Consider the following 72089-nt stretch of genomic DNA (forward strand, 5'->3'; position numbering starts at 1 on the left):
AACTTTCACTGCAGGGAAGCGAACCCAGACCGCGCATCCCGTAGCCCTTCGCTATGCTGACAGAGCTATCCCAAAGTCCATTCAACATAAGTATAAGGAGAATTATCTCGGGGCATATATTTGCTAGAAACAGAGGGACTGTGATGACCTTGGTGTAATTATTTCCAGTCCTCTATCTCGTGAGTGGTGAGACGTTTATTTTGAAGATGAATCTCTCAATAAATTGCATGCAATTTTCCACTTCTTGCTGGAACGACACGTAACACACTGCATGCGCCACGCGCCGTGAAAAGGAGTTCACATATACACTTAGAACATCGTAACGTAACACAGTAATTCTACACTATAGCATCGTGCTTCATGGGTTCATTTGTTTGCGCTTATCCGTCTTTTATACGCAGCATGCCCAGCGATATTGTTCAGCGATGCAATTATTTACTAATTAATCACAAAATCGTTGTTATAAACTGGACACAAAATAGTTAGTTCGTAACAAGACGTGATTTTAACACTTTGTGGCCATTCTGAAGTAGTTATTCGCAGAATAGAACATACAAAAGTATATATCAGGAGCAACTGAGGATAAACACGGGAAAACTAAATAAGACTCGCTGATCTCCAAGTTGAGGTTCGAATCCGTGTCCTGCCAGCTACGAACGAGGAGATCTGAACGCTTGGCAGTGGCTTTCAGTGCACGTCTCGTAAAATATGTGATGTCTGTTTTAAAAATGAACATAATTCTGAAGGCTACTGTCTTCTGGAAAGCGACACGGTGTACTTCGGTACACACACATAAAAACGTTTCGGAGAAACCTATTCACTTCATCTTTTGGATTGAATAGCGAGCTAATTGCAGAAAGGCCGTGACATAGCTCAGACGGATAGTCGCCAGCATCCAACCGCGGTGGCTCTGGGGTAGGTTTTCTCCGAATACTCCGGTTTCCGCTGCCAATCCCCGACTGCTCCGGGGATGGTACAGCAGGCCAAATATTCGCCGACGTACCGCGGCCCTAAGCGAACAGACAGGAGTTAGAGAAACCGTATGATGAATGCTGACCCTACAAAGGGCCCCTTTCCAGAGGCACAGAGAATAAGAAAAAAAAAACGCAGGGGAGAAGCCAGAAGGAAACAGACCACTAGGAAGACCTAGACGCAAGTGGGGTGGGATGGTTTGGTGTGGACCGGATTGATCTGGCTCGGGACAGTAAGCAGTGGAGGGCTCTCGTGATCACGGAAACGAACCTACGGGTTCCATAAAATGTTAAGGTCTTGAGTAGCTGAGCGACTGACGGCTTCTCAAGGAGGGCTCAGCTCTATGGAGTTAGAATATATTCTTGGATAGAAAGCTCACGTACGTTTCGAAGGAAAATGCAGCCTCCTTCTTCAGGGTTGAAAAGTAAGCTGTGTTTGCCGCCTGCTTCTTCCCGGTTGCTTGCTTGACATTCATAGTCACCGCTGTGAGAAGCTGAAATTGGTGAACCTGCCAGGCTACAAGTCACAGGCCTGAGTGTCTTATATACTGTACTTATGTCACTTTTTCGCGCATCTTTTCCCGTCTCCTGGTTTCGGTTATGAAGCATAGCTTCCAGCACTGCCTTCTATTCTCTGACGCTTGCCAGCATGTTCATAATTCCCTTTACGTCGCAAATCGAAGACTATGACTTCATCTCGTAGCTCTCCAATTACATAACAGAGAAGTTAGAGGGCTTTGACTGGGGATGGTCCTGGATCGATTCACGAGCAAGCACTCCATACTGTGGGCTTTCGCGATGAAGTATATAGGCCTATAGGGCATTTCGAAACTTTGTATAGGTTTGTGTCTGCAGTATGGGAACTACATAGCGTAAGATGATGGGATGACTGATGAACTGGAAGGGGCTGGGGAGGAAACGGTCTTGGCCTAATCGGGGTACCATCCCAGCATTTGACTAGGGGAACCTCAGTCACGATAGCCGGTGTCTTGGCCGAGAATCAAACCGCGTACCTACCGAATACTACTAGCGGTAACTTATGCCGGTGATGGAAAACAATTAGCACGTCTACCACAAATGGGGGCACGCGGTAACGTAGTTGGTTGAAACATTACTAGCCGGAAGGTCGCGGGTTCGATTACCGATGAGATCATCGGATTTCTCAGTTGAACTAATCCTGCCAGCCGAACTATGGCCCTAGGGTCGACTCAGCCTCTAACATAAATGAGTACCAGGAATCTTCCTGGGGGTAAATGTCGGCCGGCTGGCGTGTAACCTGACAACCTCACGCCATCTGTGAGCCGATTGTCTAGAAAATGTGGGAGCCTCGACGTCTCACGACCCTATGGGCCTCCATGGCCTGTTACAGGGATAGCTTTACCTTACCACAAACGGTAATTTATGTGGCAAGCACTATCTTACTGTTACAGCCTTCCGGAATGTTACAAACTGTAGTTTCTTAAAGGCTCCTTCATACTTAGCAAAAGCATACGACGTCACATCAGAAAAGACAATTTCTAACATTCACTGCTGTGAGAATCCCGTGTCTCACATAATATTTCGAATAAATTAAATTGTTAAAGTAATATTAATTCACATGTGGATGTCTCTGAGTAAGACTCACATGTATGATCAAGTGTGGAAAATTTTAAGTTTAGGCTTGTGGCTGTATAAAAGTTTTGCCGTCCTTTATCTATGGTAATATTAATCATTCCTCTGTTGACATTATCAGCAAAAGTATGTTCTTCCATTTTACCGATTAACTAACTCCACAGACCAGAACCCTTCTTGAGAAGCCACCTGTTGCTCATCCACCCAAGAATTTCCAAATATTTTGTGGAACCCGGAGGTTCATTATCGTGTTCACAAGAGCCCTCTACTGGTCCCTGTTCTGAGCAAGATGAAGTCAGTCCATACCACCCCATCCTATTTCTCTAAGATTCATTTTAATATTATACTCCTACCTACGTCTAGGTCTTCCTAGTGGTCTCTATATTTCCGACTTTCCCATCGAAATCCTTGTGTATGCATTCCTGTTCTCACCAATCGATGCTACATGTCCTGCCAATCTCAATTTTTACCGATTGATTCTGAAATTACTACTGCGTTTCCAATCTTGAGACATCATTATGGTGCCCTAATGAAGGGGGCTGAAGTACGCAGTGCATGTAGCACACATGGTAGAGATCAGACGTACCTAACAAGTATCTGGTCAGAAGACCTGAAGGGTCCTCCAAGGCTGGGGAGGCAGCTAGTCCTCCGGAAGTGAGAGCCGAAACATCCGTTTGCGAACCTACATCTTCACTGATGGCCCTATTGTATTCAGCCTTTTAAAAATATTTTCAATATTTATTATTAATACTTCTTATATTTCCTTCTTTTCTTCAATATTTAATTGAAAAAAAAGTCCTAGGATGGAGACATGCTTCTAGCTTGCTCTCCCTTCTGCCAGTATCCATGTTTCTGGAGGACCTAAGCGACAGAATCTAAGATAATATTGACACGTGACTGAGGGACTATGACACAGAGTTCGGATTGGTAATCGAATTTATTGAATTCTTAAACAACTCGTTAATACCTATAATTATGACAGTCTCACTGAGTTACACACTCCAAAGATAACTGTAACTAGAGTACACATAAAATCTTCCCAGTTTTCATTAGCCGTTGCTTGGTAGCGGCTTGCAACGTCAGACGTTTCGCTTCCTCTGGGTTCCCCAACTTGCCCTGACCTCACAACCGCAAATCTCAACTTACTCAACAAACAACTGAACTACTAGTTCTCGTTACATAGCCCGGGCATGGATCGCACAGGAAACGTCTCCTCTATTATTGAGCGTTCTCTCGTTGCCAGGGATACGTGTCCACAGAACAGTTCCCTAGCAACGGCTGTTGTACCGTCGCCTGTTTACATAATTGTTACTTGGCAATGGGGCTAAGTGCCACAATATTAAAATGGAAGTAATACAAATATTGTTAGAATTTGGGGATTGAATTCATTTGGCTTAAAGCTGTGCCCAGTTGTGGCTTCTTTGTGAGCACGGCAATGAATCTTCAGGCTCCATGGGCATGAAGTTCGTTGATTGAAGTACAGGCAGACGACAGAAAAGCTCTCGACTTGTTTAATAGGTGGAAATATAATATTAAAACAAATCTTAGATAGCTAGGAGGGGGCGGTATGAACTGAATTGATCTGGCTCAGGATAGGAACCAGTAGAGGGCTCTTGTGAAGACGATAATGAATCTTCGGGTTCCATAAAATATCGGGAAATTATGAGTGTCGCTGAGGTAGCTTAGGTTTCTGCAGAACTTGCTCTAGTGGGTGGTCTTGAAACCAAAACGTCGGCTTGTATTGTCGGCCCACACAAGAGGCGAATTTTGAAAACATTTACCTATCCCAACTGACCGACTAGTGATACAATAGCGTAACACACTGGTCACTTGGGCTCGAGGCGCTGTCGCGGGGGCTTCCAATTTGTACCGCCCATGTCCCTTCCTCCTGCGTCGGTGAAACTTCAAATTCACCCCGTACAATGGGCGTGCTTTCACAAAGAACAAAGCAGTAAAATATAGGCACTATAAATCTATCAACATCTTAATTTGATGCGTGAAAAGCATGAGCTTCACTACATGTCACGTGTTCTCAAGGACACTCTAGAAAGACAATTTTTCAAAACATTCATTTGTGTCGGATTTATGGAAAATTTGAAGTCACCCCCGCCCCCTTTAAGGCAGTCCATCCTTTCAACAAACATGGCCATTGTTTTTGTCACTGCCCACCGTTTTTTCGTTCCCTTTTTTGACCAAAACACATCTAAGTAACTAACTGCATGGAGCTGAGCCCTTCTTGAGACGACACCAGCAGGGGCTCCTGCTCAAGAATTTCCCGATATTTTATGGAACCCGAAGTTTCATTATCGTGTTCACAAGAGCCCTCTACTGGTTCCTATCCTGAGCCAGATCAATTCAGTTCATACCGCCCCCTCCTAGCTATCTAAGATTTGTTTTAATATTATATTTCCACCTATGTATAGGTCTCCTTTGTGGTCTCTTTCCTTCTGGATTTCCTATCAGAATCCTATATGCATTCGTCTTTTCCCCCATTCGTACTAGATGCCCTGTCCATCTCATAATTCTAGACTTGATCATTCTAATTATACTTGGCGAAGGGTACAAGTTATGAAGCTCCTCATCATGTAGTTTTCTCCAGTCTCCCGCCACTTCATCTCATTTCGGTGAAAATATTGCCCTCAACACCCTGTTCTCAAACACCTTCAGTCTATATTCCTCCCTTAACGTAAGAGGCCAAGTTTCACACCCATACCGAACTACAGGCAAAATTATAGTTTTCTATATTCTAATTTTTATGTGTTTAGACAGCAGACGAGAAGACAAAAGATTCTGGACTGAATGGTAGCAAGCATTACCCGAGTTAAATCTCGGGCCTCCTCCGTAAGTGGTGCAGAATTTCTTGAATAGCTGCACGACTATCAGCTTTTCAAGAGGGATACTATTCAATGAATTTAGCAGTTAGTTACTTCGTATTTTCGTTTATGTTAAGGTAAGGTATAACATCACGCCTTAAATTTAAAGTTTAAAATGTCACAATACGTTCCCTTTGAATGAGAGCACCCGCCTTCGAAGAAAGGGACGATGCAATTTGTCCGTGGGAACAAACAAAAATCACAAAAACCAACGACTGACTCGATGATGTAAAGCATCACTCGAAGAATTTTATTCTTGTTTATATAATGTAATTTATTGTATTTTTATTGTATTTTAATATAATTAATATTATTGTCAAAGTAGATAATTTTCAGTCCAGTGCGACATACAAGTACATACGACACAGCACGCACGTAAACTACACAACTAACAATAAGAATATACAATCAAGAGAAATAAACGACTTCTTCTACCATCGGGAAGAAAAAAACATGACCCAATGTTGGTTCACGATTTTTAACATAATAACTAATTTTTTACATACAAAAGATTTTTAATACAATTTTAAATACATAGGGAAGCTATTTTATGGAAAAGTGAACATCATATCGCGTGCTGTGGGAAATCCCAATCAGAATACCCAGCAAATACGCTCAAACGAAACAATATCACACGTAAATCTGCACTCCAAGAAGCGTCAACGTGAATGCATAAGGCAAACATCAAAACTAACTGTGATATAGCGAGCATTATTCATAACCTAAGTGCATATTGTTGAAACATTTTGTGTGACAGTGTTTCCTGATCGTAGTGGTGCGCCCCTGAGGATGATTCTTTTGAATCGAAACACGTAAGATGAATAAAGACTGAAGTGTTGTAAACTTGTATGTCACACTGGACTGAAAATTATATACTTTGTAATTAATAGTGTGACGGACCAGAATGAGACAAATCAAATTAATATTATTGTATCCAATTTTACTAATACAGCAGTTCAGTGGTGTATATATGTTAGCCATATATTTGCCTGATGATGGCTTTTAATAGCCGAAACATTTAGCAGAGCCAAACTTGGCACTGACCTTAATATAGTTGTGTAGTGACGGTTTTAATAAAGAAATTAGAAGATGCACCTGTTTGAATGTAATGTACAGGATGGAACTGCTGATTCTGGGCACACCTTAATCTCACGTTGCTGAAAGGCGTTCGTAAGATCACAGCTTTCACATTAGGGTATTGGTTTCCAAGAGTGTGGAGTGGGTCCCCGTAGGAGACAATGTACAATGAAATTGAATTAATTATAATTCTGAAAATGTCAGAAATCAATTATTTAATGTCCTGCATTATTTTCAGAAAACATGGGCTTTGCAAGTACAAAGAATTTATCGTTCAGTTAAAGGCTTTTTTTTTTCAATATCACACCCCAGTATTTCTCCCATAAGACAAGCACTGGGCCTACAGCTGCAAGTACGTAAACTTCTTGTGTGTTATAGCATCAATGGTAATGAAATATGTTTATAATAATATTATATTTCAGCATCCTGTTGCATTGAGGTATCACTTGTAATCTTGTTTTCCGTCCATACGGCAATGTCATTAAAATTTATGTGCATTTGAATGACTGAATGTGGGCCTTCTTGGCCCTTGCGCCGCGACCACGGTGATCTATTGTGCCTCCCCTAGTGTTTATGCATAAACACAAAATGTACATATATTTGAATGATATTTTAATACATTTAACGAACATTTTAGTGAAATAATTGTGAATTAGTGTCTTTTTACAATCTAAAGCGATATTTCTGCGCCACAGACGGAAACAAGACCACAACTGTTTACAAAACATCACGGCGTCATATGTTTTCAATTTTAATTGTTTTCAGGTAACTTCGTACTGGGGTATCTGTAAATAGTGTATTACAATTTTATGTGTCTTCAGTTCCAGAGATGATCGATTTAATGGGAGAATACAGTTTTCCTTATACGGCTTGCTCTACAAGAATTTTGTTCTGAAGTTCACAGAAAGGAGATATCATCACCATAGTCTTCATGATTCTACCACCACTTCTCACTGTTGTTCAGGCGATAAGTGCATTTAGTTCCTCAGACCATAAGGGCTCTATATCCGTGATTTGTTTCTCTCCTCTCGCTCCTACTTTGGAGCATAGGGCTGATTTCTCAATTTCATGATCATTTTACAGACGGTAGGACTCCTTTGACGGGTGATCAGCTCGTCTCAAGGCCTCTACCTAAACACAGGACAACACAAACAGAATAAACGCGTACACACATCAAAAAGCCATGCCTTGTGTGGGATTCGAACTCACGATCCCGGCTTCCGAGCGAGCGAAAACAGTACATGCCTTAGACCGCTCGGCTACCGTGACCGGCCATCCATGATTAGACTGAGTAAAATGACAACAGAAATGAGACTTAGATAGCTCAGTCGGTACAGCGACGGGCTACGGGATGGAAGGTCGGGGTTCGATTTCTGGGAGGGGCAAGACTTTTCTCTTCTCCACATCGTTCAGACTGGCTCTGGGGCCCATCAAGCTTCCTAGCCAATGGGAACTGGGGACTATTTCCCCGAGGTAAAGCGTGAAGCTGACCAATCACCTCCAACATGTGCCGATGTCAAGAATACGTGGATGTATACACCTACTCCTAAATACGTCTTTATGACGTAGTGCTTAATTAGTTAAGCACAGGGACATTACTTTTATTGTAATGGTATTTTCATGCGGAACCCTTACTTTCACTTCGTAGAACCCCGGGGTTCCGTAAAACCCCATTTGCGAAACAATGTCACATTCTTACCATTCATGTTTCAAACATTGTATCCTTGTCTCCTGTGCTCCACAAAATGTGGAAATAGAGTCATTAAACCCTAAGCCGCCGATGTCAGTACACGCAACCAAAGACTTTAGATGGAAAAAACCACCATGGACTACAGAAAGAGCTTCTGAACTTCCAGTGCGGATTTTTCTGCATAGTCACGCTAGTTAACACTGAATCAAGGGAAGTAACTACTACTGGGCAACAACAATCAACAGCGAAAGATACAGTGAAAGAAATGAGGAAATAAACAAAACAGTTAATAATAAGTGAAAGGAAAGAGGTATGAATGAAAGAAATTTCGTTCTTTGAAGTTAAACGTTTATTTTCTTGGCAAAATTCGTCCAATCCATGAAATAGGTTACGTTATGCCGCGTGTAGGCAACCTTACGGAAGAAGAATTTCTTCGTGAGTATGTCTGAATTTCCCATCTGTATATGAATACCGGAAATACATACAGAATAGAATCCAGTAAGTTTAGAATAATGGCGTAAAGACATACATCACTAACAGATGTCTACTTCATTCCAAATACACTAAAAAAATCTCTCTGATATTTTAATGATTTCATTCCCTCCCGTAAACACAAACCCGACTGACTGACGTCACAGACATGCGAGTTCAAATGATGTGACATTGTAATTACTTCCCTATGTAGCCATTACAAACAGTTACCATGGATACCGTAATTTATTCATGCTTCTAGCATTGTTCACCAGGTGCGCTGTCATCATAAAAAGAGAATAAACGAGGACAGACTACGCGTCCATAAAACGTGCGTAGTAGACGCCAAGTTGTCGTTTTTATTGTCCTTTTTTATGTTTGCAGCTACATGATTACTACCGGTGAAATATTAAACAATCTTACGCGAGCGCATAACGCATCAAGTGTTTCAAAATGGACACACGAAAAGACGATCGCTAGAGAGAGAGAGCAACAGATTGCGGAAAGTTATCTCGTCTCTTCACCCGCAGAAACAAAGCAATGCTTCCTTAATATATGTCTGAGAAAAGCAAATGGTGCTCAAATTGCTTCAAGGGAACAGATAAAATAAATTCAAAAGCTCTGACTCTTAATTACACTCCATTAAGCTGCAAGAGATGGCACTAAATGTAAGCATACACTGTGACAGTATATCCTGTTGCTATTAGCTACGATTTCCTGGAACGTAATACATTGTAGTTGAAATGATCCTTTGTTACCTGATAATTTATTTTATGTGTTGTTTGTCTATCCCTATTCAGTGATTTGTACAGACCGATCTCAACTGAAAGTAGCTGCATATCGGAGACTTGTACTCTTGTCCAAGTAAAACTAGAACGATCAAGTCAAGGAGGATGAGGTGGGCAGGGCATGTAGCACGAACGGGGGAGAAGAGAAATGCGTATAGGATATTGGTGGGAAAGCCAGAAGGAAAGAGACCACTGGGAAGACCAAGGCATAGGTGGGTGGATAATATTAAAATGGATCTTAGAGAGATAGGATGGGATGGTATGGATTGGATTGATCTGGCTCAGATTATGGACCAGTGGAGGGCTCTTGAGAACACGGTAATGAACCATCGGGTTCCATAAAATGCTGGGAAATTCTTGAATAGCTGCAGAATTGGCGGCTCCTCAAGCAGGGCTGAGCTCCATGAGTAAGCATATCGGGACAATTGCAACGCTTACATGACACTCCATGGAGTAAAGGTCGTTACGAAAAGCTATCAGTGACGCAGCTGGTCGAAGAATTCTCCTCCCTTTATGTCATCCGAAAGTTCATTACCGTGATTACAAAAGCGTGCCACTGGATCATATCCGGAATCCTCATGGAGAATGCTGAGACAATAACGGTCGCTCAGCTGATGAAACATTTCACGCCTTTTATAGAACACAAAGATTGTTTGACGAGTTCACAAGAGCCCGCCACTGGCCAATGTGCCAGCAATTGTGAAACAAAGTAACCCGCGTCATAGCTCAAGCGGTTAGTCGCTGGCTTCCCACCGCGGCGGCCCGGGTTCGATCCCGGGTCTGCTCAAGTGGGATTTGTGGTGGACAAACTGGCGCTGGGGCGGGTTTTCTCCCAGTACTTCGGTTTCCCCTGCCAACCTTCATTCCACCAATTGCTCCACAATCACCCTCACCTATCATCTGGGGTTGGTACAATAGGCCAGAAGTGGCCGCAGTACAAGGGACTTAGTCCCACTCCACTAGCAATAAGAAAAACAGCAATATATTTCATTCTGGCAAAATTCACTGAAACAAAGAGTTTGGCAACTTTTTAGTAACAAAATAACTACGGGTAGGTTTCAGTAAATTCGGTTCTGCTCAGTGTAGCTGTCAACAGCAAAAGATTGACAACAGCGACACTCAGCAGAACCGAATTTCCTACAAAGTGTTAAAAGACGCATCTTAAAAAAAAACAAGTTTCATGTACACCGCTAAGTGAAGACCTAGGGATAATTTCTCTCCAAAATATAATACAATATTATGGAAGTAAATGGGGACGAAATTTAGAACGTATGGAAGAAACGGTATTACCGAAGGCAGTTCTTAATTACTATAATTGAGGAAATAGTAACTTGATCAGACCAAGAAAAAGATGGTCTTCACAGTAGTCTTGAGTTGGAACTGGGCATTGGCCTAACCCATAAGGATGATGATGATGATGATGACGACGATGACGACAAAGTTTCACTCTGGCAAGCTTTATTACTACGAATTACTTTGCCAACGTTTGAAAAAAAGAGAACAAACGCAGGTTTAATTCTAGCAATAACTTGCCAACTTTTCATAAAAAGACACGAAAACATTTCGTTCTCACATGATTGGTTATAATAAACAACCTATCGAACTTTTTGAACGAAAATGATTAAGGGCAGGTTAAATAATACCAACAACTAACCATCATCTGAGAAAGAAACTGACCAGGAACAAATTTCATTCTTACACAATTGTTTATTTTTTAGCTTTATTGTTTGCATCATTTTGCACGAATAAAACTAATAATATGAATCTTACAAGTTCAGCCGTCAACGCAAAAAATGTTTATTAACTTAAACCACACTACGTGTTTCGACAGTTAAAGAGTCATTCAGGTAAGATCATGGGTTATAATTCAACAATTAATTGTGTATCTAAGAACACCCGAAGATGACCATTTAAGGGTCGAAACATGTTTTATTTTCAATGGCTCTTCCAACCCATTCAGGGCCCAGGCCTCTTACTCAGTTCCGTGACCGTTTTTCACACAAGGTAGGACTCCTTGGGCGAGTGATCAGTTCGTCGCTAGCCCTCTACCTAAACACAGGACAACACAAACACAAAATAAACGCACACACACACACACACACACCAAATATCCATGACTTGAGTGGGATTCGAACCTACGATCCCAGCGTCCGAGCGAGCGAAGATAATTCATGCCTTAGACCGCGCGGCTACTGCAACAGGCGGGTCGAAACATGTAGTGTGGTTTAAATTAATAAACATTTGTTGCGTTGACGGCCGAACTTGTAAGATTAATATTATTATTTACAAAAACATAAAATTAACAACTTATCGTTTTAGTCCGCAAGCGAACTATACCGAGCGAGCGACCGCCGCTTGTCGGCGAAGTTAGTGATTACGATTACTTACACAGCTAACTGCAACAAATAACCTGTCGACCTTTGCGAAACAGAATTACTAGACGCTGGTTTAATAACCAGCTAACCTTTCAGAAACAAACTAACCAGCCATAAGTTTCACTTTAGCAAAAATTTACCAACATTTGAAAAGGAAAATAACCACAAACAAATTTCATTCTTACACAATTCGTTGTAACAGCTTGTCAACATTTGGGAAGCAAAATAACGGGGCACAGGTTTCATTCTAGCAATAAGTTGCACACATCTGAAGAACAAAACAACCTCGAACAAATCTCGTTCTCGCAAAGTGAAATAGAAATAAAACTAGCAGCAGACAATGACAGCTTTCACTTGTTGCTGTAAGTAGGCCGGCAGCTCTGTGGAGGGGGCAAGCGAAGGAGTATTGCGTTTATACCAGTAAGAGTCGCTTCCACGAAGAGCGGCAGTCATGGAGACTGCGTTACTCAGGGTACTTCTGCTGATTATACTCTTCATCCTGCTAACAGGGGACTACACGGAGCTCTTCAATCAAATTCTTCAGCAAGGCACGAAGTCCGCACACACGCCTCGCGATGCGGCCAAGACAGCGTCAAAATCATACCATGATGACGACACAGACATCGCTCAAACAGATGACTCTCTGGATATACATTGTGAGTCCTTACGAATTATATTATTTGGATAATAGTACCTTTGCATGTTTAAACCTTTAAAAACTTAATTTCTTCTAAATGACATATAAAATTTAGTTCGTATCTCACAGGAAACACATCACGTCTCTGCTACAAAGCCCAACCGGTTAATGCTGTTTAGGGAAAGAGTCGCTGTTTATTGTGAGAACCATACGGAACACACAGATATATATAAATTTAGTTCGTACCTCACAGGAAACACGTTACGTCTCCGCTACAAAGCCCAACCGGTTAATGCTGTTTGGGGAAACAGTCGCTGTTTATTGTGAGAACCGTACGAAATGCGCTAGGATTACAGGAATAGGATGAGGGTTTGGAATTGGTTAATCTGGCTCTGGATATGGTCCAGTTAGAAGGTTTTGTGTACACGGTATAATAAACTTCAGGTTCCGTGACGGCGATGGATATGCAGTCAAGTTAAGCAATTATTGTCTTCACAATAAGAATTCTCCGTCATGGTGTGGGTTACTCAATTACGACAGAACTCAGTGGTGAGCTCTTGTGAACACGGCAATGAATCTTCGCCCCCCCCCCCATAAGAGGCGAGGAATAACTCGACCAACGGAGCAATAATTAGCTTCTCAGTAATGAATCTGCTTCATGACGGGCTGGGTAATTATTTCGTTAGTTAGTTATGGGCTCCAATAATCCTAATCATAAAATTACTCACACCTGACGCTTCTGAAGATGTAACGTCGCTTACGAATTAAGGAATTGGCTTCCAGATTTGAGTGAAACCGGCCAATAGGGGTACACGCTGGAGATATAAAGGTGTAATAAGAAGAAACAGACTGTACATGGATCCTGGTTCCAAATATAAAGGTCACCCAGTGCTCTAATGGCGGACTGTCTGAGGGGGGGGCGGTGACCCTGAGCTTGTCCTTAAGGCGCTGTAGAATATGCGACTCTGTGACGGTATCATAATTATTTAACCCTTTAAGAAACAGCGCTCACTCAACGTACCACTTGCTTTGACATTTAAAAAGCATTTTGTTTCCCCCACTCAGCGTGTATTTAGTTCTTTCTTACTCTTAGTACAAACAGCGATTTTAAAAATGTCTTACTCCTGCCGGGAATAAAAACTCAATTCCTCGGCCGTCCAGCCTATAGCCAGTCTCTATACCGACTGAGCTTACATACATACATACTTCGTGGCCTCTAGTCCGCAAGCGAACTATAACGACCGAGCGACCGCCGCTTGTCGGCGAAGTTAGTGCCAACTTTAGCGGATACTGGGTGTCGCATGTCAGCGCGACGGATCCCCACGGCCGTTAAACTCGGTTTTCTAGACCGGAATACCGACTGAGCTACCGATATTAAATAAATTATAGCTCTAAGAGGAAAAAAATAAATATTTAGTAAAGAAGCCTACAGCTAGGACGAACTGAGGAACTGGTTCGTAAGGTCACTGGAGTGTCCGGTTTTGTCTTGCCGCTGAGCAACAAAAGTGAAATTCATCGAAACGGAATTTTCGAAAGTTTGTCTTCATCTGCTTTCTTTCGCTCTGCTGATTATGTAACCTGAACCCGTTCGCTGAAGGACATAAAGCGCAAATAACATTCGCGACCTTGCCCACGAGTTTGCTGTAACATTTACGCCAGAAACGAGCTGCTATAATAACAACAGAAATGTCCCCCTACGTCGCCCTACTTCATCCGGAACTAATTACGTAATTAACTCCTTCCTGAGAACACAATATTTGCTCTGCTAGTGAAAATTATGAGCCGCGACAGCTCAGTCGGTATAGCGACTGGATAAGGGCTGGACGGCCGAAGGGTCGGAGGTCGATTCCCGATAGGAGTAGGATTTTCTCCTCTCCGCGTCGTCCAGACTGGTTCTGGGGCCCATTCAGCCTCGTGTCCATTGGATATTGGGGGTTCTCTCGCCGGGCGTAAAGGAGCCGGCGCGTAATGCTGACCACTCACCTCCAGTTAGTGACGAGGTCAAGAATACTCCCGCGCACGTCAGGACGTAGTGCTTAATTAACTGATCACAGGAACAACTTTAAATATTTGGTAAAGATTTTTTCAACGTTTTATGGAACCCGAAGTTTCATTACCGTGTTCACAACAACTCGCTACTGGTCCCTATCCTGAGCCAGATGAATCCAGTCCACATCCTCCCATCCTATTTCCTTAAAATCTATTTTTAATATTACCCTCCCATCCACGGGCGAGTCTTCTAACCCGAACAGAAATTTCTATGCATTTCTATTCTCATGCTTGCTACATGCACCGACTGTTTCCTTCTTCCTGGCTGCTTCTTTGGCTCACTCATCGACGTTGTTCGATAGCATATTCATCCGAGGGGCATACTGTAGCCTGGTTGGTTTAGACACTATGCTACAAGTCGATTCTCGATGAAGTCATTGGATTTTTCAATCGATCTAATCCTTCCAGCTCTACTATGGACCTGGGGTCGACTCATACTCTAACAGAAGTGACTACCAGGAATCTTCCTGGGGGGTAAAGGGCGGCCGGTGCGTAAGGCTGACAACCTCACCGTCATCTATGAGCCGATTGTCTAGAAAATATAGGAACCTCGACGTCTCACAACCCTATGGGCCTCCATGGCCTGTTACAGAGATAGCTTTACATTTTTTTCCCCTTTCATTCGAAACGTCGGTAAATTTCTACGAGAGTACTTGACGTCACATCCCAACACTTCCCATGTTTGTGCTCTTCTGGTTTCAACAGTTCCGACATGGGTGTCTCCAAAACACGCCTGCCCCGGTTCCTCTGTCTGCAGCAGCGGCTCCTATGTTCCGCACATTGTCTAAGCACCCGGGTCACACACTGACGTCACACGCGAGCGTGCAGCCATCCAAGCAATGTGGAGCAGTTTTGTGTTATCATGGTAACGGTTTCCGAAAACAAAGCAATGCTTTACTGTCAAACGCCTTCACCAAATTAGTATATTTCTATCAGCTTAGGAACTAGTGGAAATCCTGTTGGAATTGAAACAGAATAATTTATTTTTTATCTTCGTCCTTTACCCATTTCTTTCGTTTGTTTATCACTTTCCTACCTTTATTTCGCTCCCTTCTTTCCCACCTTAAAGCNATTTTTTATCTTCGTCCTTTACCCATTTCTTTCGTTTGTTTATCACTTTCCTACCTTTATTTCGCTCCCTTCTTTCCCACCTTAAAGCAGTGAATTAAGTTGCAGTTTCATCCTTCACAAGGCACACTTCGAACTCAGCTGCTATCTCCTGCGTGAAAATGACTATGGCCTGACAACGAAATAAAATACATATATACATACATAGCCATTATGCTTCTCCTGTTACAGTTGAAGAAGATTTGTTATAAGGAAGCAAGAAAATGTGCTCTGTTATGTATTGTATTTTAATATAATTCTGTAACCAACACCAGATTACGACTTAAAATAGTATTTATTTTACTCAGTACCCATATGTGTTTCGGCTCTCCATGAGCCATAGTCAAGGGTGAACCTTTCATCTACGAGTAACAATGCTTGTAATTGCTAAATTTGAAATGTTGTCATTATCTCCATTGTTGGAGCCAATACAGCGATTGGCTACAGGCAGGACGACCGAGGGGTCGGAGTTTGAGTCCCGGTAGGATCAAGAANATATTTATTTTACTCAGTACCCACATGTGTTTCGGCTCTCCATGAGCCATGGTCAAGGGTGAACCTTTCATCTAACAACGCTTTTAATTGCTAAATCTGAAATGGTGTCATTATCTCCATTGTTGGAGACTGGCTACAGACAGGACGACCGAGGGGTCGGAGTTTGAGTCCCGGTAGGATCAAGAATTTTCTCTTCTCCTTGTCGTCCAGACCGGCTGTGGCGCCCTGCCAGCCTCTTATCCATTGGGTACTATGGGCTCTTTCCCCGGGGGTAGAGTGGCCTCGACGTGAAGCTGACCACTCACCGCCAGCTAGTGTCAAGGTCAAGAAAATGTGCATTATATATCCATCCCCCATACGCCTTCATGGCATAGTGCTTAATTAGTTAAGCACAGGGACAACTTCACTTTTGAGGGGATTCGTTGCACTGACCACGCGACACCCCCTGTCCGCTGAAATTGGCACTAACTTCGGCGACAAGCGGCGGTCGCTCGGTTGGTATAGTTCACTTGCGGACTCAAACCACGGAGTTTAGTTTAGTTTATTATTATTACTGTGACAGGAAGATAAATGAATAATGAATTGGTAGGAGTATAAATGAGGCTGGAATTTGTCAAGGCTTAATTTGAGGTTCTGGCCCATTATTTTTCCTGATAGCCTAAGAAAAACCATGAATAACCTGAGAAAGCCGGTACTCAGGCATAGATTTGAATCCAGGAGATCGTTCTAACCCTACAGATGCAGATTTTGTTCATGCGGAAGTTCAAATACGTGTAACTCCTGTTTTCTGTCTCCCATTGCTTCAGTGTTTAAGCCAGCCTCGGCTTCTGTTGCGTCAGTTAATTTGGTTACGTCATTATATTTTGAGGTCCGGAAGGTGTAGGCACATCTTTCTCCGTATAAATCGAATGGAGGTCAGTGAATAGGTTTCTGTTTCTACATCTGCGGTAGTCAGGAGCTCATGCATAATTCATTCACTTTCTCACACGTCACTCGGTAGCGTAGTTGGTTGAGGCACTTCTGTAGGTCGCGGGTTCGATTCCCGATGAGGTCATTGGATTTTTCTAATTCACCTAATCCTTCCAGCCGCACTATGGCTCTGGGGTCGACTCAGCCTCTAACAGAAATGAGTACCAGGAATCTTCCTGGGGGTAAAGGGTGGCCGGCGCGTAAGGCTGAAAACCTCGCCGCCATCTGTGAGCCGACTGTCTAGAAAATGTGGGAGCCTCGACGTCTCACAACTCTATGGGCCTCCACGGCCTGTTACAGGGATACGTTTTATCTTTTTATTTTTTTTTTTACAGACGTAAAGATGAATTTAGACTTTTATTCCCCGGAGACCGAAAAATCGGGTCATGAGGGTTTAGAGTATTTATGTAGATCACCGAACAATTCGGTCTAGACGTAACGCGCCAGATATGTATTCGGGGGTGCTCATTTCGAATCTCGTTCAAGACACCGATCATCATGACGTTTCCGTAGTTTTCCTCCGTTCTTCCAGGCAAAAGCCGAAATAGTACCTCTAATAGGCCACGACTTACTTCTTCCACATCCCTTGCAATCCATCACTCACCACCCGAAGCTACAGTCACACACCGAAAGCACAGTTTGACCTTATCTAAGCTAACCTATGAATCTGATCTGTAATTAATGTAGTGAAAATAATTACATGACTAACGAACTAAGATAAAATGTGAAGACTACTGTCTTCTGGGATACAACGCTGTGTCGTCCGTTGAAAGTCAATCGACGTTTCGGAGAAACATTGCATCCATCTTCAGGGTCGAATCATCCGAGATACCAGCGTTAAAACAGGCCGGAACTCGGCTTGCCACCTGATTTCATGCTGGTACTTTGCTCTGCTTATTTGGCCCTGAAGATGGAGGCGATATGTTCCTTCGCAACGTCGGTTGACTTTCAACGGACTATACGGCGATATATCCCAGAAAAACCGCTGTGAGAACCTCAAATCCAACGTAAAATGAAATGTATTCAACCCTGCTAGTTCTCTAGTCATTAAATCGAATAGATGGAATCCACGATAACTTATTACATAAACATCATCTGATCTGTTACAGCTCCNGCTGTAAGAGAATACTGACAGTTCTGTTCCGTAAAAACTCCCTTCTACGCATGTACCATCACATTGTAATCGAGCTCTAAGGCTTTGCTGTAAGAGAATACTGACAGTTCTGTTCCGTAAAAACTCCCTTCTACGCATGTACCATCACATTGTAATCGAGCTCTAAGGCTTTGCTGTAAGAGAATACTGACAGTTCTGTTCCGTAAAAACTCCCTTCTACGCATGTACCATCACATTGTAATCGAGCTCTAAGGCTTTGTTACTTGTACGAGGGAGAGTCAGTAAATAGGTAAATAATAAAAGGCAAAAAGTTTGATATACTAAAGTGCAAAAAAGTTATTTCTCGGCATATCCTCCACTAACACTGATACACCTGTCCCATCGCTTTGTTAGTGCGTCGAAACTTACAGCATAGAAGAATTTTGACTGTCGTCTCTTCCATCTCTGCACCTGGTTGGGCGTCATCTGCAACTTTCGAACGTACTTGAGAGAATTTCTCGACCCAACTGTGAGATGCTTTACGCGACAAACATTTGCCACCGCAAACAGAAAACGTTACTTTATGAATATCCTTTGCATTGAGTCCTATTCCCCACAAAAACAAAAGCGCAAGAAAACTCTGCTCTTCGATAGTACATCCTCAAGCACGGTCGCCATTTTGACTACTGAAACTAGCCTATGAACATGTGCCTACGCGTCTGCTACCTAGACTGTCCTGAGGCTGAACTGTGTTGATACCTAGCGTTACATACAGAAACGCTATTACGACCATTACAGCTGTGTTACTTCCATTTGTGACCTATTTACTGTCTCTCCCTCGTATTATGGACTTGTATTCGAATCCAGGCCAGGACACGACTACTTTAGCTATGGGTTTCCATGGTTTCTTGATAGGCATAATATGAAAATGTATCTAATTAGCGAATAAAAGGTTACACTCACGTAACTAACCCCATTATTTCAAATTGCATAACAAGTGGTATGCATGTTTAGATGTCTTGCATATGCAAATGTATAACACGGGAGTTGTGAGTGTTATTATTTTAGGTCGCCATTTTTGTGATCAATGCACCCAAGTAATTGAAAAACAGCTTATTTTTTGCATGTGATTTTAAAAAGTGAACGTTTATTTTGCTGTGCAATGCAGGATGATGATGCTGCGTGACGAAATCCAGGCCGAAGGTTCGATATTCATAAAAGCCCTACCCTGCCCCAATTTAATATATTTCACAATTTTCTAACCTATTTCTATCAGCCCCTTGTTAGTATCATACTCTCATCTGTGTTTATGTCTTCTGAGTGGCCTTTTCCTGTCGAGAAACCTTTTTTGCGGATTTATCTTCTCTACTATGCAAACTACATGGGTTCGAATCCCAATCGAGGCATAGATGTCTGTGTGCGTTTATTCTTTGTGTAGGTAGCGGCCTTGTGATAGGCTGATCCCCCGTCCAAGGAGTCCTACCGACTGTGTATAGGGTTACGAAACTAAAAAAGCCGGTAGGGCCCAACATAGGGCTCTAAAGCCATTAATGAATGAATGAATGACTATTTCAATTCTGTATTTCAGAGATACGAGCATCAGCGTCACGGCTGAAGTAACATCAAAATACCACTTCGCGGCGCACATGGGACAGCTGATAGCGGGGGTGGATGGAGCGGGCTGCCATAACTTCTACCCAACTTGCCCCTTCCCGGGCCTTCAAGTCCTACATATGATGAAAAAAGTAAAAATTCGATAGCAAAGTTACCATGGAAACCACAACAAACGTTTTTATGTACAATTATGACGTTCAAGTGTTCCTCGAAAGTGTGAAGAACATTTAGGGAAGAAGAAACCATCTATTAACTTTCCATCTGTATATAAACTGAGTGCGTACCTCACAGGAAACACATTACGTCTCTGGTGCAAAACCCAACCGGTTACTGCTGTTTGGGGAAAGAGTCGCTGTTTATTGTGAGAATTATACAATATGTATATATATATACCGTGTTGGGAAACATTCGACGTTTTCTAACGGTAAAGAAACTGGTGTATATTATAACCACAACGATTTAAATAGTTAAAGTATTGATAAATTTGCGAGGTACATTACAGACTGGAGATACAAGTAGTGTACGTATTCCGCCTTTACTTAACGTAACTGGCCACTTTGTTGGCCATGTTTCAAGCTGTTTTTATTATAACATTTGGAACAATCTACATATTACCGCAATCAAATAATCACGCTATAGAGAAAAATTACCGCATTTCACAAACGCGGTAATCTGCATGCTATGTTGGGAGCATGTGCAATAGATTGACAGTTGGTCATTTATAAAGAGAATCATGCAAGGCTGTGTTTGAAATGTTTAAACCCTGTGAAACAAAGTGACAATTTGTCACATATTACAAAGTAAAATGTCGGTACAATATGATCATATTTTAAACAAGCATGTATACAGATTGGCTAGATATATGCAGTTGACGTCCTAAACGTAGAAACTCTACAAACACAGGTTTCATTCATCATGTGTGAAATTCATCTAAATGATATTAATTCAGTCCGTACCTCACAGGAAACACATTACGTCTCCGCTACAAAGCCCAACCGGTTAATGCTGTTTAGAGAAACAGTCGCTGTTTATTGTGAGAACCATACGGAACACAGGTTGTAATGACCCACTAATCGTTTGTGACAATGGCCTGATATTAACATTTTCAAGACTGGTCGGTTTGCGACGAGCTGATCACCCGCCCAAGGAGTCCTACCGAATGTCTAAGATCTAGAAAATCCGAAGTGAACGGAGAAGTTCATGGAGGTAGGCCTAGGCCCACTGGGGCTGTAGTGCCAAGGAAAAAAAAAAAGACTGATCGGTCGGTCTGGTAAACTGCTGCTGGTCTCGCCTGCACAGTCTTCTTTTCGTGTCCCGTTGGGACCAACGACCATATACTTGTTTTTTCGAAGAATTCTACCTGTTTTAAATAGGGGTATATTACTGGTCAGTCCCCTTTACTGGGGGTAACTTGAGTGGGTACTCACTAATTAACTATTCAGTCGGTTAAATTGCTGCTGGCTTTACCCGCCTTCAGTCTCCAGACCCATTACCAAGATTTTTATTCTCTCATAGACATGTACGTGTTTCGAAATGGAGCCTCCTCTGCGACGAAGGAGGGGTCGGTCTTTCTATGTAGGCGCTATGTTTGTTGCACCCTAGTTGCACGGGTATATCCGCGCTGTCACGGCGTCCAGGTCACTGTGGGCTCTGTGCACCCTTTGTCACTGCACTATACTAAAGGTTCGGCCACATAGAGCGCTACGCTATGTTCGCTACGTACGTTGTGTACACTCTGCGACGCAGGTATCATAGGGAGCATAGCGTACGTAGCGTACGGAAGTCTGTGTGGCCAGTCACATTGGCAATAAAGGGAGATATTTTTCTGTTCGTATAGCGAACATATCGTACGTAGGGTGCGTCGCGTACGTAGCGCCCTGTGTGGCCGAAACTTAAGTAACTACAAGGTATAGAGAGGTTTCCTGTCAATGCAAGGTTGTGCAGCAGGTTATGCCCTAACTTGGGCCACTACTCTGAAACTGCATTTTTTTTAATTCGCTTAGTGGGGGTGGAGTCCAGGTGGGTCCACTCGGCACGGCGGCCACTGATTGGCCTATTGTACCTGCCCCGGGTGATTATGATGATGGAGAATTTGGCGGAATGAAGATTGGCAGGGAAACCCGAAGTACTCGGAGAAAACCCGCCCCAGAGCCACTTTGTCCACCACAAATCCCACTTGACCAGATCCGGGCGCGAACCCTGGCCGCTGCGGTGGGAAGCCAGCGACTAACCGCTTGAGTTATGGCGCGACCACAAACTGCAGTTAGTCAGCTGAACGATCGTAGGCCTCACCGCCGCCAAGTTTAAGCCTCTTACACATCCTATGCCTGGCTTCTCCTTGTCCAATACCACGTACATGTGGATTTACATGGTTTAGGATTACTTCTGCCTGTGTCCTGCTTAATCCAGTTATCTATGTGGTCTAGTGGTCAGAGTTCTTGGCTACAGATCCGGAGGTCAGGGTTCGATTTCCGACGCTACCAGATTTTCTGAGAAGTAGTGGGTCTGGAACAGTGTCCACTCTGCCTCATGAGGATAACAGAGGAGCTATTTCAAGGAAACAGCGGTTCCAGTCCAGAAAACCGAAATTAACGGCCGTGGGGATTCGTTGAGCTGATCACACGACACCTATCCACTAAAGTTGGCAGTAACTTCGCCGGCAAGCGGCGGTCTCTAGGTCGGTATAGTTTGCTTGCGGACTAAAACCTCGGAGTTATTTTTTTTAATATATGTAAAGAATTTTGAAAGCCGTGTGCAATTCGCGGACTGGTGTGCACCTGTCAAGTTTCCCAATAGCGCGGAGTACAGTTAGAATTCAGTTCGTACCTCACAGTTGAAGTCTGTATTCATTTTATTATAAATTTGCAGAGGTTTAATTTAAACCAACGGCGTCGCTAGAGGGCCAATCAAATATTCCTAACTTCGAACGTTAAAAAATCCAGACAAGGAAGAAGCTTATAAATATATACCTTGAACAATCGTGGCTCTGGATTCTTGTGGCACAATTTATCCTGTTAACGTTAATTCTTGCGATAGTTTATCCTGCTAACGTTTATTCTTGAGGTAAAATTTATCCTGTTAGCGTTCATTATTGCGGTATGGTTTATCCGGTTAACGTACAATATTACGGAAATTTTTATTCTGTTAACGTTTATTCTTGCTGTAGAGTTTATCCTGTTAATGTTTATTCCTGTTGCAAAGTTTATCCTGATAATGTCCAAGGACATCAGACTATTACCTCGAAAGTATTATCACAATTCTTGTCAACGTCAACAGTTCCTCACTGTTCAATCTATTGCGAAGAAACTAAACTTCTAAGCGTTCCAACTTCAAGGGAACTGCGAATGGCATTGTACGTAGCCTCTGTCAACAACAGTGACCTAAGCTTCTGTATGTCTCAGTGCTGAGTAATGAGACAGTGTTAAATCGTATATAAGAGTCTTTATTAATTAATTAAAGTGACTACTGTGGTATCAGTGTGGAGTCGGGAAAGCTCAGTCGGTAATAGCGACTGGCTACGGGCTGGACGACCGAGGGGTCGGAGTTCAAGTCCAGGTGGGGGTAAGAATTTTTACTTCTCCACGTCGTCCAGACCGGCTCTGGGGTCCACCCAACCTCCTATCCAGTGGGTACCGTGGGCTCTTTCCCCAGGGTAAAGAGGCCGGGGCGTGAAGCTGACCACTCACCTCCTCCTAGTGCCGAGGTCAAGAAAATGTGGATCTATACATCCACTCCCCCATACGCCTTCATGGCGTAGTGCTTAATTAGTTAAGCACAGGGACAACTTAACCTTTATTTTTATTGTGGTATCAGCGCATTCCATTCCAATTTTTTCAGGAGTATGACCACCTCACTGCATCCAACCTGTAAAGTTTCATGTAAGCCACTACTCAACCGGCGTCTCTCTGCGAACCGTAACTTCATGTTATGAAGACACGACGGCGTTAGAAATAAACTTTGAGAAGCATATAAAATGACATATAAGGATTGAGTAACCAGTAAAAGAAGAATGTGTAATCATCATCCCTGTATTATTTAACTATTATGCCATGAAGACTCACGTGGATGTTGAAGTACAGTGTGACATGACGCCTGAAAGCCGGAATAGTGAAGCCAGAGCGTATGTCCATTGCTAAGCAACGGTTCGGTAAACCGCCAGAAAACTTGAATAGTGAAACAAAAATGTTGCTACTGAATTAACACACGGTTACCGTAGCAACCGATAAAGACGCAATAACACGAACTGTTGGAAATGGTGATATCTATTCTGTCCTCACGAAATTATAAAAGGGGGACACACGAGAAGGCTCAGAGAATTCTTTCGGGAGAACATTCGTCAGACAAGAGTCGTAATTCATTTGCAAGAGAATTCAGGAGGAATTCAAAGTATGAGCTGTTATAATCAACTGTAATTGTAACAGAGATGCCCAATAAATCAAATCCTGAAATCTAGAACCCATAATTATTCGTCACGTACTCCTTATACGTGACAACAGTTTCACCATCCCTGATTTAGACACTAGTTACAGCTGAGTAATCAACTTTATGCCTCGTCCGCCTTCCTCTCGGGAAAGGGCCCTCGGTAACCGTTGAATAGGAGATTGAGTGGGCCCTAGAATCGATTCAGACGATAGGGGAGAAAAAAATCACTCCCGCATAGAATCGAACCCCGACTGCTCGGGAATCCAGTCCGTAGCCAGCCGAACACGTTAAAGCCTAGCTACTCTAATATTCTTCGCGTAGGCAACCTTACGGAACCAAACTCCTCTGTAAGTATGTTTGAATTTTCCATTGGCGTATGAATGTCAGAAGTTTATTGAAGACAGAAGCTAGTAACTTTCTGATGATGACGTAACGGTCTACGTCACTAACTGACGATGACGCACCTCGTTCCTATAGAAGATGGAATATATCTTTTTCATGGTTGTTAAGTTGGAAGCTTCACGTGTACGATGGCAGTTAGCTTCACACGGAGTGAAAAAAATACATGGGAGTACATTTCTTCAAGTACTTTCAAAGTTATGTCCCTGAAATTACTGTGTAAAACAATGAAAACCTCAGGGTAGACAGTCGCTTAAGTATAGAGTCTGATTTAGAAAGACATTAATACGACGAGGAAGCACAAACTCCTGTTTAACGATTGTACATCGTCATTAAAGCAGAGCTTTAAAACGTTGTATTATCTCTTTGTTGCAATGTAGTTACAGAGCTGGACCTGCATCCGATGTTAGTCTTGTGTTGTTAGCAGTGCTGTGTCATCAGACTAATTCTCGGTTTCGCAATGGTTGTCTGTTCATTAGCGTCATCAAAATTCCACCTAGCAAAAATGGTCAACAGAAATCAGGTCAAGTAACGCAAGCCTCACTGCAAAAATAACAAGACACGTCACTGCTTGCGAAACTGAGAAGAGAGAGGTAAATATTTTCTCTCTTGCCAGAGAGCACAGATTGACATCAATATACATGGGGTATTCCCCTCTAATATTAACCGCCTCCACCACTGAAAACATATTCACAAAATTTATGAAAAGTATTAAGGATTCATTAGAAAAGAATCCCATTGACAAATGATGACTAACTGATGGATATTAACGTTTATAGCCGATCACTACGACCGCGCGGCCTAAGGCATATAGTATATTCGTCCGCTAGAACACTGGGAACGTGGGTTTGCATCCCACTCGATGCATGGGTGCTTGTGTTAGGTAACGGCCTTGCTACGGGCTGATACCCCGTCCAAGGACTCCTAGATTACCCCCGAAGATACAGACCTAGCGGTACTCATTGGATAAGAGGCTGACATACCCTTAAATATGTTTGAGACAAAGTATAGGGTGATTCTAAACTACTGTTGGGGTTTTCGTGGTCTATATTTTAGAGGGAACTTAGAGGGAAATTGAATTCCACTTGGACATCTTCCGTGCAATGAAAGGCGCGCATATGGACGTTGTTTAGCATTTTGCAGTACTGATTCTATAAGTAATAAAATATTTTGAGTTACGCTTTCATATTCCATCAGCAGTTTTATTTTCTATTTTCCGGTTTGACAATTATAGGCCTTGGAAACCCCGACAATAATTTAGAGTCATCTTGCTTGTGCTGCAGAGCAACCAAACATTGCGCACAGTACCCCGGTACGGTATCCCCGTATCACTGCAGAGTTCGTGACACTTTGTGTCCTTGGAGGAGTTTACTTATTCAGTGACGACTGCGAAACGAAGAAGAACTCATTAATTACTTTATTGCTCATTTAATACAATTAGGAGCCCGGATAGCATGGTAGGTACAGCAATTGGTTACGGGCTGGATGACAGAGGGCCGAAGTTCGAGTCCCGGTAGGCCCACCCGGCCTCCTATCCAACGGGTACCGGAGACTCTTTCTCCGGGGGTAAAGTTACGACTCACCTCCAAGTAGTGCCAAGATGAAGAAAATGTGGATCTATACATCCACTCCACCATACGCCTTCAGGGCGTAGTGCTTAATTAGTTTAGCACAAGGACAACTTTACCTTTGGGAGCCGTGACAACTCAGTCGGTATAGTGGCGGGCTATGGGCTGGACGGACCGGGTTCGATTCCCGTCAGTGCAAGATTTTTCCTTTCTCCACAGCGTCCAGACCGGCTCTGGGGGCCCACCCACCCTATGGGCACAGGGGGCTCTTTCCCTGGGGGTAACGCGGAAGAGGAAGTGAAGCTGACCACTGACCTCCATCTAGTGCCGAGGTCAAGAATGGTGGAGTAATACCTCCACTCCCCCATATATCTTTATGGCATAGTGCTCAAATAATTAATTACAAGGACAATTTTACCTTTTTTACTATTTATTATTATAATTAAAATAACATTTCCAAAAATTTTCAAGTAATTTTTGGTGAGTTCGCCATGAAACTTTGCAAGACGGGCATCCCCACATATGTAAGTAGAGAACAACAAAATTATTTTAACGTAATCTGACATTGGCAAGATTTTAGTGAAGTATTTTTTATATTTTCCATCGTCGATTAAGATCGGACAAAACTGCGTTTACTTCAGATGAAGCCCTACATGAATTTCAGAGCACACCTCGATCGTAACCTCTTAGATACTTATCAGAGCGAAAAAAATAATATATATTGCTAACAAAAGTTATAGAGGGAAAAATAAATACAACTTATGCCCAACGTACTCCTTTAAGTAATAACTTTTCGTCCAACCTATCTGCTGCACAATGATAATATATTGTCACATGATTGAGTGACTATAGACGAGTTCTGGATTGATGACTGGATTTACTGTAGTCTTTGATACAGAGCGTGACTACACTTTACAATTCACTATTCTACACACACACACACACACGCAGTGTCCACAGTCACGTCTTCACTAGCCGTTGCCCTTTAGCGGCTTCCAATCTCGAAAGTTTCCCTTCCTCTGTGTTGCCGCATTATCCACGACCTCAGCTATCAGTTTCCAACAGCAACAGCTCACAACGACTGATATGCAGCAGTCCTCTAACTCACTCACTCACCAACCAACCCACTTCACTTCAGTAACTCAACTGAATCTCACTAACTGTTCTGCTTATAACATCTCGGCACGGACCGCAAAGAAAACACCGTTTCATTATTGCTTTGGAACTATTTCCGTGGAAACATGCTTGTTTGTGAAGTCGTTACTTGGCAACGGCTCTTGTATACCAGCCTTTGTCGCTGTCGTTGCCTAGCAACGGTTATAAATGCCACAGTGTTCTTAGAACATCTGAGAGTATAAAAATATTTAATGTGGGATTTAAGGTTATCACAGCGGTAAATATGATGACTACTACTTTCTGGGATACGATGCTGTATAGAACAGTAGTTTTCACCGACATTTTAGAAAAATGTATTGCCTCCATCTTCAGGGTCTAAGAATAAGCCAAGTAGGAAGCAAGGAGCCGCTCGAAGTACGTGTAAACCTGGACACATATGCGACTACGAAGGGGGCCAGAGAGAAATAACATAAGCAAGGAGAAACGTGTGGCAACCACTACCGGTCTCTCTGGGTGCGAGTGAAAGTTACATGACAATGATCAGAGATAGCGTTACTGTTGACAAGTGTGTTTCACTTACGTGGACTTTCTCTGTCTGTACTCATGGCTTTGTGTGAACGGTGCATCCTGCTTTCTTTGCTAACGTTTATTTTCGTTACTGTAACCTCGAGTGAATTACTCAACTGAACAACTTGTACAGCGCAGTAGCCAGTGTTCTGCAGGCGACAAAATTAGATTCAGAACAAACAAACAACTTCTACGCAATAAATATCGCTATTAACATGTAAGCAGGCTTACACGGGGCACTCGGCAGTGTGGTTGGTTGAGGCACTATGCTAAAAGCCAGAAGGCCACGGGTTGATTCCCGATGCCATTGGATTTTTCAGTTGACATAATCCTTCCAGCTGCTCTATGGCCCTGAGTCTGTCTGTCGGTCTCAGGGCCGGGGGGGGGGAAGAAAATCTTCAAGAGAGCTAGTGCCTCGCCAGAGATCCAAATGCAAGTCTAGAGCCTTTCCGCTATGCCAACCCGTTCGCCAATGCTTTTTGGGTACCAACGTTTCGACAGAATCCGCTGCATTCAGCTTCAGGGTAATCTACCGTGATGTAGGTAAAATTCTACGTCACTAGAAAGTATGAATGGAGTGCAGTACGCTCGGTACTATATGTGAGGAGTCACATTCAAGCCCCAGCCGCTTTTCAAGGAGGAAAAACCTTCCCCGGTAATCACTGGTTAGGAAGCAGAGGCGATCCGGACGTTGTGGAGATGAGAAAGATTTTTTCTCCTACAGGCAATCGAACCACGATTCCTCGACACCCCAGCAAGTAGCCTGTTATTTCCCCTCCAAGTAAATGCCTGCATTTTACTTTAAATTAACCCACGACCTCTTCCTTCAATGCCATCTCCATACTTCATTATTCAATAATTTTCCTACAGTGTGATGTTACATAGTCTGAGCTACCTATAGGGTCGTTAAGTACGCCATACACAGCAAGAACCTCTGGGAAGAACAGATAGTCTATTTTCTTCTGATACTTCACTGACCGCACAGAAAACTAAAAAGTTTTAAGGGGACACACACAGACACTAACAGTAACGTGATATCAAAACATAATTTTATTCTTTTTTTCTCAAAATAAAGAAACTAAGTTTAAAACAATCTGATGAAGAGACAAGATATGCATATAGAATTTTGGGCGGGGATGTCTCTTAATTAAGTAGGTACACGCCCCACTCCTCTCCTCTGCGAAGTTGTCATTAACGGAGGTCAGGTGCCCAGTGTTAGATAAAGGCCTCTCTCCTTTTTGTGCGCTCCGAACAGCTTTCGTTTTCTCTTAGCTAAGATTCTGTATCATGTTTTATGAAACAATGGATTATCTGACACTCTTGCACAGTTCAGAGGCTGGAGAGAACTGCATAACGAAGAGCTTCATAACCTGAACAATTCAACAAATATAATTAGAATAACGTTTTTAAATATTTTTATTTCCATTATTAATGATGCCATATTGCCATCTTTTGTATAATTTTGATGTTTTCTCTCAAGAACCTAGAGAGGGCGTCCTTCCCTCCTTGCAGAGTTAATCACATTACAGATAACACAAATTAATTCCCCTTTTATACGCCTTCTCTGTTGAAGAGAACCTATGAGAAAATGTAAAAATATGAAGCTAACCCTGTATCAGGTAGTGGGGCCCCACAGTGTCGTGAGCCGTCGCGGCTCCCATATTTTCTAGACAATCGGCTCACAGATGGCGGTGAGGTTATCAGCCTTACGCGCTGGCCGGCCGCCATTGACCCCAGAAAGATTCCTGGTACTCATTTCTATTAGAGGATGAGTAGACCCCAGGGCCATAGTGCGGCTGGAAGGATTAAGTGAATTGAAAAATGCAATTAACTAATTGGGAATCGAATCTGTGACCTTCCGGCATTTAGCATAGTGCCTCAGCCACCTAGGGCGGTATACTTACACTTATCGGGGGCCTTCGATAGAGGGAAGTACAACTTAAGTAACTCGATGGAGTTAGTCGCTCTTAAGAAACTAACAGTTCCTCAGACGCTTACGAAATCCCGAGCGGGCTATGCAAGAAAAACAGAGACAGAAAAAGAACATAAACAGGTAGAAGGAAGGGGTAAAAGGCGAAGATGGATTAAAGAAATGTGGGAAAGAAGAGAGACTAAGGAAGGAAGTGGAGGATGAGGGGAACAAAAGACAAAAGAAAAATGAAGGAGAAATAAAATAGAAGGAAGAGGAAAGAAAGAACGAAATAAAAGAAATAAGAAGATGAACACAATTTTACGTCTCCTAAAGTAGTCCACTCCCTATAGACATCCTCATAATGACCTGCTGCTGTTAACATGGCTGGTATATATAGTTACCATAATGCTTTCAAGGGTTAAACTTCAAGGAGTGTATAACAACACATGGGGTTAGTCACCGGTCTCGATCCCAGACCAGGTCATATGGGATTTATGGTGAACAAAGTGACACTGTGGTGAGTTTTCTCCTAGTACTTCGGTTTCCCCTGCCAATTCTGATTCCACCAACTGTTCTACTTTCATTAACCAATCTATAACCGACGTCATGTAGTCTCGATACTGACAGCATCGTTAAATAAGCAACAGCAAAATCTGCAGAGCAGTTCCAAGACACGGTGACAGGGACTGCCTTCAAACCGCATTCACTGAAGTGCAGCAATCATTGTTATTGCTGTGGGAATGAGAATGCGGCATTGGACGTTTTTGTTCCTAACGGTTTAATTGGCATGGGGAAGGGCGCCCCGGCGGTGAGTGGGGCGGGGGGTTTGTCCCGCTTTCACTGCAGAGCCCCTCAATCTCGACCAGCTTGTCTACCGGACCAGCACAAGTCTTGCAACTCTCGGAGCAGTTTCTTGTGGACCCCAACAAGCCGACGCTCCTGCAGGTATGACTTCTGTTTCCATAGCAACACATTACACATTCAAATGTTCAAATGTTGACATCGATGGTACAGGGTGATACGTTTTAAGCGAGAACGCATTGTAGTAATGACGTCATGTATAAGGCTTCTATTGACTTTCAACGGACTGCTCCGTGTCATATCCCAGAAGATGGAGCGCTTTATAACCACCGGTGTGTGGACCTCAAATCCTACACTATTATCAGGTTCTTGTTTAATAATATCACACTGTAGCTAATGTCGGGTATCGATGTAGCATTCAATATACAATGAGACAATTGTCACTGAATTCGGATGTTATGAATTCATGGTTAATTTTATAATTTAGGGAGAATATCTGGTAATCTTTATAATAAGCTCTTTTAATTTCAAAGAAAAAATCGGGAGGGTTGCATGAGAAGCAGCAATAATTAGAAACTTACGAATATTCTCAACATTTGCTTGAAGACAGAGGAAAATAAAGAAAATCCGTGCCGAGATGGCAGGTCGCAGGACCTTCCCCGTATATGTTGATATACAACTTGCTGGAAAAAAAAATATTCTTAATATTTGCTTAGTTAGCACTTTAAAGCATTAAAAATTCAATTCCAATTTGAAAGAAAATATACTGTCACACTATTATAAAGACCAACCGGTTAATATCGTATAGGGAAATAATCGTTGCTCATGGCGAGAATCACACGACACACATAAATGCACCGTGTGAGAAAGCAGCCAGTTTCTTAACATTAAAATATGCGGTACACAGAGCTAGTGAATAGGGCACTTAGTTCCACCACAGAATTTACTTAATTTTGGTCAATTACGTCTAGTTACTTTCTTCGCTCGCTCGAACGCTGAGATAGTTAGTTCGAATCCCACGCAAGGCATGTACTTGTATATTTGTGTGTGTGTTTATTCTATGTTTAGGTAGCTGCCTTGCGACGGGCTGATCACTCGTCCAAAGAGTCATACAGGCCGTGGAAAGATGATTATGAAACTGAAGAAAAGGCCAGGGCCCAACAAAGGGCTGTAGAGCCACAAATAGACAGGCAGATAGATAGATAGACAGGTAGACAGAGAGATAAATAGATAGATGGAAACTTATTGCGCTTCCAAACCCATTTAATTACTGAATAAACGGCTAACAACAAACGATTAATTTCAGGGCAAATAAACTCTTTAGTGGGCGAAGTGGACGTCAGTAGCAGTGATACCAGTGACTGTGATTAAGTGGTTATACTGAATGTGACGTCATCTTGTGAGTTTAAAAGTGATCTCACAATCCATCTACACACGGAACGCACAAGAAACCGAGCAATGATCTGCTCTCTCCGGTTTGTGGTTAACTGAAGAGACGCAATGAAGGGACAGAAGCTGCTTCTGGCGGTATCCATCTTGCTGCACCTCGTCTGTCTGCTAGGGATTCCACCTGTTAGCGTCGCGGCGCCCAGCCCGCAGGAATCTCCGTTTGAACTCCCAGTGCAACTTATCGGATTTCCTATCATAATCGTAGCAGTGAGGCTGTCCAATTTCGTGAAGAAACTTGCATATTCACTGAACCCACGTAAGTAAAATTAAATTTAAATTCGCTTAGTGGGGGATGGAGTCCAACTGGGACCACTCGGCACGGCGGCCATTGGCCTACTGTAGCCTGCCCCGGGTGATTATGATGATGGAGAATTTGGTGGAATGAAGATTGACAGGGGAAACCGAAGTACTCGGAGAAAACCCGCCCCAGCACCACTTTGTCCACCACAATTCCCACTTGATCAGACCCGGGATCGAACGTGGGCCGCCGCGATGAGAACCCAGCGACTAACCGCTTGAGATACGGCTCGGCCACTACCCACGTAAGTAAGCCACTTTTTACATCTGCAAAGTCTGAGATCCTCACGAGCGGCGGCTGTGACCATGTTTAGTCACGAAGGGTGAAAACGGTTTTCTGAACAAGCTAGGCAACCTGGAGCAGAACTAGATACATGCTTCACGTCAGTACAAAAGCCCAGCTCACGACGACCGCATATTAAAAGGAAATTATTACAGGCTGGAGGTATTTCCTTTCTCATTGGATGAGAGTGAGTCCACTTGGTACTGCGGCCATTGTTTGGCCTATTTTAAACCGGCTGTTACCTCTTGACGCCGTATGCACATATATTTATGCATTGTATTAATTAATCAATCAATACTGAACTGTAATTGAGCTAAGACATAATATCATTTTTGTACTCAAGGGCGGACCGCTTCTGTGATCTAGTGGTCAGAGTTCCTGGCTACAGATCCAGAGGTTCCGGGTTTGATTCCCGGCTATACCAGATTTTCTGAGAAGTGGTGGGTCTAGAACGGGGTCCACTCAGCCTCGTGAGGATACCTGAGGAGCTATTTCAAGGAAATAGCGGCTCCGGTCTAGTACACCGAAATTAACTACCGTAGGGATTCTTTGCACTGACAACCTTCTATTAGCTAAAGTTGGCACTAACTTCACCGACAAGCGGAGGTCGCTCGATCGGTATATTTCGCTTGCGGACTACACGACACGGAGTTTAATCAAGGGCTAAATAAGCTCAATTTAAATCTAACAGTTCTCAGAATTTCTGTAGTGCAAGGTAAAGCAAGACGCTTCTAATATAAAGCAGGTGATGGTATGCTGTCGGTTTAGCAAAGCCAAAGGTATCGAAGCTTCCAGAATATTCTGGGGTAGGATCCAGAATTCCAGATGTATTTAAATTAAATACAAGTATCTGATTGGCTGTGACAATTGGCTCTGACGACCCCGTAGATTTGTAAGCCAATCAAAATTAAGTTAAGAAGGGGCTTATGTTATTTGAAGTCCACGACCTTCGTGTATATGAGACGAGAAATAGGCGCCTCCCAGACGTATAAGGGTGCACTATATAATAGTAGTAATACAAATGCAACAATATCAACCTCCAAGGTTTCATTATGTACCCAAGTGTACTTCAACAGTGTAAATAAATTAAGTTAATTGTTTTGTTAATTATGTGTGATCCAGTGTCTTCCTTGCATAACTCTCTCGTCGAAGTGAGAAGCGTGAGGCGCCGTGAAGGAATTCTCCTGCTCTCCTCGCCCACTAAACATCAGTCCCTTTACAATTCCACCACTCGAGACCCACTCGTTCGTGATTTCCCATTCACGTGGCACCCGAGAAAGTTCGAGCCGTGGATTATAATTATGAAGCATTTGATGGCAGGGGAAACCGAAGTAATTGGAGAAAACCTGCCCCGGTGCCACTTGGTCCACCACAAATCTAAGGCATGAACAGTCTTCGCTCGTTCAAACGCTGGGGTCGTGGGTTCTCATCCTATTTGAGGCATGGATGTCTGTGTGCGTTTATTCTCAGTTGTTCTGTGTGTAGGTAGCGGCCTTGCGACGAGCTGATCCCCCGCCCACGGAGTCCTACCGTCCGTATATAGGATTAAGGAAATGAAAAACGGCCAAGGTCCAACAAAGGCCTACAGAACCATAGATATATAAGTAGATAGATAGATAGATAGATAGATAGAATACTAGGGTTATGACGTGGAAAAAAGTAGCTCCAGGATACTAGAAGGTATTGAAGAATGCGAGGACAACGAAACACTGATCAAACAGGTTGATATTCGAACCCGGAACCCCCTTGAATACAAGAGAGCAGCGCCATAACGAGACATATTAAAGTATTCGAAACGCCCTTGAACAGACAGACCGTATCTGTCTGCGTACTCAGTCGCCAGCACGTACATAATTGACAAAACAGGCGAAAAAATCGTTTACTGGTGAAAGCGACTAACTTCCCAGTAAACGTATCGAAAATTGAGATTATCAGAGCGCTGGGCACTACGATTACTATTGTCTGGGGATGCAAAATCTTATATTCTGACAGTAGCGTTTCGAAGGGTCCTGTCGCTTCAATCTTCATGGTGTAACATGGAGGTTCTCACGACGGTGTTGTGACATGACGCCCGAAAGCCGGGATAATGAAGTCAGAATAGACGTTCATTGCTAGGCTACGACTCAGTAAACACATTCCCGCGGCAAAGAATACGCAAGAAGACTGAGAACCCTAGTGTGTAACGGTGAACTGTAAAGTGTAGAGATTAGCAATGGCAATGTATTGCCTGTAGTCCCGAGTTTAATGTATAAAGTATCAATAAATCCAATCATCCAATTTAAAACCCGTCTATAGTCACTAATACACGTGACAATATTAAAAATGAGATATTCTGCGACGAAAAACATTAAGGGTCGAACAGTTGTATTCTCAAGGCCGTGAATATTGAGATTACGATCGCCTGGGATGTGACGCCGTGTAGTCTGGTATATACTTCTATCATAATTTCAGAGGAACTTGTCTCTTTCAAGACAGAAGTGTTTATCCTGAAGACTGGGGAATAAAACTCATCCGAAAATTTCTCAAATGTTAATAATTATATTTTTTCTCCCTTTGGCGCTACAGCCCAAAATTGGGCCTTGCCCCACCTCCATGAAACTCCGTTTCACTTCGATTTACTAGATCTTAGACATTCGGTAGGACTCCTTGGGCGGGTAATCAGCTCGTCGCAAGGCCTCTACCTGTACACAAATACAGAAAAACGTACACTCAAACACAAAAAATAAACATCCACGTTCTGAGTTGGATTCGAACCCACGATCCCGGCTACCGTGACCGGCAATAATTATAATTAATCGCTAAAAAGTTATTTATTACAACAAATTAACATTTATCGACTAATTTTGCCTAAATTTGTTATATCATATATATTTATTAGCTATTTTCGACAACACAAAAATTTTTAAGATTAGGTCCCACCGAGATTTGAACTCGGATCACTGGATTCAAAGTCCAGAGTGCTAACCATTACACCATGGGACCAGGCACTTCAAATTTCCTATTCGAAGTCTGAGATCCTGGGGAATTTTCCCAGCCTCCGCCTTACAATATTATCGTGCAAGTTGGAGCCTGAATTGTATTGGTCAATTGTGCAGATTGCATTTTGGTCTGAGCTGTGCCGATCAAATTATTTTGTGGTATTCCTCAGTCTTTCCACGTCAACAGCCATTCATGCTCTGAACACATTCGTCCGTACAATAACTGGACAGAACGTTGTTAAATATACGAACTAATGTACATGCCTGTGGGTTGAGCGTGAGGATAATTACGGCAAGAAATGTCGAGGAAGTGGTTGCAGCTGCACTGCAGGAGGCTGAGTGACGTGCTGTAACTACGTCCCTGTTATAACCCATGCACACCGGAAGCCCTAACCTCAGTGGACACGACCAGATCCACTGGGCAATCTGACGGCCAGATCTAGAAACATGGACAGCAGTTACCTTGCCAGTACTCCCTTGTTTTTTACTGCTGTGTACACGGCAATGAACTTATGTGTCACGTCTTTGGATATGACGCCGTATGGATATATAAGTAGTTACCAACACTTCGGAGAAACCTACTGCCTCCTATCTCCACCAAATTCTACCCTGAAGAGGGAGGCAGCAAGTTCTTCCAAAATGTAAGTAATTACATACCGAATTGCTAGGCAACACATCTCAGAAGATAGAAAACAAGGTTAAGTTATCCTTGTAAGAGGCCAAGGAGGCCCATAGGGCTGTGAGATGTCGAGGCTTCCACATTTTCTAGATAATCGGCTCACAGATGGCGGTGAGGTTGTCAGCCTTATTCGCCGGTCGTCCTTTACTTCCAGGAAGAGTCCTGGTACTTATTTCTGTTAGAGGATGTGTCGACCCCAGGGCCATAGTGCGGCTGGAAGGATTAGGTCAACTGAAAAATCCAATGACCTCATCGGGAATCGAGCCCATGAGCGTCCATCTTGTAGCATATTAATTTTAATATTCACAGTAGTGAGAACTCAGATCCCCTGTCATGGTAACGCTACTGGTAATGAGAGTCGAGATAGCACATTCGGAATAGTGCGTGTGGATAACTGGCGAATCGGGGTTCGATTCTCGGCGGGGTAAAAGTCTTTTACTTTCCCACAGCTTCCGGAGGGAGAACGCGGTAGCATAATTGGTTGAGACACTATGCTACAAGCCGGAAGTTTGCGGGTTCGATTCCCGATTAGTTTACTGAATTTTTTCAATTTACCTAATCCTTCCAGCCGCACTATGGCCCTGGGGTCGACACAGCCTCTAACAGAAATGAGTACCAGGAATCTTCCTGGGGGTAAAGGGCGGCCGGCGCGTAAGGCTCACAACCTTACCGCCATCTGTGTGCCGATTGTCTAGAAAATGTGGCAGCTTCGACGTCTCATAACCTATGAGTCTCAATGGATTGTTTACCCAACATTCTGTCTAATGAGTCCCAGTGGCTTTTCCCACGGGGTTAAGGCGGCCGTGATGTGAAGTACACCATTCGTCTGCCTCCAGGACCGAGATTAAGAATGCATGGAGCTATACCTCCACTCCCCCATATATTGTGATGGCTTGGTGCTTAGTTAAGCAAAAGGAGTACTTTACTGTCGATAATTCCACAGGAACTTACACCAGTAGGACAAGGCGCAGTGCACCTCTGGCGGAGCCGCCACTGAACATAGCTGCAGTGGAGAAGCGGCTCATAGCAGAGCTGGGAGAACACGTGTGCGTGTTCGAGAACGTGTGCGAAGAGTATGCGGAACACGCCAGAACACTAGGAGGCTCGAACCATGTCCTGGATTGGGAACAATTGTTCAAGTGAGTACGGCTACGGGAAACCTATCTCAACTTTGGATTCAGAAAGCACAGCCTACAACGAAGAGAGGCGATACAATTACCAAGGCCCACCCTCCATGTACTATGCAAGCTGAAAACATAAGTATGTTTTGCAGACGCCTCTTCTCATTGTCCTCTTTACACCAAAGCTTAATGTCCGCAAATGAACGGTAGAATTGTCAAGGTCAACCCATTCTACCACTCACATGCCTTGCCTTCTCTTCGTGACTGAACCAGGGGAAGATGTACACGTATATCCCAGTCCGTGTTCTTTTTTTCCTCAGTAGTTCTAGGCGAATTGAGGAATTCCTTAGCAACAAACGAGTTTCCAGTAACCGAGTCAAGGAGGTATTTCCTCACTCTTAAGTCCAACTATTCTCAATCAGCCTCAACCTATGTCCAAGTCTGAAACCCACGCTTCTTTATATTGTAATGACTGGAGCAATTCTTTACTAAATACAACCTATTTCTAAATCGTGTTCCAGAGGGTACGATGCCTCGGATGCCGATGACAAGCGAAACTACTTGCTGAGTGTATTTCTGGGAGACATTGTTGCCTCTCCGGGACTCTGCCATCAACTGGCGAAGAGAGGACGTGGCTGTACGGGGATTCCTCCCGCCAAAGGGATCAGATCACGTGGCTCTATGAAACTGAGACGAACACAAAACTGAAAACACACCGGAGACAATCCGTAGGAAACGAATCGTTAAACGTTGTTAAAGTACTTTAAATGGGGGGGATTGTAAATATTTCGAAGTAGATGGGAAAATAATCTACCTGAGACAGAGACGAGCAGTGAAGGAGAGCTGGGCGTTAGGATTTTGAACTTTTTGTGTCTTTTTATGTTACATAGTACGTATTAATCATAGCCGGTCACGGTAGCCGAGCGGTCTAAGGCATGTACTGTCTTCGCTCGCTTGGAAACCGGGATCGTGGGTTCGAATCCCACTCAGGGCATGGATGTTTAGTTTGTGTGTGTGCGTTTTTCTGTGTTTGTGTACAGGTAGAGGCCTTGCGACGAGCTGATCACCCGCCCAAGGAGTCCTACCGAATGTGTAAGATCGAGAAAAACCGAAGTGAACGGAGAAGTTCATGAAGGTAGGCCTAGGCCCACTGGGGCTGTGGTTCCAAGGAAAAAAAGTATTAATCATAATGCGCAGGGTGAGTCTCGTGCACGTCTCACAACGAACTTCCCTCCAATTTTGTTTTATGTCGTCCTAAGTGTCTATGTCTTGTATGATTCCTTTGGTAAGTCTATTGTTTTCCATTCGCAGAAGTCCGTGCCATTGATTTTTGGATTCTTTCCTTCTTTCTTTCTTTCTTTCTTTCTTTCTTTCTTTCTTTCTTTCTTTCTTTCTCCATGAACACAAACAAGGGTCAGATCTTAAGTGCTGTACCGCAACACTCTGTTGCATGTCATTAATTTCCAACTCTCATTCACCGCCTCTCATGCAAATTTGAGTTAAAATCTTAAAATTAAAATTTTAATATTATTCTTTACTTCACTGGTACGACATATGTTTCGATCGATATGATTTTCATCAGGTGCTTTGAAATTTACAATTGAAAACGAGGGTATAATTTGAAATTATATTCATTGGCGGAAGTGCAGCAGTTTTCAACGGCAATTTTCGGAATTACCTGATGATGACCACATGTATCGAAACATGTGTTGCACCAGTAATGCGAAAAATAATTTTAACATTAAAAGGAACGAATTTAAGATTTTAACACAAATTTATATGTGATGAGGTGAATAAGAAGCGAAAAAAAAATCGTAAGACCTGTTCCTTTAAAGCTCAAAGTGTTCTCGATATTTCCATCTTATGCTTGGTCTTCCAGCATCCCGTCTTCCCTGGGGTTGGTATTTCTTCTAAATTTAGTTCCCATTTCAGTTCCAAACAGTAATCATGATGACGCGGGTTATACCCAGGTAATGCCCGAAAAAACTTCATGCCACCTGTTTCAGACCACTACAGCAGCACAGGAAATCTACGTTACAAAATATTGACTGTTTCTCTTATAGTTTTTTTTAACGGTTCCTTCTCCACGTCGTCCAAACCGGCTCTGGGTTCCACCCAACCTCCTATCTAATGGGTACCGGGGGCTCTTTCAAGGGGGTAAAGCGGCCGGGGCGTAAAGCTGACCACTTACCTCCAACTAGTGCCGAGGTCAAAATATGGATCTATATATCTATTCCCCCATACTCCTTCATGGCGTAGTCCTAAATTAATTAAGCACAGTGACAACTTTAAATTCTTCATCTATTTACTGTAGCGCATCTGCACTAGAGTTTATGCAATTTGCTAAACATGCTTTGTTATCATTTTCTGATTCATCGACGCCCGACGTTAAAATTTACTATTTGTTCAACTACATTTTCTTTTATAACGAATTGTTGTTAATAATTACTGATGTCGACAAGGAAATAAATTAATTACAATGTAGAACAGATCTTTTTTAAAAGATAACATGCACTCAAGTCCACTCTGGCCTACGTCAACCAACCCAAAGCGCCTATCCCTATACTAAGACCACGGAAACAAGTCGCAGCACTCATATTCAGGTGATACTGTATGGCCTGGTACGTAATTACGACGTTTCGGAAAAATATATTGCTTCCAACTTCACGCGTTTTGTTCCGCAGAAATGTTAGCAATCAACTATACGACATCATAGCACAGAAGACCATGATGTGAGTCTTAATCGCTGTGAAACATAAAATCTTATATATGCATTGAAAACGCGCCTCTTTAAAAATTGAGTTTCAAATCTTGAATCGTACATCGAAATTAATGTAGAAGACGTGAAAATACGAAACTATTATTTACTGTAAATAAAATAAATACCATGGAGATGCCGGGGATTGAACCCGGGGCCTTTTACATGCAAAGCAAACGCTCTACCACTGAGCTACATCCCCGTTAAATTTTAATTCTTTCAACCACCGAAGCTAGACAGTAACTAACCTTCCCGTAAGGTAACGACAAATTCGTCCTGCCACTGAACAAAAGAATTCAACAATAAGTACAGTAAATTGTAAACAGTACATTGGTTTGTCCAGTGACTGAGGCTAGCTCTTTCTAACGGACCCNCAGGTAATGACAAATGCCTCTTGCCACTGAACAAGAGAATTTAACGGTAAGCACAGTAAATGTATCCCTGTAACAGGCCGTGGAGGCCCATAGGGTTGCGAGATGTTGAGGTTCCCACATTTTCTAGACAATCGGCTCACAGATGGCGGTGGGGTTTGTCAGCCAACAGCATTGACATAAATAAGTTAACCAACTCTATTGAGCTAAGCCCTTCTTGAGAAGCCACCAGTTGTGAAGCCACTCAAGAACTTCCCAACATTTTATGGAACCCGAAGGTTCATTACCGTGTTCACAAGAGGCCTCTTCTGGCCCCTATCTTCAGCCAGATCAATCCAGTCAATATCACCCCATCCTATCTCTCTAAATATTAACCATCTAACTACGTCTTGGTCTTCCTAGTGGTCTCTTTCCTTCTGGCTTTCTCACCAATATCCTATATGAATTCCTCTTCTCCCCCATTCGTGATACATGCCCTGCCCACCTCATCCTCCTTGACTTGATCGTTTTGATTATACTNAGAAGCCACCAGTTGTGAAGCCACTCAAGAACTTCCCAACAATTTACGGAACCCGAAGGTTCATTACCGTGTTCACAAGAGGCCTCTACTGGCCCCTATCTTCAGCCAGATCAATCCAGTCAATATCACCCCATCCTATCTCTCTAAATATTAACCATCTAACTACGTCTTGGTCTTCCTAGTGGTCTCTTTCCTTCTGGCTTTCTCACCAATATCCTATATGAATTCCTCTTCTCCCCCATTCGTTCTACACGCCCTCCCAACCCACCTCACCCTCCTTGACTTGATCATTGTTAAGACATAAAAGGAAACGAACGATAAGTTCACCCAATATCCTTGCTATTTTAAACATCCATTAAATGCAGAAAGGCAAACACAGCTGCAACTGAATATGGCAGTGTCTGAAAGCGTGAAGATTGGTTGAACGGTTACTGAATAACGAATTAGAATTACAAAAGTTTATCAACTCCATCCAGTGTGACTGATAATTGTTTTTTTTCTCCTTTTTAATCTTTCATCCTTGACATGTTTCGGTCTGAGAGACCATCTTCTGTAGAGTATATCAATACGGACAGTACTGTTTCTATTACAGTAATGCCGAATCTATCTGCATTATTGGGGCTGCACAGGGCTCGATTCAAGGGGAGCGCCCGGGTAGCCGCCCCGTGGCCCTCCACAAAACAAAAATAAAATCCACAAATTTTTCTGAGACATTTGTTTCCCTAAAATTACGAGAAGTTAGTCTTTATTTTTAGTTATTACAAAAAGGGGGGGGGAAGTGTCATAACCTAAATTTGTTGCTACTGATAGGGCTCTACACATTTTGTTGTCCGGGGGCCCCAGAAACTGTAAATCCGGCCCTGATGCTGTAGTCACGTGCCTATTAAGACGATACTATCGATGACGTCGGCATTTAGTCTGCGAGTCACAGCGGTGGGATCTTAAGCAACCAGTTACATGCAAAGAGAAAGCAGCAGCTTCACTTTCTCCTAGCAGCACCGTTGCCAATTGTGTGACGATGCTACAACACATACAAATAAGTTAACTCCACGTAAAAGTGGCACACGTCCAATGTTATTACGTCTATTTAACGATGCTGTCCTAAACTAAGATGATATGACGGTCAGTGAATAATGAATTGGAAAGGATGGGCTTGGACAACGGTTATCTTGACTGAATTAGTATTTCGTGTTATTTCCTCAATCCCTCCAGGAAAATATCGGAGAGTTTCTGGCTTAGGACACGACCAGTTCTTACCAAATTCTTTCAAATTTTTGTTATTATTCATTATAAACTTATTATTAGACGCTGTACAGTCAAGTAAACAATAAATAAATAGTGAAGGGGTTAAGTTTCTATTGAATAAATTATTTTTGCTAGATAGTTCCGGAAATGGATAATAGATTAAGCTAGATTTGAGTTTCTCATAGCGGAGACCTCCTGGGATGTGATGCCGTGTAGTGCGGTAAATATTCACAGGAGATATAGAGAAACGTATTGCTTCCATCTTCAGGTTTGAACAGGAACCCAAGGAATTATCCATTATGAAAAAAACAGTTGGAAAATCTCAGTTTGGCGTGTCTCGAGATGGAGCTGTAACCAGGCGACGTCCAGGTGCGGCGCCATTTTAGGGGCGGAAAATATTACGACCCCCCAATCAAATCTGCATCTTGTTTGGCTTGCTCATAGCGGAGATCTCCTGGGATGTGATGCAGTGTAGTGCGGTAAATATAGAGATATAGAGAAACGTATTGCTTCCATCTTCAGGTTTGAACAGGAACCCAAGGAAACATCCATTATGAAATAACAGTTGGAAAATCTCAGTTTGGCGTGTCTCGAGATGGAGCTGTAACCAGGCGACGTCCAGGTGCGGCGCCATTTTAGGGGCGGCAAATATTACGACCCCCCAATCAAATCTGCATCTTGTTTGGCTTGCTCGTCGAGCTTTAAGTTGAAAGTTGTATATTCGTCTGATATGTCAGTAACCTATTACAAGACTACACGGCATCAATTCACAGAAGACAGGACTCTTCATATCATATTGTGACATGTAGATCCATTGCTAGGTAACGGGCCAATAAACACGCATTCTTGACAAAAGAAGAGGTGTTTTCTATGTGGTTCGCATATAACCAATGTTGAACAACGGATGTGTTTCCTATGGATCCGCTTCGAGACTATATAAGTAGTACAGAACCGAATCAGATCAGAGAACGAGAACGGGGCGAGTCCTCGGCAGACAAGGAAGAAGGGTTCGGCTGAAGAGTGATTATGAATTATTGCAATGTATTGTGATTAAGAGTGATGGTAAAAGAAGCTGTCAATAAATCCAATCATCCAACCCACAACCCCGTTATTATTAGTCACGGAGCCATAAACAACTGACAATATTTCCTTTCCGCTTTCTCTACATGCTTTCCTTTGCAAGTTTGACTTGAGTACACATATGAAATTGGCTTACGTGTTTCCTTCCTCGTCTGTGTAAACGTTTGTCGTCTGTAGTTATGTCAAAGAGAAGATAATTGCATATTCTAAACGGCGACGTTTTGCGTACATAAGTTATTCAACACATGACACAGCAGTCTACAGTCGTTGACCATTTGCAGCCGGACAAGTGTGGGGACATGCAGACAATTTGCGCATGCCCATACAAGCCACTGTGCTTCACTGTGTAGTCCTCACGCCTCGCTATCACTGAGTCAGAACACCTGTCTTGTGTGCCACTGGTTATTTCGTGGCAGTATACATAAACATTTCTATTTAATCAAGAACTGAACTTCCATTTTAATATTATATTAATGAATCATGCAAATTCTGAAGAACTTACATATTATAACAGTTTTATAATATGTTCGGGGCACGCGGTAGTGTTGTTGGTTGAGGCACTATGCTACAAGCCGGAAGGTCCCGGTTTCAGTTCCTGATAAAGTCACTGGATTTTTCAATTGGGCTAATCCTTCCAGTCGCTCTATGGTTCTGGGGTCGACTCAGCCTCAAACAGAAATGAGTAACAGTAATCTTCCTGGGGGTAAAGGGCGGCTGGCGCGTAAGGCTAACAACCTCACCGCCATCTGTGAGACGATTGTCTAGAAAATGTGGGAGCCTCGACGTCTCAAAACCCTATGGGCCTCCACGGCCTGTAACAGGGATAGCATTAACTTTTACCTTACAAGTTTGTCACTATCCTATATTCATAAAAAGAGTCCCGTAACGGTGAGGGAAAGCTCTGAAATTATGTAATTTCGGGTTACCATAGCAACAAACTGTCAAACATTAACAAGTTACATGAACGTTAATTTATGGAGTACGTCCCGTACGAGCGAGCAATTTGTTTCGTTGTACCGTTTTTATACCGTTGAGCAAGGCGAGAGGCGGAAGACACTGCAGTTCACTCGAATTTCACTTCATCTATTGATGTAGGAGGTGACGAAAAAGGAAACGCAGTGCCTGGGGGACATAAATACGGAGACCTGGGCCTCCAGGTTGGGGGAGTCTCGAATCTGAGATAGTAAAATGTGGTCATGAGTCCCGTGGCTTCTCGGACCCGAAAAAGACTGCGCTGGCGAGGACCGGCAGCAATTGTAAACAAAAGACGCGTCCTCTTGTGAAATATGGATCCCCATATCAACAAATCCACAACCATCTGACAATAATAAAAATCTAGTCTTGGGCCCCAGATGGGTGCTTCACACGAAGACAGACTGGCCGACTGACAGTCGGTCATAACGTAATTATTCCACAGCAGAAGGATAAAGTTCTCGGTGTACATGATGGATTTTTATAACTGAATTTATTTTCAGTTCTGAGACCTCACTTGCGAGCAGCGTTGCAGTCGTCACAAAATTACGTACGGACGAATAAGAGAAGATGTTTCAAATGCTCTGTACTCACCGCTCCCAGAAACGCTAATCGACAGATGGAAGTTTGCACATGCGCGTACTCTGCTGATAACTCAGCTCACCTGGAACAAAACGGAAATAAATGAGCGTTGTCATATTCTGGATTATAACTAAAGCTTCTGCCTACAATTCCAGATTAATCGCGGTTCGATTCCCTGCAGCTGTAAAAGATTATTCACTTCTCACAGTATCTGGACACATTCGGGGGTAAAGTGGCCTGGGCATGAAGCTGATCACTCACCTCCAACTGTTGCCGAGGTGAAGAATACGTGGAGCTATACTGTCTCGTGATAGGGTGTGACTATAGACGGGGTTTGCATTGCTAATCGATTTATTTAACTCTTATACAACTTGTTACTACGCTTCACAAACCACTATAGGACACACTAGATCTTCTCAGTCTATTAAAATATTCACGAACCGTTGCTTGGTAGCTGCTTCCAACGACGGATATTCCCCTTTCCTGCGGGTTTCCGAACTGTCCCCTGCCTGAGCTACCAGCTTCTAACATTCGAACAAAAACGGTTGTCTAACTAACTCTCACTCACCAGCCAACTTTTCTCTTACTCTAGCTACTAATTTGTCCTGCTTATAACACCACGGCACGGATCGCATAGAAAACATCGCTTCCAATTATTGTTGTATCGTCTGGTTGCCATGGAATTGTTGCGTTCGTGTCAGATGGCGGAGCCGCTACCTAGTAACGGCTGTTGTATAGTTGGTTATTTCATGGTCGTTGCCTAGCAACGGGTCTACATGTCACAATACTTTTGGTTCCCCATACGTCCTAATGCCGTATGCACAGGAATAATTTTACCTTTCCCTTACAAACACGCAGTTTCGATACTGAAAGCGTCGTTAAATAACCAACTTATTCCATTTAGGCGCTCTTTCACTATTCATCTCACTCCGTAAATAACGCCGCACACATAAGCACAACACAGGCGAAGTGAAATCCCAGTTATCAAAAGTGGGTCAGGCGCAACTTTCACGGTGGTTTTACAGGCACAGTGAGTGATCCAATTCAAGGTCAATGCAACGCAACCCGCATATCGTAGACGTTGGGCGTTGGCTGTGCGACGTACAGAAAACAGGTGAAGGCACGAGACTGAAAGGAAGAAACAAAAGGAGAAAGAATCAATCGAAAATTATCTACAGAACTCTAAAATTAATCAGATCCATTAATTTCAGATCTTCTTCAGAAGCCAACAGTTGTTTGTACACTCGGGAAATTCCCAGCATTTCAAGAAACTACCGCGTTTACAAGATTCCACAGATTTACCTTATCCTAAGCTAGATGAATCCAGTCCACATCCTCCAATCGTATTTCTTTAACATATATTTTGATATTATCCTCACATCTACGTCCAGGTCTTCGTAGTGGCCTCTCTCCTTCAGGCTTTCCTTCCAAAACCCAGTATGCATTTATCTCTTCTCGTTTTCCTTTCATGCGTGTTACACGTCCGGCCCATCTCATTCGCCTCGACTTTATCATTACAGCACAGCAACTGTTGCTAGGGAACTGACCTGTGGACATATTTCTCTGGCAACGAGGGAACACGCAATAATGGAAGAGACGTTTACTGTGCGGTCCGTGCGGGGGCTATATATCGATGCTTAAACTTGGCGGTGGTCAAGCTTAGGACCGTTCAAGTAACTAAGCTGCCGTTGTAGTATAGGATACGTATGATAGGCATGATCTGCTTTACAAAGCCTGTACTGACAGAGGGCTTCTGTGTAGTGCAAAAGGAAGAATTCTCATGGACGAAGAATTCTCAGTAATATGCTATACTTGTATATGCGATACATAAACTCGACGAAAGGCCAAGCATATTCATAAGAGACAAACCAAACCAATCTTCTTGTAAGAGAGGATGTTACGTAAGGACCATGACCGTAAGAGTTCAGTAGGGGAAATATTACTGTTCGTGAGCCTCATGGAGCCTGTCGCTTAGACCAATTGATTGGCGGTAAACTGCCAGGCGTAAAGTAACTCTGACTTTGACTTTGACTTTGAGTTCTTGTAGAGTCGCTAGTGGGTTACAGTTGTGAGAAATAAGAAGCTGGCAGCTGAGGCCGGGAAATATTCGGGAACCCAGGGGAATGGGAATATCCGCCGTTGGGAGTCACTACCAAGCAACGGCTAGTGATGACAGAAGACCTTAGGTGTGCTGTAGTTACAGTGATCTTTGGAGTGTGTAACTCAGAGAGACTGCCGTAGTTATTTGTAGATATATGTTGTTTAACGACTAAATAAATCCGATTATCAATCCAAACTCCGTCATAATCACGTGACAATATATCGCTTACTAACAATTGCACCATTTCTTCAGTGATAGGTGTCTGTTGAATCCGCAGTTACTCAAGTCCATCCTACATATTAACCCTCTGCAGCTTTCAGTCCAGTGCCCTTCCTTGTATGGGGGTTATACTAGGTATGTATTACATTGTGCTTAGCTCAGTGTGGATCGGATTTATCTGGCTAAGGATGAGTACCAGTGGAGGTCTGTTGTGAACAGGACAATGAACATTGAGTAGCTGTGCAACTGGTGGCTTCTCAAGAAGGGCTCAACTCCATGGAGTTAGTTACTTATACTACACCATTATATTTCTTTAAGATCCATTTTCAGTTTATTTCCTTGTTTCCAAATTCATTTAATTATAATTTTATTTCTTTCGATATTAAATAATGTGTGGGAACTGCCCACAGTCAAGCTAAGCAATGACGTTTGCGTTGTCACACTTGCTTGACTGTGGGCAGTTCCCACAAATGTATGTTTTTAAAGGGATCAAGTTGAACTAGTCTTTCCTAACAGGATTAGGAAACCTGATCCATGGGATTTGAAATTTCCCTTCTAGTACAGTAAGTCCGACAGCGCTTAGCACTGACAGGGTTGTGGATTGCTAAGTCGCCGGTACTTGGTCCGCTCTACCTTCCTCGCTCCCGGTCCACAGCACCGCATTAAAGCCTGTAGTAAGTCCGCGCCATAGCTCAAGCAGTTAGTCACTGGATTCCCACCGCGGCGGCCCGGGTTCAAGCCCGCGTCTGATCAAGTGGGATTTGTGGTGGACAGAGTGGCGCTGGGGCAGGTTTTCTCCGAGCACTTCGGTTTCCCCTGCCAATCTTAATTCCACCACATTCTCCATCATCATAATCACCCGGGGCAGGTACAATAGGCCAATCAGTGGCCGCCGTGCCGAGTGGACCCAGTTGGACTCCACCCCCCACTAAGAGAAAAGAGCCTGTAGTATTCTGTATGAAGTTATAGAAGTCCTGCTCTCGCCGAGAATCGAACCTAGGCTGTCCATCTCCTAGTCACTTTGTAGCCTGAACTAGCTTATATTTGGTGAGACAGATATTGACTCTGAGCAGAGGTTTGAACACGGGACCTTAAAAATACGAAACAAGAAAGCAAATCATATAATCGACATGCCTATCCTTGCACAGTTCAACCAGTTTTTTGGAACATGTATCTGTATCATTTTTGCACCAAATTCGTCAGTTACGTTTCCACATTCGTGACCAATCAGCAGCGTCGGTTTCAATTCACAGTCCAGTTTAAAGCAAAAGCAATTTGTAACGCTGTTGCACTTTTGTAGTCCGTTGCAACTGCAAACATAACTACGTGGAATGATGTCCATTGTTGTGTGCACGTCTTGTTAAACAAACCTTTGTGTGTGGCAGCCAGAGCTTTAAGTACCACACGAAATTATCCTCTTAAAGCATAGTGGTTAATATATGTACCACCTGTGTTAACATTAAAAATCCCCTTATATTGCCCGCTTATTAAATTTGTATGTTCTGTATGATTCTCACAACAAACAGCGACTCTTTGTCTAAACACCATTAACCGGTTGGTCTTTGATCTACTGTGCTTCCCCTTTCATTAAAACCTTTATTAATCCTACATTTCAGATCCTGAGCCAGAAACAAATAAAGTAAAGCTTCGATAATCCGGTAACTGTTAATCCGGATCGAAATAAGAAAAATGGAAATGCTGTTCACAGTTGAGTACATGCTATAAAATACACATGACATTTATAAGAAGGCAGATCAGTCACTTGTCTGTTCAGGCCCAACTTGAGACATTTTCTTCAAACCTGCATTATTGCGTTCAGAACTAATTACAACTTCTGAGTTTTCTATCGCTGAATAAAGTATTGACTTTTAATTATTTTTAATAAAGGCTTGACACTGACTTTTTTTATTTATTTTCATCAGAACTATATACATCATTAAAATTTTGATTTATTTGTGTTCTAATTTTTATGATTTTTACGGCTACCTTTTGCTTCGCTAATCCGGATGATCCCCCCAATCAATTACTCCGGATTAGCGAGGGTTTACTGTAACTGAATGATATGATCGGCCTCTGGCAAAAATGCCAGGGGAAGCTTTGCACGTTGGGCCCTGTACTGATGCGACCTGCCAGTTCCATTGGCAATCTTAGCTAGCTTGCAGACATTTCCCTCTGTTTCTCTCCTTGTACCCACATGTGAGGGAAATTTTATGGGGGGTACATTCTTCCTCCTTGTGGCCAATCGCGACGCAGGTTTCGTTCGTTGTCCTCTGTCCAGAAGGAAATTCTGTGAAGATTACAAATTGACACTTCATGCAATTAAAGTAATTAAAAAGAATGTATCATTAAACATAAAATCAAACATCTCAGACCCTTGTCACAAGCCAGTATTTCTTACCACTCTAAAAACTATGCTCTTTCTCTTCCAAAAATTAAGCGCCTCTCACCCCTTCCACGACTTTGCCGCTTCATTTACTCTGCCATTACTTTTGTCGCCTCACTGTCACAATAATACGAATTTACATGCATTTCTAAGTTGAAAGCTTCTTGAAGCCACTCTGATGCATTATTTCGAACTCTGTCCCTCGCCTAAATTTATCCGAACCACAACGTTTCGAGAATTGCTTTTATTTCCTTCTTCAAATCACCAAACGAAAGCAAACACAATCTGCTGGGCAGAGCTATTCCAAAATAGTTCCGGGGTCCACCCGACCTCTTTCCCAACAAATAACGGTGACCCCTTTCCCGGGGATAAAGAAGGAGGAGCACGAAGCTGATTACTCACCTCCATTGAACTCTGAGGTTAAGAATGCTTGGAGTTATATCTCCACACGTCTTCATAATGTGTTGTTTTAAAAAAATTGATACATCCTGTGAATGGTGCTTAAGACGTCAGGGACTTCCCCAACTTGAGGTCACACATTTGTTGATACCTCCACAGGCATCATGGGTAAAGTATGTAATAGACGCATGCTGGGTGAACTGAGTAAGGCAACCATGGGAAAGCTGTGCAAAAGCCCATGACAACGGCGGACAGTTAAGTCAAGTGAAATCAAGTTCAGATCTGGAAAAGTGGGCGTTGTGATGTGGGCAGACCTACGTGGAGGGGGTCTGGGGGCGCAGAGAAATCACAGGAGATGCTGGTCGCCCACAGTGAGAAGAAAACCCGTTGCCCACATTGTGGAACAAGTGAATCTCCAGTTCGGAAGTGACGTGTGCTGAGGAGTCCCCAACAAGGTAAGCAGACATATTAACTACACTCGCATTGTGGTATCACGGTTAATTTATTTAATAGCACAAGGCCCGAATAATTTTTTTCCCCCCAGCTACAATTTCCACAAATAAGCTCTGCATTGACCACTCTTATTACTAACCTTTTAAGTATTGATCGGTCACTTAAGTTACTGCTGGCCCTCACCAGCCCCGACATTCCTGCCTTCAAGTCTCCTCAAGATCCGTGACAAAGACATGCATGTGCTTAAAAATTGGGCCTGCTTTTCGATGATGGGAGGGGTCGGCCTCTCTATGTAGGCGCTACGTTTGTTGTACTGCAGTTTCAGCACGAGTATATCCGCGCTGTCACGGCGTCCAGGTCACTGTGGGCTCTGTGTCACTGCACTGCACTGTACAGGGGTCGGCCTCTCTATGTAGGCGCTACGTTTGTTGCACCGCAGTTTCAGCACGGGTATATCCGCCCTGTCACGGTGTCCAGGTCACTGTGGGCTCTGTGTCACTGCACTGCACTGTACAGGGGTCTGCCTCTCTATGTAGGCGCTACGTTTGTTGCACCGCAGTTTCAGCACGGGTATATCCGCCCTGTCACGGTGTCTACGTCACTATGGAGTATGTGAACCCCTTGTCACTGCAGTGTACTAAGCAACACTTATGCAAGGTATGCAGAAGTTTCCTGTTATTACAGGCTTGTGCATCACGTTATGCCTTAACTTACGGAACTACTCTCAAACTGCAGTTAGTCAGCTGAACGGCCTTAGGCCTGACCGCCGCCAAAAGCCTCTTTCCTTCTAAATAATATATAATATTAGAGTTCGTTCCTCACAGTAAACATATCACGTCTCCGCTACAAAGACCAGCCGGTTAATGCTGTTTAGGGAAACAGTCACTGCTTATTGTGAGAACGGTAAGGAACAGTCTGTGACCTGCGCGGGCAGAATGTGGAGTTTTAATGTGTTAAATCATGATTGTATTATAAAAAGTTAAACAGTTCCGTCCAGTGTGACTGGTGAAGATTTTTCTTATTTAAATTCTTCATGCCCTTACATGTTTCGGTCATCAGCAGAGGGACATCAATACAGTTGGAAGGTACTATTACAATATACGTGTATGTTCTGAGCGTGAAAAAAAAAATATATATATATATATATAATGTTGATATTATACGATTGGATATATAATCTAAAGTTTTACAGCTACGCGGCTGTCTTAATATATTGAAAATTTTGTAATCGGTTTGTTAAGATTTTGTTAGAATTTATAAACGAAGTAGGTTCATGTCCTCTTTCTTACTACTTCTCTTGATGAGGGCCGAACGCATGCCGCCTTGTCGTTCGTGGGTTCGTTTCTCTTGTGGGTAAAATTCTAAAAGATACAATTTGCGACAGTCGGACAACAAATAATCAAAAACAAATGTTGACAGAGGAACGTCTATTTTGTTTATTTTTTATTACTTGTAGTGCGACTGTCCCAAATTGTATCTTTTCTTAAATGACACACAACAGGATGAATACTATAAAGGTGGTAAAATTCGTAACTGCATTGCCGACTGAAGCACAGATACGTGCAATGGTCTCATGGTGATCCTATTCGTAAACAGGCGTACCAATAATTCTGACTGCTTCATAATGAAAATATAGCGGCAGACGACACGATCTAAAGATTTCAGGAGCCGGGATAGCGCAGTTGGTATAGCGCCTGGCTACAGGCTGGACGACCGAGGGGTCGGAGTTCGTCTAGACCGGCTCTGGGGTCCACCCAACCTCCTATCCAGTGGGTACCGGGGACTCTTTCGCCGGGGTAAAGCGGCTGGGCGTGAAGCTGACCACTCACCTCCAACTAATGCCGAGGTTAAGAAAATGTGGATCTATACATCCACTCCTCCATACGCCTTCATGGCGTAGTGCTGAATTAGTTAAACACAGGGACAACTTTACCTTTTACGTTAGGATCTTATACGTAGATCATTTTAACGCTATATTCAACGAACGACTATGGTGGTACAGAGGCTATACAGTGATGAATGTCAGGATGACTAACTGAACCCCAAGTCCTCGGGGAAAACCTGCCACAGTTTTACTCAGTTAACCACAAATCCCATATGCCCTGAACTGAGATCGAATAGGGGCCGCCACGATGGGCAGACGGCTTAAACCGTCTGGCTACGGTCAGGTTAAAACATTAAGGTGGGCTGGATACGCATAGCGAATGAGAAAACAAAATTTGCATCAATCCTTGAGAATCTGATAGGTAAGTTATAGGTAAAGCTTTCCCTGTAACAGGCCGCGTGAGTTGTGAGATGTTGAGGCTCCCACAGTTTCTATACAATTGGTTCACACATGGTTGTGGGGTTATCAGCCTTATGTGCCGGCCGGCCGCAACTTAACCCCCAGGAATATTCCTGATACTCATTTCTTTTAAGAGGCTGACTCGGCCCCAGGGACATAGTGCGACTGGAAGGATTAGGTCAACTGAGAAAGTACAATAGCCTCAGTGGACATCGAGCCCGTGTTCTTCCGGCTTGTAGCATAGCGCGTCAGTAATCAAGAAGTTATTCGCCTTTAGTGGAATACAGAAGTTCATTACTGTGATCACGGGAACCCGCTACTGGGCCCTATGCAGAGCCAGATGAATCCAGTCCACACTCTACATGTATGCCCTTAACTGACCCCATGGAACTCAGGCCTTCTAGACAAGCGCCAGTGGCTTTGATACGCAAGAATTTCCAAACATTTTACGGAACCCAAAGTTTCATCACCATATTGACAAGAGCCCGCTACTAATTCCTACCCTGAATCAGATCAATCCATTCCATTCCACCCCATCCTATCTCCATAAGATCCATTTTAATAGTATCCTCCCAACTACGTCTAATATCCTATCTTTAAATAAAGAAAATCAGTAACCTACAGAAATGTTTTGAGGAACTCACTGTCACTGTGCAAGTAGAGAAGATGATGGGAGGGTAATATTAAAATGGATTTCAAGTAAATAAGTTATGACGACGAGAAACCGATTGAAATGTTTATAATATTGCATAAATGTTGGTTCGATATTAGGTTAGCTGTGTCGTAGTGTTCAAATTTTCAACTTTATTACGATAGTCAGTTACTTGATTGGTTACATACTTACGACCAAAAAGTTAAATAGAATTTAGATCTATTTTGATATCTGTGACCTGTTCATTTTCAGAACCTCCTGGGCCAGACGCAACAGCCGCCATGACACTGACACTATTTTTCCTGGCGGCGTGCAGTTTCCGGGTACATTGCAGCACCAGCCAAGAAGACGGGCGACGAAGCGGAGGGTTAGCTCTTCACTCAGAACCTTCCACTTATTTCATTTCTGTAATACAAAACTTAAGAGCCGAGATAGCTCAGTCGGTATGGCGACTGGCTACCAGCTGGACGACCTAGGGGTCGGAGTTCCGAGTCCCGGTGGGGGCAAGAATTTTCTCTTCTCCAAGTCGTTCAGACCGGGAGCACTGGGGTCCACCCAACCTCCTATCCAATGAGTATCGGGGCTAAAGCGGCAAGGACGTGAAGCTGACCACTCACCTCCAACTAGTGCCGAGGTCAAGAAAATGTGGATGTATATATCCACTCCCCCATACGCCTTCATGGCGTAGTGCTTAATTAGCTAAGCACAGGGACAACTTTACCTTAACATAAAACCTGCTTTCGATTGACTCCTCAGATGACTTTCGCTAATTAGTTCGAAATTATGACTACCTGACAACTTTGCCGCCATCTATGAGCCGATTGTCTACAAGATGTGGGAACCTCAACATCTCACAACCCTATGGGCCTCCATAGCACGTTACAGGGGTACTTTTACTTTTTTACTTACTTACTATAGCCTCTCAGTTGCTTGCGAAATTCTTCGTATGAAATCCAAAAGTTCATTATAGCGTTCAGTAGAGCCGCCCACTTGACCTTATCGTACCCCAACAGAATCCAGTACATGTCTCCAAAACAAATTTTCTAAGGTAACGGCAAAGTTCTCTCTGTGCTTATTTAACTACCACGCCATGAGAAAGTGTGGGATAGTGGAGATATAGCTCCACTATTATTGATCTCCGCCATAGATGGAGGTGATTGATGAGCTTCACGTTCCTGCCGCTTTACCCCCGGGGAAAGAGCTCCCGGTATCCAATGAAAAGCATGCTGGGTAAGCCCCAGAACCGGTCTGGACACTGTGGAGTAGAGAAAAGTCTCTTGTCCCTACTGGGAATTGAACCTCCAGCCGGTATCCCTTAAATATTTTCTATGATCAATTTTAATATTATCTTTCTATACACGTATATATCCTGCATGTGGTATCTTCCCTTGTAGAACAGTAACTGACACCAAGCAGCAAAACTCTTTTACAGAATAGGACACTCAACGAATTCTCCGCCTCTTATAGAAAACGAGGAATATTCATAATACCCATAGGAGCCCCAACTTAACCCTATCCTAAGCAAGATGTATCCATTCCAAATCGTAACACCCCATTTTTATATGTTTTAATATTATACTCCCATATGTGACCAGATCTAATAGTGTCTCCCCTTCAGGTTTTAAAGCATTAAGTTCTGTACGCGTTCATCATCTCCCTAGGCATGCTGCATTACATACCCATCTCACCCTCCTTGATTCAGTTCTGCACTTGGCACAAATCTGCCTCAACCAGTTGTTCTGCTTTGCCCCCGCCAGGTGGCTACCGAGTCTCGCATCACCGGCCGCACAACCACCGAACTTCATTAACGAGCTGCCGGCGGACCGCCCCAACTCACAGAGCTCATATTACGTGCCTGAAGTACCACATTCATTCCCAAAGAGGCCCATTCCTGATATATTCCCCGACAGTCAGTTCCTTGGACAAGTGGGTCAATATATCCAGCAAGGAATAACAAACCATTACATCGGAAACTTCCCAACTGGACAACAGATCTTCAACCAGTTCGCTGGAGTGCAGGGGCAGTTCTACACTCCATCTGCACCCCTGGTTACCCCGGTTAGCGGCGCCCTGGCGTCCATAGCCATGTATGATGACTTGAGATGTGTACCCAGGTTGCTGTGTGAGACAGCAGCGGGAGGGAAACCCGGGTACTCGGGCAGCAAGCAGCAAGACTCGCCCGTGCCTTTCGTCAACAGAGACACCCTCTTGTCGTAAGTGGACCAGGAGACAGTCACTAGATCCTTTTTTCATTGTATAATAGGAGCCAAAAATCGCTATACTAACCTTTCACTAAATACTTCTCCATAATTCTGTCCATATCATGATATGAGATACAGCCAAGAAACTACAAAGACAAAGAACTCCGTCCAGTGTGACTATTGAAGTTTTTACTACTTGGAAACTTAACGCCCTTACATGTTTCGGTCCCTATAGACCATCATCAGAGGAACATCGATACTTTTTGGAAACTACTATCACAATGAGTGCTTTGAGTGTTAAAATACATATACATACAATGTTTGTAATGCACAATATATAAAAAATCCAACATTTCCACAACTACAGAAACTTTCTTGGTATATTAAAGTTTTTAAAACTTTGTTACTTACACACTTACATATGGAGCTGAGCCCTTCTTGAGGAGCCGCCAATTCTGCAGCTACTCAAGAATTTCCCAGCATTTTATGGGACCCGAAGGTTCATTATCGTGTTCACAAGAGCCCCCCACTGGTCCCCATCCTGAGGCAGATCTATCCAGTCCATACCATCCCATTCTATCTCTCTAAGATCCATTCTAATATTGTCCACCCACCTACGCCTTGGTCTTCCCTGTGGTCTCTTTCCTTCTGGCTTTCCCACCAATATCCTATAAACATTCCTCGTCTCCCCCATTCGTGCTACATGACCTGCCCACCTCATCCTCCTTGACTTGATCATTCTAATTATACTTGGAGAAGAGTACAAGTTATGAAGCTCCTCATTATGCAATTTTCTCCAACCTCCTGTCACTTCATCCCTCTTCGGTCCAAATATTCTCCTCAACACCCTGTTCTCAAATACCCTCAGTCTATGTTCCTCCCTTAATGTCAGCGACCAAGTTCACAACTTTGTTATTTAAGTTAAAATTTATAAACCAAGTAGGTTCATGTCCCATCTCCTATCGTCTTTCTTGACGGGGGCTGAACTTCTGCCGCGTGTCTATCTTGAGAAGGAGATTTTTAGTATCGTCCTGTGTTTGTTTGTGGCGTACTGTGTTGCTTCTACTGTAAAAACAAGTACATATTTTAATATAATTAATATTATATCCAATTTTATTAGTACTGCAGTTCAGTGGTTGTATATAGTATATGTTGGCCATGTATATGCCGCTTTTAATAGTCGAAACATGTAGCAGAGCCACACTAGGCACTGACCTTGATATAGTTGTGTTGTGACAGTTTTAATAAAGAAGTCGTATATAATATTATATTTCAGCACCTTGTTGCACTTAGGGACTTTTATGCCATCTATATGCAACGTCGTTAATACGAAGAAAGACTAGTGAACGACGTTGCACATAAACGGCATAAAATTTCCCAACTTCAGACAGATATTTCTCCCCAGACCTATAGGTAATATAGTGTTAAATGTTTGATTCATCATGCAAGAGAGCCCGATATTGGTTAACAGGCATGGTTCAATATGTACAGGTTGCTGACGACGTTTAATTTCGCCGACACTTCGCCGCTGATGGTATTTGGACGCGCGATCCTTCTAGGCATCACCGCAAAAGGCGACCCAAGCACGTGCTTCTCGGCATATCCCAACTGTCCACGAGAACCTGATCGTCTTGTAGACTACCTCAACAACCACAATGGCGGCTTCTTCCGTTTCTTTGGGACACAACGACCGTACCATCCACCTCACCACTTAAGTCGTATTCAAACAGGAGTACCCCACTTCACTACAACAAGCCGACCTCAAGACTTCCAAGGAAACCATCCTTACCGGTTTCAACATCAAATCGCTACAAGTCTGAAACCACCATTGCCTCCTCACCAGTACACAGACCTCTTGAGGCACGAGGTATCTACATCAAGACAGACACTAGTGTTCCCAAGCAACGGAAATAACAGACAATCAAAAGGCTCAAAATTCTTCCACCCAAATGTTACAGAGAATTCAGGGGTGAAAACGTTCTCCTTCCCAACCACTGGAGACGCGAAACCTAGCCTACACACTGAAAGACTGACACTAGAACAAACGAAACACACTGCGCCCATGACGTTTCCTGACAAAACAGGTACTGGGGAATTCATACTGGATATTAAAGATGTCAACGGACCACTTCTGAATGTTTCACCGTTTCCACAGTTTGGAAGTCAATATGAAACGTCTGATTCCACGTCGAACAGAAAGGATAGGTTGACGTTTCCACAGAACGGGGATAAAACTGGTACAATGAAGTTTCCAAAAATATTCTACGAAAATTCAGTGGACAATAACAGATATCAGAAACAGGCTACATCTCTCAAGTTCCCGTCAAGGGAAGACAGGACATCAGATTACAGAAGCCAGATATAAGTAAGGAGTTCGGATTAAGCCACAAACTATTTCCAGGTCCTCTAAATATATGCGACCTATGTATGTTTTCCACTATACGATTATTATGTTAGCACTTCCCAATATCTTAGTCATATTTAAATTATACAACGTGTCTGAAGTTGAATCTCCTTCATCAGATGCAAAATGTAAGTTGAACCTACACAGTTAGGATTGTTGGCCCAGTGAACGGGACTAGCTTTGTCTATTCGATCCAACTGAATAGGATCCCTTCCCATTTTACACCTGAAGAAGGAAGTAAATCCGGCTTCCGAAACGTAGCGTAATCTAAGGCATTGGACGACGACCAACATCATAATTTTATAGCGAAAAGGTGTTTCATTCTAGGACGCATGGAACAACATTGTTGTGCTTGTCTAACATTCGCAGAAACGCCTTACAACTTCACACGAAATATCATAAGTATCTCGCGCCAAAGCAGTAAATTTTAAAAGCCATCTTAAACTAATCATTTCCAGACAACTACTAAAGTTCCATATTTATATAGATTTCGCGTGTATCCTGGTAACGCGACAGTAAATAATAGGTTCAGGATTTGATAACTCGATTTAGTGAATAATTTCACACGTCATAACTACAATTCGTTATTACACTTTCAAGATTACCCTAATTATAACACACAAAGTCTTCAATTCACAAGTAAAGACTTCACAGGTCTTCTACAAACTTCCCGTGTCTGTCTCTTACCGAGAACTGAACTGAACTGTTGGCGTTATTCTCGTTATATATTCTCTGCATGGATCACGCACAGAAAACACAGTTCTACTGTTGCATTATGAAGGCCACACAGAGAACATGTCACGTGATTTGTAGCCAGTGTCCTCATTAGTGCACTGTTACCTAGCAACGCGCAATAATATTCACTCACTGAGACGCATCTTCCATTGTTGCCTTATGTGTATTCTGTCGCGGGGTGTTTACCGGTCCGTTACCAAGCAACGCTATGGCCATCCAAATTACAATATACGTATATAAGATAGTCCAGTAAGTAAAGTCTAAGTTGGCACTAACTTCGCAAACAAGCGGCGGTCGCTCGGTCGGTATAGTTCGCTTGCGGTTTCAAGCCACGGGGTTTAGTTTTAATTGGCAAAGTGGTTAGCGTTCGGACTGGACAAGCTTGGGCACAGACTTGAACTTAGACTTCCAGGCATGGGTAGGGATATTTCTCTTCTCCATAGCATCCAGATGTGGAACGTATTTTTACGAAGGGGACAATTGACTTGAATTATAATGCAATATCAATAAAAATGTCCGTCCATATTAAATAAATTGATCGATTGGAGGTATTCTTTGTATTAAAATATTTAAGTTCTGGTGGAATCATCTTGCAACTTCGCACTCTCATAGCTCTCTCTCTCTCTCTCTCTAACTATCCCTTCTTCTTTGCTGCTTGCTTCTGTCCTGCCTCTACTTCAAGCAATACTTTCCCTTTGCACGGACTTTCGGGGAACCTTAACTACTGTAGAGAGCAAAACGGAATAGATTTTAAATGATGCTTGAACGAATCAGCTAGCCGAGAGGCAGAAATTAGTATAGTCACGGAGGTATGGACTTGACAAACGGGAAAGTTGCGTTTAATTCCCGGCAGGGGCACGAGTTTCCTCTCTTTTCCACAGGGGCCAGACCGGTTGTGACGCCCACTAAGCCGCCAGTCCATTGGGTACTGCGGGGCTCTCCATCCGGGGAAAGTAACTGTGATATTAAGCGGATCATTCACCTCCACCTAGTGCTGAGGTTAAGAATGCGTGGAGCTATACCTCCGCTTCCCAATGGCGTGGTGTTTAATAAAAGCAGGGATAGATTTTTAACTTCTCAAGAGCTCTTTGAACGTTGTGTTCGAAATGAATACATAAATGGTGGTCATGTTTTTCTGACCTCTGTCAGTAGGTTTGCATTCGAGCACCGCTAGACGAATTCCGATTAAATTTGCTACTGATATTCTGTCATTACAGGATATCCGAAAGTCGAAATTCTCAGTCTCCTACAGTCAGTACTACCAAAGCGACGGACGCAAGAACTTGTGAGTAGGTAACATGCAGGTAAGGGGGTGCCATAGCTCAAGCGGTTAGTCGCTGGCTTCAGACCGCGGCGCCCCGGGTTCGATCCCGGGTCTGGTCAAGTGGGATTTGTGGTGAACAAAGTGGCGCTGGGGCGGGTTTTCTCCGAGTACTTCGGTTTTCCTTGCCAATCTTCATTCCACCAATTGCTCCACAATCACCCTCACCTATCATCTGGGGCTGATACAATAGGCAAGAAGTGGCTGCAGTACAAGGGACTTAGTCCCACCCCACTAGCATTAAAAAAACATGAAGGTAAAGCTATCCCTCTAACAGGTCGTGGAGGCCCATAGGTTTGTAAGACGTCGAGGCTCCCACACTTTCTCTAGATAATCAGCTCACAGATGGTGGTGAGGTTATCAGCCTTACGCGCCGGCCGGCCTCCTTTTTACCCTCTGAAAAAGTCCTGGTTTTCATTTCTGTTAGAGGCTGAGTGAACCCCAGAATCATAGTGCGGCTGGAAGGGTTAAGTAAAGTGAAATTTTCAGTGACTTCACCGGGAATCGATCCCCGCCACCTTCCGGCTTGCAGTATAGTGCTTCAAACAACTACGCTACTTAAAAATGCGTTAAATTTTTAAGGTTTTTCTTCATGTCAATTATAAGATAACAAATTGGCGGTTTATCAAATTTATATTTATCTTTCGGTTTCATTTCCATAACTAATGAACCACTAGATTTAGGAAAGCCAAATTCGGCACGAAGATAGGTCACAAATATGCCTACAAATACTGTATTACATACTTCAAGTAAACATTTAAAAATATGGCGACGGTACGAATCTGTGATATCATGAAGAAAGTCGTCTTCTGGGTTTAGGCGCCGTGTATTCTTCGTTTGGCCGACGTTTCGGAGGAACGTATCGCCTCCATCTTCAGAGCAGTTGAATGGCTTGGAATGCAGAGAGCAGTAGCTACTACTCTCTGCATTCCAAGCCATTCAACTGCTCTGAAGATGGAGGCGATACGTTCCTCCGAAACGTCGGCCAAACGAAGAATACACGGCGCCTAAACCCAGAAGACGACTTTCTTCATGATATCACAGATTCGTACCGTCGCCATATTTTTAAATGTTTACTTGAAGTATGTAATACAGTATTTGTAGGCATATTTGTGACCTATCTTCGTGCCGAATTTGGCTTTCCTAAATCTAGTGGTTCATTAGTTATGGAAATGAAACCGAAAGATAAATATAAATTTGATAAACCGCCAATTTGTTATCTTATAATTGACATGAAGAAAAACCTTAAAAATTTAACGCATTTTTAAGTAGCGTAGTTGTTTGAAGCACTATACTGCAAGCCGGAAGGTGGCGGGGATCGATTCCCGGTGAAGTCACTGAAAATTTCACTTTACTTAACCCTTCCAGCCGCACTATGATTCTGGGGTTCACTCAGCCTCTAACAGAAATGAAAACCAGGACTTTTTCAGAGGGTAAAAAGGAGGCCGGCCGGCGCGTAAGGCTGATAACCTCACCACCATCTGTGAGCTGATTATCTAGAGAAAGTGTGNACCCCAACTCTCCAATATGTTCCCATGGAATAGCGCTTAATTAACTTTACCTTTAATTATTTCATGTCATATAAAAATATACTTATATCACATTATATTTTTATAGTTGGTGATGTAACTTAAAAGAAATAAATTGTTAGCAACCTGTTAAACACAGCGATAAATTTTCCTTTACACTTTGATTAGTAATAAGACGATTCAAGGGTATTTTTTTATTTATTTTTTATTGCTAGTGGGGTGTGACTAAGTCCCTTGTACTCCGGCCACTTCTGGCCTATTGTACCAGCCCCAGATGATAGGTGAGGGTGATTGTGGAACAATTGGTGGAATGAAGATTAGCAGGGGAAACCGAAGTACTCGGAGAAAACCCGCCCCAGCGCCACTTTATCCACCACAAATCCTAGTTGACCAGACCCGGGATCGAACGCGGGCCGCCGCGGTGGGAAGCCAGCGACTAACTGCTTGAGCTATGGCGTGGTCCGAATTCAAGTGTAAATCCTCTTTAGTTTGTTGGGAACGAAACATTATTAGCTTCACCTTGTCTGTCTGTCCTCGTGTTGAAGCCCAATTTCATACTAGAGACTTCTGCGAAAATTTGACATATTCCAAATGTCAAATTTATCCTGTGGATTGTTCAACGACGCTGTCAGTAACTGGTACTGTACAGAGTGTCCCCCGGGAGTAAAAGTAAGATAACCGTAGTGTGTCTGGAAGAGAGCGAATGTTGCGAAGTCACGGTACTTCCTATGCGTTTTCGTGGCGCGCCTGAGGAAGCCCACTAATATCTCATTCAGGACAGCCCATTTTCGGGTTGAGATTCGAATAGAGCACTTCTCGGATGCATTTGCATCAACCTGGTCTGTCAATTTTGGTTAAACAGGTTTACAACAACACACTTCATAGAAAAATACCACCCCCTTTCTATTCGCACATGTGGTATAACTGGTTTAATTTTTATGGGAGCGGAAAAATGTTTGGATCATAAGTTGCAAAGAAAAATAAAATATTTCCCCTCAAGAAACCTTATGTTTTACGAGATCACTAAAAAATGAAACCAGATATGCCACTATCGGTCTGCTATGCGTACTCTCCTCCAACGAAGGAAAGGTGAAGCAAGTAAAGAGTATAATTGATCGACCCTGATTATCTTCTTAAACATTAAGGGCAATGATGAACTGTGCGGAAGTCACGCAAACATGTTCCTGCTTGCGCAGTATACACCGCCTCGCCTTCTTCTCGTTGGAGGATAGTATTGTGACTTGTAGACCCATTGCCAAGTAACAGCTGTGTAAACAGGCGACTGTACAACAGCCGTTGCGAGGGAACGGCTCTATGTATATGTCTTCTTGGCAACGAGAGAAAAAGTAATATTGGAAGAGATGTTTTCTGTGCAGTCCGTGCCGGGGCTATATAACGAGGACTACGGGAACCCAGAGGATGGCACAGAGTCCATATAGTGACATGAGAGCCGTGACAGCGCAGATATACTCGTGCTGAAACTACAGTTCAACGAACACAGCCCCAGTACAGAAAGACCGATCCCTCCCATCGTCGAAGAGCAGGCCCCATTTTGGAACACGTACGTGCCTATGCGAGAATAAATATCTTGGTCATAGGTCTCAAGGAGATTTAAAGCACGAATGACTGTGCTGGCGAAGACCAGCAGTAATTTAACAGACCAATCACATGAAGAGAAACATCTGTCCTTGAAAGCCGCTACCAAGCAACGGCTAGTGAAGACTGGGAATACTTTGTGTGTAATACTTTGGAGTGTGTAATTCAGTGAGGCTGTCGCAGTTATTTATAGTTACGTTCTGTAAGTGCCCAAACCCCGTCTACAGTCGCTCGATCATGTGACAGTATATTTCATGGCCTAATTATATTGAATATGACAGGACATGTGAAGAATATTTGTATCTATGTTGCGTGACTTCCGGTTTCAGGAAGGATTTGTTCAGAACGCTATTATATATTTTGGTCAGCTTATAGAGTTAGACTGCTACTGACCCCAAAGTGCACACAATCCAGTAGTAAATCCAATAACGAAAAACAAAAGAGAAACACAGTTTTCGAAAGCTCTTCCATTGCTGGCAGATCCACCTACAGGCAGAATGAGTACTACTACATTGTGATTTGCCAGTGCACTCTGTTGTCATAATCTCAAGCAGCTCATAACGATTTTATTGCAAGGAGATATTAGGGCAGCGTAAATCAGCCTAGTGTCAGGGTGCCTTTGTAATTCTTACACCTCGTTTCCTCTCTTCCACCCCCGCCTCCTAGATATCAAGATGCATGATGAGAACCACTTCACCAGTTCAGTATAAATATCACCGGAAACTGACCGAAGAGCAGCAACCATACTAATAAAAGACAGTCGCGAGGTGCCGAAATTAACCGCCAGGGGGGGTGGTCATTTTGAATTAGAGATTATGGCGATTCAACTGATGGAACTCTTCGTGAGGGTGCAACAATAATACGAGACAGCGGGGAGGAAACATCCCCTATCTGTAATAACAGTAAGGAACTCGCAGGAAGTTATTTACTACAAGATGTCTAGGAATTAAGTGAAAGCGAGGGACAATATCGGACATATGAGGTTACAACCGCCAATATGGGACAGTCACATAACGTGAATGTTCCTTCGGTTTTAAAGACAGTAACACAGACTTGCAGAACCCGGTTTCAAAAGATAATTCATAGAAAGTATAAAGATTCAGTCCTCATTTCACAGGGACTCTGACGAAGGGCCCATGAGGATAAGACTGGATTATGTCTCTTGGTTGGCGTGAATAGTCTGTCCACCAAGAAGAAAGCATATTTGACTAGCAGAAGAGGTAGGACAGGATGATGATGTGGGGCGGTTGAGGCTTGGCTGAGGGTCCGTCTGATGTCCCTGTCGGTGAATGACACAGGGACCCTAGGATATCCTACTGAAATCACCTCAAAATGAGAAAATATTTTGATGAATGCCGTCTTCTGGAATGTGGCGCCGTGTATATATATTTTGTTAACCGACGTTTCAGAGGAATGTATCACCTTCGCCCCTGAAGATGGAGGCGATACGTCCCTCCGAAACGTCGGTTAACAAAATATCTACACAGCCCCACATCCCAGAAGACGGTATTTTTCATAGTCACCACCGTGAAAACCTCAAGTTTTAGAGAAACTATTTTGTCAGTGCCCCATTTAGTTGGTTTTCGTAGAGTCGATGGATAGAGAGAGAGCCCCAATCTAGGGGGCAGGGGGTTCTTGCGCTAACACAGGTCTGGACTCTTAAATAGCCTGAACAACAATGGGGGAAGGGGAAGTGCAATGGACCCAGTAGAGGTCAGAGTGCTTAACGGGTGAACAGAAATTTCACACGACGAAAAGTCTCAAGATACCAGCATAGATAAGTCAGTAAATTGTTGGATTCTGAGAAGAACAATTAAGGTGGCCACACACCAATTGCGTCAAGACAAGCATCAAGACACGAGGAAAAAGACGCAGTCTTGCTTGATTCGTGATTCAGACTCGAGTCCGCACACCGAAGTAGCACGTGTCTGCGTCTTATCACATCTTCTCTAGTTGATGACATGACGTCATCTTGATAACTTACACTGGCACTGTTCCTTGAGCACTGATGTCTGAGTCTTGACGCACAGAAAAGGGACATGTCGAGTCTTACTGCACGTGTCTGCAGCATGAAGCTGACGTCAGTATCATGACTGAGACCGATGTGCGGCGGTTTTCATAATCTCATTCGTTTCAACTGTGCTCATTTCTTTGCGTCATGTCGCAGACATCATGTCTTGACGCATGCCGGTGTGCGGCCTACCTTAGGGTTTGAATCCCCGGCTGACGCCACCCCTAGCGGACTTAAGAATTTAGAAATATACCAGTATTACCTGATGATAAATACGGAGAATCCATATGGTAATAAATATCCGGGGGGGGGGGAAATGTGGGGTTAACACAAATTTATATTCGAATGCAAAACAACAATGATATGATTTTCTTAAAATGCATTCATTTTAGGCTATTTGTAGGGACACCAGATATCCCGGACACCCTGTACATAAGCTCTAATGCTCCGTATTGGTTCATATTTCCTAAAGATTTCTCCCTCAACTCTGTATGAAAGTTCGGGATATAAAGCCGTGATTATTTCCACCAAATTCTGACATGTATTCCTTTTTCTATGTGACCCGAGGGTGTGAGTTCAGGACGGGGGAAATATATCTGATCCCTAGGGAGAGGCAGGGCTTCCAGACAAGGACAATCACTTTCCTAAGTAACAACTTCGATTGAAGCAGGAAATTGACGTCAACAATCACAGAGATTGCCACGCCTACTGTGACAACAACACCGACAGATTATAGCGGGCTGTGGACAGACCGAGGGGGGGGGGCTGTGGAATGAAATAAAAATATCGCCACGTGACCAGCGGATGAAGGTTGTGATTTTGAGATGCGTGTCTGTGGTGTAATTGTAGGAGATCACGTGAACCAGATGCGCGTTGCGAGGCCGCAACAAGGGATTTGCAGCCCACAAGTACGAGGCGACTGACCATCATTTCGACTATTTTATAAAATACGGCATTTCGTAAACTTAATACTGTCACGTGCAGGGAGGGGGGTGCGCGTGACGAAAATAACGGGGTGTAGAGCGGATGATTGGGTTTATTGGCTCTTCTCTTAAGTACAATCTATACAGCGTTGTCGCTGATTTACACACTTTCCCACTGTCGCACACGCACTAGAATTCTCAGTCTTCACTAACCGTATCCTAGCAACGGATCTCAACACAGAAACTACTACTTCAAATCACTATGAAGTCTTCTTGTTATTTCTGTCCTAATCTATACTCAACCAATTTTCTAAATTCACTAAAGACATGCTCCATTCTCGTCCTTTTACTCCCAAATGCTTTTTTCCCTGATGGCTTCGTGTCCTTAACTCACGGTTCCTCAGCTGCGACTACTCGCAAACGACCTTTGTTTTCCCTTATAAACCTTCGGCACGGACCACGCATACAAACACCTTTTATTATTGTAGACGTGTTTATAGTTCTGTTGCCTAGCACTGGTCATGGCGCGGACCACACTGAAAAGACTTGTCATAATTGTTGCGTAATCTAACCACGGACTGTTTACCAAGAACCTGTCTTCGCGGGAACTTGTTTATCAAGTCGTTGCCTAGCAATGGGAATCCGCTTATCCGTTGCTATTCCTACTTCTTAGGACGTGTTTACCTAGCCGTTGCTTAGAAACGGCTCATATGTCACCATATTTTTCTGCCATCAGGCGTGTATGATAGTGGAGCCATTCCAGTTGTCTAATTCAGCGTTTCTCAACTTTCCCCGTCTCGCGTTACACAGAACTTCCTGCCAAATAGCAGTGGTCCCACCACAATAAAACAAAAACTTCTCTTTTTCCAAGGAACGGGTTCTATAGCCTACTTTCCTTATTCTGGAAAAATAAAAGTAGGACTATAAAATCACCTTACTGTCTGTTCGTCTGTCCCCCCTCCCAATTCGTTTTCTATCCGGTCCGTGTCGTATAAAAGGAAAATAGGGGATTAGTTCTTCCCAGGAATTCTCTTTATAATTATGTATATTTTAGTATTATATTAAGGTCGCGACAGCTCAGTCGGTATAGCGACGAGCTACTGGCTACTGGTTCGATTCCTGGAAAGGATAAAAGTTGTTTCTTTTCTGTACAACGGACATAACGACCCTGGGGCTCATCCAGCTCGTAACCAACGGACACCAAGTGATTTTTCCCCTGGTGGTGAAACTGACCAACCATCTTCATTTAGTGCCGAGGTTCAGAACGGCCGGAGTCATTCCTCCAGTACACCGCAGGTATTCATGTCCCGGTGTTTAACTGATTAAACACAGGGACAAATATATAAGTATGCTGAACACTAGTGGAAGATATTAAGAATTTAAACAGTTACGAAAACATTTCATTCCGTAATTTTGTAAATACTAGTAATACACTGCAAGACAGGAATAACGTTTTCCTTCTTTGGCAAATCTTTGCCTTTCTTAACTAATTCTTAATTCTTATCAAAATATGTTCTAAATACCCTTCAACGTGTGTCAGTAAAGGTTCGAATCCATAAAATATGCAGTCAAAATGACTCTGTATTAGGCACACACAAATTTATTGTAAACCTGCTAAATAATACGGCTCGGGAGAGCTCAGTCAGTATAGAGACGGGCTATGGGATCGAGGGCCGGATTTCGGTTCCCAGAAGTGGCATGAATTTTCTCTGCTCCACAGCGTCCAGACCGGCTCTGGTGCCCACCCTGCCTCCTATCCAATGGGTACCTAGGAATATTTCCGAAGGGATAAAGCGACCGGGGCGTGAAGCTGACCACTCATCTCCATGTAGTGCCGAGGTCAAGAATGGTGGAACTGTACCTCCACTCCCCAGTAAGTATCGTTGGCAAAGTGCTTAATAAGCACAGGGAAAATTTTACCTTTTTACGGCGCTACATAAACCACTTTCATATTTTTGCGTATTTTTCTTTGATCGAAAGAACAATATAGAAGATTCTGATTTTTTCATTTATTCCTTAAGATAAAAATGAGAAGAGAAAGAAATTTTTTCCTCCATTAATATCTAGCATCACAGGAACTACATTTTCTCTTTGCGGAGGGATTTGGATCAAAGCGCAAACAAAAGAGCGTGGAAGAGCCTGTCGGCGTAATACTCGTAGCTTCACGCTCGCACCACTTTGATGTTTTCTGGTGGGGGGGCAGGGGGGGAGGACAGAGTAGCTGTCAGTGTGGCACTATTGTTTGAGGATTTGGCTGCGTTGGGGGTGCCAGGTTCATCAAACGCGGTTTTTAAAGGGTGGCATTCACACCCTCAGCAAACAGTGTAGTTACACCGTACATGAATATAATACTGGCTGCTCTTGTCAGCACAAATGTCGGAACTCAGTCGCGGTGTAATTGCTACTTGTCGTAGAGTATGATTTTTGGATTTATGCCGTTCGAATTGCACACCGAGGCGCACACAAAATTAATCACATAACCACAGGCAAATTACACACACAGTTATTCCCTGAAGATGGAAGCAGAAGGTCACTCCGAAACGTTTGTACCTATATACCACACTACAACGATCTAAACATTTAAGGTGGAAAGGGTAGAGTTATCCATGCGTTTAATTAATTACTCAGCATATCATAAGGCTCAGGGAGTTGTGGATTAGCTCCAACCATGAATAACCGTGCTGGCGTGAACCAGAAACAATTTAGTAGGCAGTCTTTAAAAGACTAAAGGGAAAACAGAAATATTTACTCTGAGAATTCTCACATAGTGCCCATTCGTTCACCCAGCTTCACATCCAACGCACCACGTGAACCCTTGGAGGGTGAAGTGGCTGGGACGTGAAGGTCTTCACCTCCACTTCAGATGTTAAAAACGTGTGAAGTTTTATTTAAGTTAAATACCCAAGCTGCCATTATCGAAAATAAGTAATGAGAGATAAATGAGGAATAATTGCTGGAATAAAAAATGGTAGAAGGAAATGAAGTACTCCGAGAAAACCTCAGTATCACTGTGTCCATTAAAAATCACACATTACCTGACCTGGGATTGAACCTCGTTCACAGAAGCGACTAACCAAGCCATGGCACGCCCCAACGTACGTCTTCATGGCGTGGTAATTCTTTTTAATTCGCTTAGTGGGGGGTGGAGTCCAACTGGGTCCACTCGGCACGGCGGTCACTGATTGGCCTATTATAGCCTGCCCCGGGTGATTGTGATGATGGAGAATTTGGGGGAATGAAGATTGGCAGGGGAAACAGAAGTACTCGGACAAAACGGGCCCCAGCGCCACTTTTTCTACCACAAATCCCACTTGACCAGACCTGGGATCGACCCCGGGCCGCCGCGGTGGGAACCCAGCGACTAACCGCTTGAGCTACGGCACGGCCTGGCGTGGTAATTAGTAAAGCACGGGGACGGACTTCACCTTTTCCGACGCACGAGTGTACGGCTTTGCTGTGATTGCGACTTGAGCCACTTCTGATCTCAGTGCCACACAACATATGCGTAATAAACTCAAGAAAAGGCAAATGCTTCAGCTGAAACTCTGTCTCTGTGTTCAAAGGGGTAAAGTAACTTAAGCAGACTACTGTATATTTTAACAGCCATCTTTGTTACGAGGTACAGAGAGTGAACAGTCGCCAAACTGTCTTCACCTGTTTCAGGGGTGTCGAAAGTAGCGTAGCTTGCATGACTCCATAGATCTGCGTTAGGACGGTTGATAGATGTTGATGGACGGACCCGCAAACTGATTAGTTATTTGTCACCGCCGTTTCAACTCTTTAGATTACAAAGAGCTTGAGGTACTAAGAGGCTGTGACTGAGTGATGAAGAAACATACCTCTTCGGTAATGAGTTCGAAATCCCGCTGGAACAAGTCCTGCAAACCCACTTGAATGCTATTAACCAACCCTTCATCAAAATTCGATATGAAAATCTTGTGTAAGCTACATGTCCAGCTTATCATTACCTCCTATATTTCACTAACCTAATAAGAGGAATTCTGAATGCTCTGTTTATACACAGTAGCTTAAACTCTTAGTGTCTTTGAAGAAAGCAGTCTTCTGGGATTTGGCACCGTGTATATGTGGTGTTAACCGAGGTTTCGGAGGAACGTATCGCCCCCATCTTCAGGGTAGAAGAAAAAAAGTATAAGAAATCTGCAAGCGACAACACCGTGAGAAACGGTAAAGCAGACAGTCTGCTTTTACACCACATATACACGGTGCCAAATCCCAGAAGACTGCTTTCTTCAAAGACACTAAGAGTTTAAGCTACTGTGTATAANCTTAGTGTCTTGGACCCAAAAGCTTTTCCGTGCGTTCTGTGAGGAATTTTCGTTGATTTATGTTACTCCGGCGAAGAGAGAGGCCAGACTCTCAACTCACTGGTCTGCTTTCCACCTGTTTTCACATTGTTTTCTTGGTTAGCTTAGTCTTTGACCCTGAAGATGGAGGCGACATGTTATTCCGAAACGTCGGTTGACACTCAACGGATTACACGGCGTTATATCCCAGAAGATAGAATTCTTCAGACGTCAAATTATTTTATACATTTTTCTCGAGGAGGTTCTAGCTTCAAAACCGCTCAAAGCCGGCGCGTAAGGCTGACAACTTCACCGCCATCTGTGAGTCGGTTTTCTAGAAAATGTGGGAGCCTCGACATCTCGCAACCCTATGGGCCTCCACGGCCTGTTACTGGGATAGCTTCACCATCATCAGAAAGTTAATATGACTTCAATTTAAATGACCGGTGGCGAAACGTCCATATATCTACAGCACAGGCTGTAAGTAGAGACATCTGTCATCATTGTAAACATTTACTGACAGGAGACGAAGAAACGAGGTGGCGCCTTTATGTTTGAGTCGAATGGCGCCTATATCAATCGCAGCTGTAAAAACGTCATTTAAACAAACGTTACCAAAAAAAAAAGGCAAGAAATAAACAACAATGGTAACAAATCAGTTAATACAAATAAAACAAACCAGACGCAAATTAACATCAGCTTCCAAAAGTTATTTCTTAATTGGTGTTCCTCGTCAGGACTCGTGATGTAAATACTTTAATGGGCCGGCCATTATACGGGATGGATTTTGTATTTACATTTCAAGGCCCATAACTGTGGATAAGAAATGCTGTTGCTTTTATTTTGTAACTTTTAACTGGGTAATAAAAAGAGTTTATATCCTAGAACCAACGAGATAGCAGAGACATCGTCTCTCTCGAAGCGCTTAACCCTTCCAAGCAAGATTTCTTCCATGTAATATTCTGCTGGCTCAGGTACGGTACTGGTGACTGGCTTCTGTAGCCCCAGTAACGCTAATTTTTCAGCCTACTTAGCATATTTTGAAAAATAAAACTGGGCTTATGCGACCACGAAGTTTTCTGTGCTTCTGGTTACCAAACACCCCTCCCCATCAAACTTTCAATGCCTGTCTGAACAAGTCTTCATTAAATGTGGTATGTACATCATGGGCCGATTGCAGTGGCCACATGGTCGGAGACATGAACTGTCTTCGCTCGCTCGAATGCTGGGATCGTGGGTTTGAATCCCACTCAAGGCATGGATGTCTGTGTGCGCTTATTCTGCGTTTGTGTTGTTCTGTGTGTAGGTAGCGGCCTTTCGAAAGGCTGATCCCCGGTCCGAAAATCCTACCGACTGTGCATAATATTAAAAAAAAAAGGGCTGTAGAGCCATATATATATATATATGTACATCATGACACCTGAGCCAGTCTCAAAGGCGTACATCATAAATCCCTTTAATGAGTCCGTGCATCTATTTGAGTAGCTCCCTGGTGTTTCTAGGCAACTGCTCTGTCAAAACGTTACCGAGGCAAAGAATACACACGCAACAATATAAGAATTGTTGCGCATGTCGTCTTCTATGCGATCAGTGCCATATCAAGGGAAAGTAGGCGATTAATTCTTCCTGGAACT

At 43.2% G+C, this 72089-nt stretch overlaps 2 protein-coding genes and 2 non-coding genes across 4 annotated transcripts; 2 read left to right on the plus strand and 2 right to left on the minus strand.

Annotated features, from left to right (window-relative positions):
* The first annotated feature begins 30667 nt into the window (after window positions 1–30667).
* Window positions 30668–38361, plus strand: LOC111866464. The gene is made up of 4 exons (XM_023855439.2): window positions 30668–30749; window positions 31912–32310; window positions 37235–37430; window positions 37934–38361. Exons 2-4 carry the CDS (start codon window positions 32106–32108, stop codon window positions 38118–38120), a joined length of 588 nt encoding a protein of 195 aa, XP_023711207.1. The 5' UTR covers window positions 30668–30749; window positions 31912–32105; the 3' UTR covers window positions 38121–38361.
* On the minus strand, window positions 35545–35616 carry Trnaq-uug. Its single transcript has one exon. It is a non-coding gene; the product is annotated as a tRNA-Gln (tRNA).
* Window positions 38362–40300: 1939 nt separating the features above from the next.
* Window positions 40301–40372, minus strand: Trnaa-ugc. Its single transcript has one exon. It is a non-coding gene; the product is annotated as a tRNA-Ala (tRNA).
* A 10078-nt stretch (window positions 40373–50450) lies between these two features.
* LOC111866463 lies at window positions 50451–59288 on the plus strand. Its single transcript, XM_033752257.1, has 4 exons — window positions 50451–50497; window positions 53684–53798; window positions 55189–55644; window positions 57124–59288. The coding sequence occupies exons 2-4, from the start codon at window positions 53713–53715 to the stop codon at window positions 57995–57997; spliced, it is 1416 nt and encodes a 471-aa protein (XP_033608148.1). The 5' UTR covers window positions 50451–50497; window positions 53684–53712; the 3' UTR covers window positions 57998–59288.
* Window positions 59289–72089: the final 12801 nt, after the last annotated feature.

Source organism: Cryptotermes secundus, unplaced genomic scaffold (genome assembly GCF_002891405.2).
Source record: "Cryptotermes secundus unplaced genomic scaffold, Csec_1.0 scaffold300, whole genome shotgun sequence".
NCBI classification, from domain to species: domain Eukaryota; kingdom Metazoa; phylum Arthropoda; class Insecta; order Blattodea; family Kalotermitidae; genus Cryptotermes; species Cryptotermes secundus.

Bases quoted from the DNA above. Each gene is read 5' to 3' on its own strand.
- LOC111866463 (XM_033752257.1), top strand. From the start codon at position 53,713: ATGACACTGACACTATTTTTCCTGGCGGCGTGCAGTTTCCGGGTACAT. The intron at 53,799-55,188 runs GTTAGCTCTTCA...TGCCCCCGCCAG, and splicing joins GACGGGCGACGAAGCGGAGG to GTGGCTACCGAGTCTCGCAT. The intron at 55,645-57,123 runs GTAAGTGGACCA...CAATATGTACAG, and splicing joins AACAGAGACACCCTCTTGTC to GTTGCTGACGACGTTTAATT.
- LOC111866464 (XM_023855439.2), top strand. From the start codon at position 32,106: ATGAAGGGACAGAAGCTGCTTCTGGCGGTATCCATCTTGCTGCACCTC. The intron at 32,311-37,234 runs GTAAGTAAAATT...ATAATTCCACAG, and splicing joins TGCATATTCACTGAACCCAC to GAACTTACACCAGTAGGACA. The intron at 37,431-37,933 runs GTGAGTACGGCT...ATCGTGTTCCAG, and splicing joins GATTGGGAACAATTGTTCAA to AGGGTACGATGCCTCGGATG.